Source organism: Bidens hawaiensis, unplaced genomic scaffold, assembly GCF_021521415.1.
Source record: "Bidens hawaiensis isolate Kalapana, Puna unplaced genomic scaffold, B.hawaiensis_p1.1 tig00039455_1, whole genome shotgun sequence".
Taxonomy (NCBI): domain Eukaryota; kingdom Viridiplantae; phylum Streptophyta; class Magnoliopsida; order Asterales; family Asteraceae; genus Bidens; species Bidens hawaiensis.
Genome location: NW_027496930.1, coordinates 78,137 through 150,225, shown reverse-complemented (window position 1 = coordinate 150,225; position 72,089 = coordinate 78,137). Strand labels below are relative to the sequence as shown.

The following is a 72,089-nucleotide window of genomic DNA, read 5'->3' as shown; positions in this document are numbered from 1 at the left end:
TACTTTTATGTCATGCGATGCTAAATTTAACTTATCAATTTTTAATAGTTTCAAACCCGAAACCTTAATTTCAACACCTTTAAACCCAAATCTTTTAGATCTAAAACTTGTATATTTGTTATTTCTACCAAGAACACTTTCTAGGTCATTTTTATGAACTTTGAAGCCAATTCTTTTGTATTTTTCTAGTTTTCTTGCAAGAACACTTTGTCTTCTATTTCCTCAAGATCAAAACCCAAGGTTGTGATCCAAAAACCTCAACTAGTGAGCCGAAGCTCTGATACCAATTGTAGGTCCCAACGTGAGTGGATCTAACAACTATCTTTGGATCAACCGAACCCGGTGCTAGCGGAAATCAAATCAAGTCACCTATTGGTCTCGGATCTTGAGAGTTACTTTCAGGTGAAGAAGGAGTGAGAAAGTAAGATAGGAGAGTTAGGAATTTCGGCCAAAGGATTATGTTTCTCATGGCATGCTTCCTATTTATAGGGAAGCATACATGAGAAACAAGATTATATTCATATGGCCCAATTGGCTTGTTTACAATGGACCTTGGCCCAATACATACAAAATGACCAATAAGCACACATACATAAGCAAACCAATACAAAAGAATAAATATACAAAACAGGACCTAACAGTCAAGCTATTTTAAAAGCTGCTTCAGGCAAAGTGACTATACATGAGAATGCGTGTCTTAACAACCAACATGTATTTATTCTTTTTGCTTTTGACACTTTTGGTTTCCTCGTGCCTAAGGCTGTGGAGTTAATTACCCGAGTTTAACGGGTCATGCATTACTATGTTATGACTCCAAGATCAGCGAACGTGGTTTTTAAAATATTGGGTTTTGCAATTGAAAAAGGGTTAGCGGCGCAACTTGTTGTCCGCTTACCTTCTGTTTCGATGTAATTACTACCTTGCTTTTATAATATAATCGTAATCAAAGGAAACAATAAATTAAGTTTGGTTTCTATAACAAAAGCCTAGATTAACCCATATATTGTTCATATAAAATAGATCCAGTCTACACTCAACATGTTAGGACGTTCTTCTCTTCACACTTCACTAGCCAAGAACTCGATCTGTCGCATTGCTGCCAGTAAGAAAACAATGGGGTATTCTATTTCTACTTTTCTTTTTAATTGAGAAAAAACTCATACCTACAACTCTACATAGCACCGGAAAAACACTGAAGTTTCATGACTACGGTCATATCAAATATCAAGAGGACATGGCTCGCACACGGTGACCATATCTATGTCACCTTTTGTAAGTTTTATTTAAAAAATAATGTGTAATATATAATGCACGATGTATGGCATGTTATTTCCATGCTTTCCGGAATTTGATCTCCCCCAAGTATATTTGCCTTTGCAATTTTACATCATCAAAGTGTTGTTGAATATTTAATACACATTTTAGTATTTATTATTCTACTTAACACGAAATCTTAAAAACTATGGTTTTTGTTCTTGTATCATGTGTGAATTGCATTTTATATATACCCTGAGTCAATAAGGTGTTATTGCCTGCGGTTAGATGATCATATCAAAGGACATTCCTTTGCATATCAAAATATCAAACATACACGAATAAAATACTTAAATATGAAAGTGATCTCATAGGCGATTTCGAAAACCATCCAAGAATTACAATACGAGACCTGCAATTTGTTCATCGAAAAATTTGACCCGACTTGGTTTGAATAAATTTAAATCAATTCGTTTAAATCAATTCGAAAACCGCTAAACGATCTGCCCAATGTGAGTAATTTAAGTCAATTCGTTTCTTTCTTTTATTTTTCTTTCTCTTCTCTATTTTTTTTAACAATCAATCAATTTTCTTGCTTCTGTTATTTTCAGACTCTGACGAGGTCAATACCGAAAACAATTTCGACATGAAAACAATAACGAAAGTGTGCATGTTCATGCTCTTTATTTACACCATATTTGGGATTCCTTATTTGCACCTTCTTTTGACTTATATAAGTTGTTTTTATCAGTCACTCTCTCCCAACTTATCACAAGCTCCTCTTTCCTTCTTTAAAAACTTAAAAAGTCACATTACCAAACACCCTTTTCACTTATAAAAGTTAATAAGTTATAAGGAGGTAAAAATAAGAAATCCCAAACACCCCGTTAGTTTTAACCAAACAAAAACATAATTGATTATCAACAAATTTCCGTATTCATGTTTGTTCATTAAGAAAACATGCACACTCATGTTCGTTCGTTTAAAACCTAACGAACAGCTTATATGAACGTAAACGAACAGTTTATATGAATGTAAACGAACTTTCAGCTAAACAGTTCACAAAACGGTTCATAGAATTTTAGGTTCGTTTGCATGTCAGGTCTATTTAGGGTGGTTCGTCCAAAGTGTCGGGAACTATTAGACACATTTTCCGCCTTTGTGATACTCTACGCCGTCTTTGCTAGCATGATTTTTAATCAAGATCAAGTTTTGAAGCAGGAATTATTAGACACATTTTCCGCCTTTGTGGTACACGAATCACTAGCCTAGTTTAAAAGTTAATGACTATTATAGCTGACTCCATTCCTGCTCAACATTAACAAAATTACATAATAATAATACTACTAAAACACAAGATGCAACCAAAAACTCATTCAACAAAACCTAGAGCTTAACCGCGACCTGGCCAGCAGAGCGTCGCTTAACGACACCCCTCGAACACAACTCATTCAACAGCTCCAACGCTTCCTTGGCGAACCCTTCATGAGCCAGACCTTCAATCAAAATAGTATAAGTCCCTTCAGTTGGCTTACACCCCTTCTCAACCATATCCGCCAAGAAGTCAATCGCTCGATCAGTCTTCCGACCCTTACACAACCCCAACATAACCGCGTTGTAAGTCAACACATTCGGTCTCACGCCTAACCCTTCTAACTCATTCAAAAACCTAATGGCATCCTCAACTTTCCCTTCCCGACTTAACCCGCTCACAACCGAAGAATACGTAATAATATCCGGCTGCAACCCCTTCTCCTTCATTTCATCAATCAACATTATCGCCCTGCTCGTTTTCCCAATCTTCGACAACCCGTCGATCACTGTGTTGTACGTTATCAAAACCGGCGAACACCCTTCAAAACATAAATGATTAAGAATCTCAACCGCAAAATCCACCTTCCCGTCTTTACACAAAGCCGTCAATAAAGTATTATACGTCACAATATCCGGATAACACCCTCGCGACACCATGATTTCCAAATACTCAATCGCACGATCCATTTTCTTTTCTTTACAAAAACCGTGCAACAACGGGTTGTAACTTAACGAATTCGGGCTGCAACCGTGTTTAGGCATTTTTTCCAAGATGTCGATCGCACGACCTAACAACCCTCGTCGACATAAAAAGTTAATCAAAATGTTAAACGTGACAACGCTCGGCGAACACCCTTTTTGAAGCATGGACGCCACGAATTTCTCAGCGTCCATCCACTTACCCGCGCTACACATACTACGCAAGATAATATTATGCGTCACCACGTTCGGCTGGCACCCTATCGACGGCATATCGTTTAAAAACTTAATCGCGTCGTTTAATCTCCCTTCCTTACAAAACCCGTTAATCAAAACATTATACGTAACAACATCGGGTTTACAACCTTTGGTTTTCATTTCATCCAAAAGCTTCATCGCTTGCCCAACGCCACTCGTTTTACAAGCAGCCTCAATCAATATCGTGTACGTAATAACATCCGGATAACATTCTTTCTGCATCTGTCTCGCCAACACAGCCATGGCTTCCTCGAGCTTCCCTTTATCACACAACGAACGCAAAATCGTATTGTAAGTTACCACGTCCGGAGCGACAGACATTTTATCGAACACGTTGAGTGCCTTATCGATTTCACCCGCCCGGCAATACCCACTGATCAACACATTGTAAGTGATGACATCCGGGACCGCACCCGACTGTTCGAGTATCTCCATCACCCGGGTGGCTTTTCGGGTCTTCCCGATTCGACAAAACCCCCGAATCAAACTCGTGCAGGGGATAATATCCGGGATATCGCCCGCGTAAACCATTTTTTCTAAATACTTAAACCCCTCTTCCAATTCACCGTTTCTAATCAGTCTTCTTAACTGATTATTATTCTCAAACTCTTCAAAGTTTCGTTTGGTGTTCAATTCGCGAAAAGATTCAGACTTTATGGCAACTTCTTTAATCTTACGGTTCAAGAAGCCATTAGGGTTTTGGTTCAATTTTTTACCGGCGCTTACGGCAATGGAATTGGGTGGCTTAATTCTATGGTTTTTCAAATGGGTATGTTGAAATGAAGAAAACCCTTCATGGGTTTGCTTTATTGAGACGACTGACTCCATAATTAGACCATAAAGTTGTGGTGGAAGGTGAATATGGTGGTAATTGGTTTCAAGAACAGAACAAGCTTACTTGAATAGTTTCTTATCCAAAATTTGCCCAACATTTTAAGCTAGGTTGCAGAGGAACAAATAAGTAAATATTATATGGGCTTGAGGCCCAATAAAAGTTTAGACAACCCGTAACTGGAACTGGTCATGCCCTCAGAAAAATCGTAGCTGGACTCAACCCGGACCCGTCGGAACCGACCTTTACCTGGTCCAAACCAGGACTTGACCCGACCAAAACCAGAAAAATCAAGTTAAATACCCGATCATACTCGGAACGGGTTCCGACCCGACCCGGTTCTTGACTTTTGCTGACTATACCGCAAACCAATTCCTACCCTGTTCTAGTTCCTGAAAATATCTGATTTGTGCACCACCAGCTAGAAGTGTTTGTTTTTTTAGCATTCGTCTCAAGTGGTGAAGAAAATAAATAATAATATGGAATGAGCCCGTATTTGATTAAAGCGTTTTTTAGGCCCGGTTATATTGTTTCCGGTTTAATATCTAACGCTACCGGTAGGGTATTCATGAGGCATAGATTTTGGCAAGAGGAAGACCTAAGCGGAAGTTGGTTAGCATAATAACCGATTATATACCTTGTTATTCTTGATACTTGGTTTTGTATCCGACTCAAAACCGTTTATTACGGTTTTTTTCATTTTATTATTTTAACGCACATTTGTTAGTATAAATAGGCGGTGGATCTTTTATATTTCAGCCGCAACATTTTTAAGCGCTCTATGCTCTCTTACATGCTTAACAAAAATCAAATATTTTAAGAAATTTTTAAGTTTTACTTTACGCATTTTACATACTTATTTTCTTTTAATATATAGTTGTATCTTCTCAGTTCCCACACCTTTTATAGCTTAGAATTTTGAAATGAAAAAAAAAACCCGGATATTCATGGTTTGATACTTATCCTAATCGATTACATAGGGTGGATTTTTTGTTCAATTACTTGCGATATGCCCTACTCGGTTATAGGTAGGGGTGTACATGAGGCGGTTTGGGGCAGTTTTAGGCCAAACTAATAACCATAACCAATATGTCGGTTAATCGATAACTATAACCGATCCGTTATGGATGTTTTGGTTAATCGGTTTTAAAGATTATAGAGAGTCGGTTATGGGTCGGTTAACCGTGACCAAAACAATGTAATTGAACCTAAAACTTTGGTACTAAATATTACCAAACTAAAAATAAAAATAAAAATGACATGACATAGTTTAACAAAATATAATCCATAATATTAATAATATATACTCAAACAAGCGATAGATAAATGGATAACTTTTTAGTAAAATTAAATCATATAGTAAATGAGAGCATTTTTAGTTTATTACCTTCTTTAATTTTCTCCAAATTATCAATAACATGATCTAATTATACTCCTTAAAGTTGAGAGTCTTGTAAATGGGGCGGTTCGGTTATGACGGATTTGAAACTATCTTTAATCAAAACCGACCCGTATTTGGTGGTTTTCAAAAATTCATTAAACCAACCCACCGATTATGTCGGTTATCGGTTAAAGTCGGTTTGATTATGTCGGTTATGGTTCGGTTAATGGTTATAACGGTTAATTTGCACACCCCTAGTTATATATATCCCCAATAATTGACTTCTTTGACCGTATCCGAAACCAGTTATAGAATTTTACTTTCTGCCTGATTTGTGCACATCTATGAGGGAAAACACCGACTCTTAATAAACATTTAGCTACTTGTATATTTATTAGAATTTAAACAAACATAAATAATAGTCGTTTATTAATATAAATGAACGTGCAAAACGCGTATTCGTATTCATTCTTTTAGCTAAATGAAAAAAAAAATTGTTATATTCATTTGTTTATTAAAGAAACTAACATACAATGTTGTTGAGATTAGACTGGACCGGCCAGTCGAACCGGTCTGACCGGCTATTGATCTGTCTGGTTCTATGCAGTTCACTCGGTTTCAGAGAACCAGCCGGTCCGAACCGATCAAACTGGTATGACTTGAAAACTGGACTAGTGAACCCGTTTTACTATAAAAGTTATTTTTCTTTTTTTTGAAAAATTTTATGTTCTGCTGGTCGGACCGATTGAACCGGCGAACAGATTACCAGTCCAATCCGGTTATGAAAACATTGCTAACATAATCAAACTTCCAGCCTAACAATTGTTCGTTTACAGGCCATGTAAAACCTATTTAGGGTTCCAAAATGGCGGGAACTGATTCAATTTGGGTGATACTCTCCGCTACTCATCTCTACGCCGTCGTCAATTCTCTCAGGTCAGTTTACGATCTCCGTTGCATCATATCCATGGCGGATTCGCTCGTCATTCTTATCAGATTCAATTCCAAAATCAAAACCCTAGCTTCATAAATATCTGTATTATTATTTATCATTATAATATGCCTGAATTCCACAATGTTTACCAGTAATGATTAACAGTGTACTCAAATTGAATATGCGGTATGCTTAGTAGTAAATAAAGTGCTTCATGTCGCGAATTGATTAATAATAAACAGTAGATGATCACTAAACTAGTAGTGAAGTTTAAATTGATTAGTAAATTGCTTCGTATTGCCAATTCATGTGGCATTGAATTTGTAAACAAGCCGAGTCGGAGGGCGAGCTCGGCTCGTTTAACTTACACAGAGCTCGAGTTCAAGCTTGGCTTATTTTGACCTCTGTTTCTAAAGCTCAAGCTGTGCCTGTGAGTAGTTTTTCAAGGTCGAGATTGGGCACAGCTTGTTTATATTTACTAATTAATTTTTATGCATTTATAATTGTCTCTCTGTGTGTGTGTATATATATGCATATTTCAATTAAAATTTTATATGTAAAATAGTATATATATATATATATTATTTACTTATTATTTTTATATCATTATACATATTATTTTATAACATTATATATAAAAATAAAGTGAAACTCAAGCTCGTTTGTTAAGTGAGCTTATATTTAGGCCCGGGCTCGTTTAAGCTTGGCTCGATCGAGCTTTTTCACGAGCCAGTAGTTCACGAGCGGCTCGGCTCATTTGCACCCCTACATAGAAATATAAAGCACTAAATCAAATGAACAAGTAATAATGTAATGCATCTTCTGATCTCAAAGAGTTGAGGGCTTGTGTTTTTATGAGTAGTTCATTTTATGCTTCACCCATGTTCGGATGTTTTTATGAGTGGTTGTTTATTTAACGTTTTACTATATGTTGTACTTAGAAGGAAAGTAGTAAATAAGTTGCTTCATATTGTGATTTGATTAATAAAAGTAAGATTATCACTAAATAGTAGTGAAGTTTAAATGGCTGTTCTATGCCAATCCTCTCAAAAGCATGTGACATAGAACTATAAAGTAGTAAAGTACTGAATCAAATGAAATAGTAGTAATGCAATGCATCTTCTAATGGTTGAAAGTTTGTGATGAATCCGGTCTTTATGAGTAGTTGTCTATTTTATACTTCACTCATATTCATCTTTCATGGGATTTTCAGCATGTCAATGTACTTGCCTTCTGTAAGAGATTTAATGGAAATGTAATCAAGAAATTCAGTAAAGCTCCCTTCTTTGTAGGCAGCAGGGTGTTGTTCATCAACTAGCTCCGGTGCGGGTCCTACCTTTTTGTCTAACTGCATACTATGCAGACTTGCAATTGAAAACCGCTTTGTTTGCACATTGAGAATTGCTCGATGTGGGATACTCTTGTATCTGCCATTGCTTATCACTTCAAGTTGATCTCCCAGCTGAACTATCAATGCACCTTTTATATATGGAACAGAGTGCCAATTTTTGTCACGGTCCATGATTTCAAGTCCTTGATGACTTTGATTCAGAATGGTGAGCGTGCCATAGTCCGTGTGTGGTGGCATCCCCAGTGCAAGATCTGGTTCAGGGCAAAACGGGTAGCAGTTGACAGCCATCACTTGAGAACCTTCTTTTATGTCATCATCTAAGTATTTGGCATTCAGGCCCAGGCTTTCAAAAACCACTTCTGTTAGCTTCTTTTGTAATACATTCACCGCCTTTGCATAGCTTCCCATCTTCTCCCTGTATGAAATATAAGCAATTCAAGTTAATGCTGCCATTTTTGGTGAAAGAAGCGTATAACTTGATAAGCTTAGTTACTTGTAAGTTGGAGGATTAGATGGCCACAAATGGATCCATTCGGATATGGGATTAGCATAATGCTTGATGAAGTCTCTCCAGTAGAACACTTTATCAGTCCCATGATTCATACTAGTGCCATATCTTACAGGATTGTGAACATCTGTTGAAGCAAAAGACATCTTCTCATCACTTGGCAAATCAAAGAATTGTTCAGCAGAATCTAGCGCGTCTTTCATGAGTGAGGTAGGAATTCCATGGTTTATCACCTTTAATAGACAATGTTCTTTATCCGAGCAATATATAATGTTAAAGATAAATGCGTGCATTCATGCACTATATATACGTCGAAAGTCCTTCTCAAGTGTTCCTTTTTATAAATAATATTTTAAAAAAATGATATTAGTCCAATCGGCCGTGTTATCTTGACCAAAATGACTTTCTTTACCCTTTTTGGTACCGTGAGAAGTAAAAATTTGACACATGTATAGCCTTGAAAGCTCAATAAGTCATCTTATATCTAATATACTCATGTATGTATATCAATTGCTATATGCATGCTTTTTATATTAATTGAACCTGAAAGAAGCCAAGTTGGTTGCAGGCAGCATGAACTTGGTCAATTAGTTGGGACCTGTGTGCAGGGTGGTCAATCATGGAAAGGTCAATGACAGGGAGTATGGTAAAAGTTTGGTCAACAAAGGTTGATTTTGGTCGTTGAGGAGGAAGAACATACTGTTGAGGTATGTTTTGTTGGCATGTTTGAGTAACTGCCATGACACTGGTAAATGAAATATCTCCCTTTGATTCCATTCTCTCTGTTTCTTTTCTTACTGAAAGTTAAATTTGAAGATTTGAATACTTTCTTCTCAATCTTTTGCTTTTATACTGTTTATGTACTAGTACAATGACCCAGGCTGTATATTGCGGGTTTAAGGGGGGAAAATACCATTCTCATTTTTATATGATGGGGTGGGGTCCAATTATTTATATTTAGGCAATTCAAATGCCGCCTCTTTCACTTATTTGTTGTTGTCACACTGGATTCTTATGTTTTAGTCACATTGGTCAACTAAAGAAACTATTTTTCTGTCATGTTACTTAGACCACTCTTCTCCCGATTAACCTGTTTGTTGGGTTTCCTTCCTATACTTTTTGCTGATGCAAGTCAAACTTTCATGTGAACTTAGACCCCTCTGTGAACTTTTTTGGTCTTGTTTTTATTACTTTTAATAGTTTTTTACTTTTTCTGTATTCCGCAGAAATAGTAATAGTAATAGTAGTACCAAACAACAACAACAACAACAACAACAATAATATGATTCTATCAGTAAATAGTAACAAAAGTTGACTTTGTGCAGGAATGGCCAAGCAAATTGATTTGTTAACTAGAAAATAGTAAAAAGGTTGACACGCACAAATTGCAGATCTATGCCAATCAGAATTCAGGTAAGTGTTCCTTCTTTCTGTTTTTTCATATGTGTGTTTGATGTTAATAAATGCGAATACTCTTTTTCCCTGTGAACAAAGAATCTTAGTTATAATAATAAGTAACTAATTTAAGAGAGTGATTTTCTATACTTCTCTTGTTACTTTATATGATTACCATCTGATAAAGTTGTTAGACCATAGTTGCAAACGAAATCATTGCATTGTTTATTATTATTATCTATTGCCTAAAAAGACAAATTTTAACTTTTCCTACTTTATTGTATTTGAAGAAACACCCCAAAACTCTGATAAAATACAAAAAGACACCTTGCATTTAAAGTGCAAAGTCAAATTAAAAGATTAACTTTTAGATTACTTGTAGAAATGTAAAGGCAAACAGAGAGCGCAATGCTAGTATCACTGCATTGATCTGTGTTATCCCTTATACCATAAGCATCACAACTAACCTAGTCTCGTATTGAATTTAGTTAGATCCCAAGTTGATAGTCATTATCCATATTTTGTTACCAGCATTAGTTATAAACTTATAATATTATATGTGGAATTGGTGTAGTACTCAACCAAAGTTTGACATTCTGATAGCTTAAGGGGGTCTTACGCCGTATAAATAATAGAGGGACTAATTGTGAACTTGTAGTCAAATAACAGAATGATCGTTAATTTGGTTAGTTAAAACCACATTTTGTTTTAACTTGAATAATAAAACATCTCTTATATATGCTGACGAAACAAAAGCAAATATGTTTTTGGCAGAAATGAAGTCCCTGAAACCATGAATACATTCTGCATTGAATCTTGTATATTATTTTACAAATCTTTCTCAAATTTAGGAAACGGGCTAGCCTAGTAGAGTCTATATATAGACGTTGACCGTGTCGAGTTCGTTTGTTTGAGGATAAGATAAGTCTCAAGGTGGACATGTGTCACCAAGGGCATGATGACATCATGTCATGCGCACCTTTGTCTGGACTTCAAGTGCTGTTTATATATGATCCATTTAGATATTAGATCTGATCAATAGACATTTGATTTTCTTTATGAATATAAATGACATATCTAACTTACCAGATGCACTGTTTTAAAACACTATAGTATACTGAAATTTAGATAAGATTATATTTGATTTAAAAATTAAAACATTAATAAAACTAGAAAAGCTTTAAACATTATGTATTCACAACTTTTAAAACGTTAATAAAACTAGAAAAAGCTTTAACTTAATTTAGTTTGAGCTTCACCTGCCTAACTCAAGAGAGCTTAGAGTTAACAACTGTCTTTCTAGCGTCGTCAAATGCCTTTGAATTCAAAGGGACCAGCCATTACATTTCGTGTATGATTGAATTCACTGGTTTCGTCTTGTGTTGGAGTCATCAGGGGTTAGCCCAAACGTGTCCATAAAGATGTAAACAATTATGCACAATTTCTTAATTCTATAATCAGTGAGTCATTTCTAAAACATAATTAGAGTGACTTGAAATCAATTCAATATGTTCAAGCACATTCTCAATTTTTTTTAGTTAACACTTAATAGAATTGTATTGTGGGTTAATTCATAGTACCAACCAAACGATTTACAATGAAGTGGCAGGTAAGCGGGCAACAAGCTGCGCCGCAACCCCCTTGGTTCTTTCACATATTTTATATAATCAATGAAACATTTCCAAAATATAAGTACTAGAGACTCCATATCCATTTGAATATTTTTTATGTTAGTATTAATATTTGTCACTCTTTTTTTTCTAAAAATTTGATATGTTGACTTTGTTCTCTAGTCCCCATCATGTCCCACCAGAATCAACTTATACTTCTGAGTTCTGTCATCAAACATTTCGGGCTCCATTTTGTTTAGTGGGTTAATAGCTTAAATGCCTCAAAAGGATACTTGGTAGAATTTTTGTTGACTTGTAACTTATATGAAATATATGAATTCTAGTTTCGATATGTGAGCTTTATTGGCCAACTTCATAGGGGCATTTAAATGTCATAGTTGTAGACTTGTACTAAGGAGAGTAGTAAATAAATTGCACGATATTGTGAATTAATGAATAAAAGATAAGCAAATCAGCGAATCAAAAGAAATAGGAATATTGGAATGTCACATTCTTCATGGGTTTTTCAGCATGTCAATGTACTTGTATTCTGTTAAAGATGTAGCAGAAATGTAATCAAGAAATTCACCAAAGCTCCCTTCTTTGTAGGCGGCAGGGTGTTGTTCATCAACTAGCTCAGGTGCGGGTCCTACCTTTGTGTCCAACTTCATACTGTGAAGACTTGCAATTGAAAGCCGCTTCCTTTGCATGTTAAGAATCACTCTATGCGGGATGCTCTTGTATCTGCCATTGCTTATCACTTCTAGTTGATCCCCCAACTGAACTATTAAAGCACCTTTTATGAATGGAACAGGGCGCCACTTTTTGTCATGGTCCATGATTTCCAGTCCTTGATCGGTTTGATTTAGTATGGTCAGGGTACCAAAATCCGTGTGTGCTGGCATCCCTAGTGCAAGATCTGGTTCCGGGCAAGACGGGTAGCAGTTGACAGCCATCACCTGAGAACCTTCTTTAAAGTCATCGTGTAAGTAATTAACATTCAGGCCTAGGCTTTCTAGAACCACTTCTGTTAGCTTCTTCTGTAATGCATTCACAGCCTTTGCATAGCTTCCCATCTTCTCTCTGTTTGAAATATAAGTATTTAGTAATCGAACGTTAATGCTGCCATTTTCAATGATGAGTTCAGTTACCTGTAAGTTGGAGGATTGGATGGCCATAAATGGATCCATTCTGATATGGGATTTGCATAATGCTTGATGAAGTCCCTCCAGTAGAACACTTTATCCATCCCATGATTCATGCTCGTGCCATACCTTACAGGCTTGTGAACATCAGTTAAAGCAAAACACATCTTTTCATCACTTGGCAAATCAAAGAACTCTTCAGCAGAGTCTAGTGCATCTTGCATGACGGAGGTAGGAATTCCGTGGTTTATCACCTTCAATAGACAAGGTTCTTTATATATTTTCAAAGATAAATGCACTATATATACATCGAAAGCCCTTCTCAACCGTTTCCTTTCGTAAACAAGTTTCTAAAGAATGAAGCAAGTCCACCCCTTGTTACTGTTTTCGGTACCGTGAGAAATGAAACTTTGACACATTTATAGCCTGGAAAGCTCATGCAAACAAAGCGAATAAGTCATCTTATATATGATGTATGTATTTGTATTGCTATATGCAACTTTTTTTATAAAAGTGATACCTGAAAGAAGCCAAGTTGGCTGCAGGCATCATGAACTTGATTAATTAGTTTGGATTTGTGTGCAGGGTGGTCCATCATGGAAAGGTCAATGACAGGGAGGCTGGTAGAAATGTGGCCAGCAAGTGTCGGGTTTGGTCGTTGGGAAGGAGGAAGAACATACTGTTGAGGTATATTTTGTTGGAATTTTTTGGTAAGTGACGTGACACTCGTAAATGAACTATCTCCCTTGGCTTCCATTCTCTCTGTTTGCTTTTCTCTGCTGGTTGGTTAAGTTTGAAGATTTAAATATTTTGGTATCAATCTTGTGTTTTTATAGGCCAAAAAGGTTTATATGACTAATTTTATATTCATTAAAATATCTGGTTGCATGCTATTTTTGTCCAAGCCGAACGTGCATTAGGAAATCAGGGGAGAGTATGTAAGGCCCCGTCACCGGTAACCCTACTTTCGTGTTGGATTTACTCATAAACGCAGTTCTAAATATCAGAGTTAATTAAAACATTCGCGGAATTTAAAAACTTTCATAAAACATTTCATAACAAAACACGTCTTGTCTTAAAACATCATTTTGTCTTTCAAAATAAACGAAACATTAAACTTAAACGTCTTGAGTCTTTCGATGCCAGCCTCTTATTCAGTGCCACGTGTCTCCTCAAGCGAGCTGCCTCATCCTACTCACCTGCGTGCATACTAAAAGTCAGCTACGCTGAGTGAGTTCTAGTTAATCACATAATCATACAATACATTCTTACATTTCATACTTAACCTCTTAACTTTCTTTCGTACACACCTAAGTGCATATACTTTCATTCTTACCTTCGTACTTTCTTTACATACACAATCTTACGTTTTAAAGAGCCTTTCGCCCTATAACCTCACAGATATTATAAGGGTCTGGTCCCTAACATCACAGATATTATAAGGGTCTGGTCCCTAACATCACAGATATTATAAGGGTCTGGTCCCTAGTTCTCGAATATTAGTAGGGTTCGATTCCCTCTTCGTTACCATACAACCATACATCATACCTCGAGTATTATTAGGGCTCGGTACCCTTTTCGTAACCATACAACCATACAACCGTCTTTTCCTTCTTTTATTAACTTTATTACATTCATACACATAAGCATACATATCATACTTACCTTATACATAGCGTTACAACCTGACGGTACGTGCAATATCCGAAGATCGTTCACGTACCATCAAGCAATCATTCATACATATCACATATATCACATATGGCATACACTTATCACTTAGGATAAATGTATTAACAACACATCGAGTATGCACACAGCCCCGAAAACATAACAAGGAATGGGGCTAGAAACTCACCTGAACACGGTTACGTTCACCGTTAATCGTAATCCCTTTCTTCAGTTGTGCACGGCTGACTGTATAACAAGTATACGCATCAATTAACTATCACTTCTTATATTGCATTTCTATCTTTATATGACCCACAACGAACGGGGGTCCGGGGGCAGCGCCCCTGGCAGCGGGGTCTAGGGGCGGCGGCCCCTAGCAGGGTCCAAGGGGCAGAGCCCCTGGCTGGGGTCGAGCTGCCAGGTCAGCTTGGAAAAATTTTATTTCCATTAACTGTCTTAACACATTTTTCATTAGGTTTTTAATTTATTTCCTAATCGAACTTGACTTTAAGCGAAGTTAAACCTTAGGCGAACTTAGCTTTAAGCGAAGTTAAATCTTAAGCGAACTTAGCTTTAGGCGAAGTTATCAGTTAGGCGAACTTGGCCGTAAGCGAAGTTATCAATTAGGCGAACTTGACCTCAGGCGAAGTTACCAGTTAGGCGAACTTGGCCGTAAGCGAAGTTATCAATTAGGCGAACTTGGCCTCAGGAGAAGTTACCAGTTAGGCGAACTTGGCCGTAAGCGAAGTTATCAATTAGGCGAACTTGGCCTCAGGCGAAGTTATCGCTTTGAAGGCGAAGTTATCGCTTTGAAGGCGAAGTTGCCCAGTTCAGCCGTTGTTTGGTTTCTATCAAGCATTTTTGGCGATTTTAACACCCTTGTTATGGTTCGACATCACCCACTACGCTCCCCAACCGTTTTCGGTCGTATAAACACTATAAAGCTTGGATCTTTAAACTTCAAAGATCAAGAATCATACCTTTTTGTGCTTGTTTCGATCTCGTTTAACTTGTTTAATCACAACTAATCGCTCACTCTCTCTCGGATCACGCTCGTTCTTCTCCCTCGGCCGCTGGCGGTGTGAGTGGTGTGGGTGTGTTTTGGAGTGTTAGAGAATAAGATGGAATGAGTGATGTTTTAGGGTTTAGGGGATATTTATATCCCTTAAGCCCATGGACCTAAGGCCCATTCTCATTTAACCCATGTCAATTAATCTAAGTCCATGATCCGCTCCTTACTCGATATTAAATAATCAATAACGCGAAATCACTAAACATAACTTTCTTTATTCAACCTTAAAATTTTAGGATGTTACAGAGTAGGATTCTCATTTGCTTTTATATGGTGTGATGGGGTCTACTTGCTTATATTTAGGCTATTTCACTTTTCTGATGTCACACATGATTGCTTTTTTTTTGTCTGAATGGTCAACAAAAGATAATATTTCTCAGATCATGTTAGCTAGATTACATGTTTCTAAATTAGCCTTTACAATTTAGTTTCACAAGCAATAGTGATATGATTCGTCGTGTATGAATTAAGACCCCATTGTTTATGTCACAGAAATGAAAGTAATAATATTCGTTGATCATTGATAGTAGAAAGGTTGTCTTTGCAGGATTATCCGTGATGGTTCGAATTCAGTTAAGTGTTCCTCATTTATGTTCTTAGTTCATATGTTTGATGTTAATGAATGCGAACACTCTGTGTGCCCTATAAAAAAGTCTTGTAGGAGTTGAACAGAAGTAACACTTAGAAGAGTTCTTTTGATAAGTAAAAGTGAACTTTTTTGTTACATGATGGGCATTGCCATGACCATTTAATAAAGTTGTTGACTATAGTTGCAAACCAAACCATTTGCATTATTTATTATTGTCTGATTAATCAGGTTACAAAAAGACACCCTGGTGTAAAACCAAGCTAGAATAATATATAGTTTTTGACATGTTTCAATCAGAATAATAAACATACCTTTAATATTGGACGCTCCCATGACGTAAAAGCAAGTACATACATTTTGAAATCCCCGAAACCAAGAAAGTAACATGTTATACATCACGCTTTTGGAATCTTGCGCAATTCCTTATTCAAATTGAAATCTTTCTTGATCCAGAAAAGGGGCTTGCTAGTAGATGGCTATATATAGACATGTGTGCACCAGGTATTCTAGCCAAGTAAAAGCAAATATGTTTTGATAGAAATAAAATTCCTCAAATCATTGAAGATCTCTTAAATTTAGCCATTTAGGAAAGGGGCTAGCCTAGTAGAGCCTATATATAGACATACAGGTTTTTTTTTGTATCTTTGAGGATAAGATAACTTCTAAAATAGCACATGTGCCACCGAGTGAATTCCTATGGGATTGTAACTACTTTTATTGTACGATCCATACCAGATCTGACTATAGCTAATTGTCTTTTGATTTTCTTAAACAATATAAATGCCCAAAGTTCATTAAAAAATAGAGAAGTTTACAATTGATTTAGAATTTTAAAACATATGTAAAACTATAGACTTTAAGCATTAACTATTGCCAAATTATTAAAAAGTTCAACAAGTTTAAAAATCAAAATTTTCAAATTTAATTAAGAAATAAACATAACATATATTTCATAATAGCTATAACACAATTGCCATTAGTGGCCTGACATGTATAATATGCATTTTTCCTATTAAGATACCAGCCAAAAGTTATTATACATAGAAATTCTATTATTACAAATGTTATATTATTAGGGGCGTTCTTCATAGTTGTTTTATGATGTAAAACGACCCTTATTTTATGTTGTTTTTAAAAATATCACGTGCTCTTCTATTTTGGATGTGCAGCCAAATAAACTCTTTTTCCTGTAGTTGAAGCATTCATAATGAAAACCATATGAAATTCAACAAACAGTGTATATTAATGTATACGTAGAGAGAATGTATGAAGGGGAGAGTAGGATTCTCATTTTCTGTAATATGGTGTGATGGGGTCTACTTGTTTATATTTAGCCTATTTCACATATTATTGTTATTATTTTTTGTCAACAAAATAAAATATCTTTCAGTTCATGTTACTTAGATCTCATATGCCCCGACTCCCAAATTAGTCCTTTATTGCCGGTTTCATAACCCATAACTTTCAGATCATTTTACGCAATCACATTTGTCTCAAATTAGCATTTACAACTGGTGTCACAACCATAATATGATTTGTTGTGTGTGAATTTAGGCACTGTTGTTTATCTCACAGAAACAAAAGTAGTAATATCTGTTTATCATTAATAGTATATAGGTTGTCTTTACAGGATTAGCCATGATGGTGTTTCACAAACTATAGAGTCTGGATCCAGGGAACATAGGTTTCTGTTAGGTTCGGAGTCACACACAAACACGAATACAATAGTAAAACCGAAAGAATAAACGAAAGAGACACAAGGATTTAAGTGGTTCGGTCACGGTGTATGACCTACGTCCACTGTCGATAACTAGGGATTTCTTATTATTGAGTGATACAAACTTACAAGTACAGGAGAGAATATATAGACTAGACAATTAGGGTTTAACCCTTTAACTAAACTGGGCCTGATTAGAGCTTTTGGGCTTGGCCAAAACTCAAACAGCTTAATCTCCTAATTCTGTCTATTCGTCTAAACCGGACCCGACCCATGATGGATCGGAGACCACAACATAACAGTTTCCTATCTGTTTTGACCTTCACAGAGACTGGAATTCAGATAAGTGCTCTCGTTCCGATTTTAGTTCGTGTGTTTGATGTTAATAGACGCAAACCAAACCATTTGCATTATTTATTATTGTCAGGTTAGTCATGTAGCATAAAAGGACAAATTTGAGCTTTTCCTTGAATCTTGATTCATGTTTTATTGTATTTTGAACATTTTGAAGTAACACCCCAAAATTCGAATAATAAATAGTTTTTGACATGTTTCAACTAGAATAATAAAACGTACATGAAGCAAACGCAAGTACACTTTGAAATCCCCGGAACCACGAAAGTAGCATGTTATACATCATGCATGGAATCTTGCACATTATTTTTCAAATTGATATCTTTTTCGATCTAGAAAAGGGGGCTATGCTATATATAGACATGCATGATCACACGTGTCCTCTTGAGTCTTGAGGCTAAGATCTCTCAACTCCTAAAATTAAAGACCAATCGGGATGGGGTTGATGTGGTATACTGGCCCCAGTTCCCGGTTCCTCAAATGCAAATATGTTTCAACTTGAATAATAAAGCGTCTTATATATGGTGACAAAAAGCAAATATGTTTTTATTATTTTTACGGAATTGAAGTTCTGAAAACGTGGAAGTACATCCTGCACTGAATCTTTCTCAAATTTAGCAGTCTATATTAGATAGACATTGGACGTGTTGTCTTTGTGTGTTTGAGGATACGATAAGCCTTTAAAGTAGACATGTGTCCCGGATGGGTCCATGTAGAATTCATACTCGATGAGTCTGATATATTTCCCTTCTAATTCTTTTATATGAATATAAATGACCTATTTAACTTAGCAGATGCAATACTTTGAAAGACCAGAGTATACTAAAATTAGATAAGATTGTAATTGATTTAAAATTTAAAACATTAATGAAACTAGAAAGGCTTTATACTAGAAAGGCTTTATACATTAGATTAAAGTTTGCACTTTATGATATGAACCCATCACACAAGAAGGGTCTAGGGTCAAAGTCAAAGTTATTTGTTGGACCTAGTCAAAGTCATATGATGTCAAAGTTGAGGCTTTATTATGGAGTCAAAGTCAAGAGGCGGATTTATATGAAATATTTACTAAATTCTAATATCCACATATGACCTTTCTATTGTTGGCTTGTAAGTTTTACACTTGTACAAAGAAATAGTAATATTGTAATGCATCTTCAGTCACGTTTTTTGTGGCTTTTTCAGCATGTTAATATACTTGTATTCGGTTAGAGATTTAGCGGAGATGTAATCAAGAAATTCACCAAAGCTCCCTTCTTTGTAGGCCAGCAGGGTGTTCTTCATCAATTAGCTCCGGTGCTGGTCCTACCTTTGTGTCCAACTTCATACTGTGAAGACTTGCAATTGATAACCGCTTCCTTTGCATGTTAAGAATCACCCTATGTGGGATGCTCTTGTATCTGCCATTGCTTATCACTTCAAATTGATCCCCCAACTGAACTATCAACGCACCTTTTATGAACGGAGCAGGGTGCCACTTTTTGTCACTGTCCATGATTTCCAGCCCTTGATGGCTTTGATTTAGTATGGTCAGGGTACCGAAATCTGTGTGTGCCGGCATCCCTAGTGCAAGATCTGGTTCCGGGCAAGACGGGTAGCAGTTGACAGCCATCACCTGAGAACCTTCTTTAAAGTCATCATGTAAGTATTTAGCATTCAGGCCTAGGCTTTCTAGAACAACTTCTGTTAGCTTCTTCTGTAATACATTCACAGCCTTTGCATAGCTTCCCATCTTCTCTCTGTTTGAAACGTAAGTAATTTAGTAATTGAACGTTAACGCTGCCATTTTCAATGAAAGAAGAATAGAATTCGATGAGTTTAGTTACCTGTAAGCTGGAGGATTTGATGGCCATAAATGAATCCATTCTGATATGGGATTGGCATAATGCTTGATGAAGTCTCGCCAGTAGAAAACTTTATCCGTCCCGTGATTCATACTAGTGCCATATCTTACAGGCTTGTGGACATCAGTTGATGCAAAACACATCTTTTCGTCACTGGGCAAATCAAAGAACTCTTCAGCCGAGTCTAGTGCGTCTTTCATGACCGAGGCAGGAATTCCGTGGTTTACCACCTTCAATAGACAAGGTTCTTTATATTATTTTTGAAAGATAAATGCACTATATATACATCGAAAGTCCTTCTCAACCGTTTCCTTTTTTAAACAAGTTTCAAAAGAATGAAGCAAGTCCACCCCTCGTTACTGTTTTCGGTACTGTGAGAAGTGTAACTTTGACACATGTATAGCCTGGAAAGCTCATGCAAACAAAGCAATAAGTCGTCTTATATACTGATGTACGTATATAAGCAAGTCGTTCTTATAAACCGATACCTGTTAGAAGCCAAGTTGGTTGCAGGCAGCATGAACTTGGTCAATTAGTTGGGACCTGTATGCAGGGTGGTACATCATGGAAAGGTCAATGACAGGGAGACTGGTGGAAATGTGGTCAACAGGTGTCGGGCTTGGTCGTTGGGAAGGAGGAAGAACATACTGTTGAGGTATATTCTGTTGGCGTTTTTCGTCAAGTGCCACAACACTCGTAAATGAAGTATCTCTCTTTGTTTCCATTTTCTCTGTTTTTCTTTTTTCTACAGGTTGGTTAAATTTGATGATTTGAATATTTTGGTATCAATCTTGTGTTTTTATAGGCCGAGAAAATTTTATATGACTTGTTTTATATTCATTAAATTACATGGTTGTATCATGTATGCTATTTTTGTCAACGCCGAACGTGTACTAGGAAATCAGGGGAATTAGGATTCTCATTTTCTTTTATATGGTGTGATGGGGTCTACTTTTTTATATTCAGGATATTTCGCTTTTTTGGCGTTGTTGCATAGGAATGTTATATTTTTGTCTAAACGGTCAACAAAATAAGATATTCCTCATATCATGTTACCTAGATCTCACTTGTCCTACATTTGACCTTATTGTCTTTTGTTGACGCAAGTCTACCTTTGTGTGAATTTAGGCCACACTTTGCATCGTACATAAACGATAAAATATGATTCGTTGATCATTAATTATTGAATTGTTGTCTTAGCATAATTATCTGTGGTGGTGTTTCATAAACTGCAGATATGTGTGAATCGGAATTTCATACAAGTGTCCCTACTTCCCGTTCATTCTTCATTCGTGTTTTGATGTTAAGAAACACATATAAGCGTGACAACAAAGAATTGTAGGAGTTGTACATTATAAGTAATTAAGTAAGCTTTACTTCTTGTATTGTTTGTTCTGCTTTTCTTGTATTGTTTGTTTGTCTTGGCGTCTTGCTAGTTTGTTGAGTTGCCCGTTCTAAAAAAGTAGTAAATTGTACTTCTTTTGTTAGAGCATTCGCAATGGGTTTTTCATATTATGTGAGTGTGTTCTCCGGTTTTTAGGGTATGGTTGGAGTGGTTGTGAGTGGAGGAGAAATAAAAATGTTACCGTTTATGATTAATTTGAAGAAATATTGTTCATTCTTTATAATTTTTTAATATTTTTGAAAATGATTGTGAGAAAAAAGAGGGAAAATATAATAATAAAAGCATAAAAAGTAATTTTAATTAAAATAGAGTGAAAAAAAATATTGAGTTTTATTATAATTTTAGACGACCAACGTACATGATGGGCATTTTACTTCTTTTGTTACGTGATGGGCATTGCCATGTCCATTTAATGGAATTGTTGACTTTAGTTGCAAAGCAAAACCACTTGCATGATTTATTATTATGTCCGGTTAGTCAAGTTGCATAAAATGACAAATTTTGACTTTATTATATTTTGAGAAATTTGATGGAATGCCCAAAAGTATGATAAAATACAAAAAGACACCCTGTTGAAAACCAAATTAATGTGTAAAATGAACATTTAAAGAGACAAATATTTTAATCCTAAAATAAGTTATATTATCATGTACAAATTCTTGTAAAATCCAACCATTGCTTTCAAAGTTTAGTGATCAAAGTCATTGCAAGTACATTTTACATTGTTGAAACCAAGTGTATTTGCTTATGATAAGATCTCTCTAACTCTTAAAGTTAAAGACTAAGCGGGATGGAATGAATGTGACAAGGCGGTACCACAAAAGAACATCCCCTCACCTTCCGGTTCTGAAAAAACAAGTCAAAGCGGGAGGTATATCCTGATTGTCATCCCAATGAAGAGGAAGCGAAGAAATGAGATGATGTAGGGGCAATAAGCGAGAAGGGAGAGAGCAGGAGAGTAGGAGCATCATCCCTCCAATGCAATATTATAGGTTTCAGGTGTGATAGTGGGCCTGCATGATTCATAACTTCCACCTAATTGATTTAAAACGTCATTCATCCAATGTGGTACAGTGGAGGGAGTTTGGGTTTTTCAATAGAGACTCAAGTTCAATTCCCACTTACAACACTTTGTTGGAATTATGGACCGGTTCGGGTAAGTCAATACGGCCAACCGAGTTATGACCCGTGAAAGTTATACCGTGAGGTAACGAACTATTAACCCGCTTAAATTAGTTAACCAGGTTAGACACTTGATAAAAATTACATGGAGCGGGCTTTGGAGTAAGAATTGGACTTGTTGGCCCATTAGGTTTATAACCAATGAAATTAGTTAAACCTAATAGGAGGCTATATAAATATATGATGTTTTAATAACTTGACAACTAATCCTAACAAGTCCATCTCATCATTCCTCCATCCAACAGCCGGCCACCTGCTTCGCCGCCGCCATCACTGCCGGCGCCTGACCAGCCACCGCCTGCCGGTGCCACCGCGCGTCCGCTGCCACCGCCGCCTACAGTCGCTGCCATACACCACCACCGCTGTCGTTGCCGTCGTGCACCGCCATCGTTGGTCGTTGATCTCGTTGTGTCACCTAGCTCGGTTCGTTAGCCTTCGGAGAATTGTCTCAAAGACCTACGGAGAACCTTGCATTTATAGTAGCTTGGTTTTATCATCGTCAATAAAGCTTTTAGATTTATTATATGGTATGCTAAGCAATCTAAGCTACACGTGGTTTAATGATTTAATCATAAGAAGTATTTTGAGAATCACAATAAAAGACCCTATTTGCTTCGTATATTTTTTATTTTTAATTATGTTCATTTTTCAAAATAACATATCTTATTTATTTTTACCATTTGCAAATCTCATGTAATATATGAGTTCAAAAGTTGGCATAGATATATATAAATGTAGAACCATCGCAATTAAATAACCTGACTAAAAAATACATTTCCTATAATGTTAAAGGGTTGGGTTATACCAATATTGTTTCAGTCGGATTCTTGTAAAATTCAGTTCACATATAATTGTTTTTGAAATACTATAGTTTTTGACATTTTGTTTTAACTTGAGTAATAACCATATATTACATTTGCTAAAGAAGTGAAAACAAATATGTTTTGATATATATATAATTACTTAAATCATAGAATTACATCCTTTATTGAATCTATGTTTTTTTTTTCAAATCTTTTATGTTTAGGAAATGGACTAGCATAATAGAGCTAGAGCATATATATAAATAGGCATTTACACATCTTCTTCGTGTCATAAGATAATTTTTTAAGTAGCACGTGTTGTCAAACGAATACGTTTTGATAGAAATAAAATTTCTTAAGTTATTGAAGTACACTCTGCATTGAATGTTGTACTTTGTTTTTCAGATATCTTAAATTTAAGAAAAAGGCTAGCCTGGTAGACTATAGAGCCTATATAGTCATATATACATTCACATGTCGTCTTCGTATCTTTAAGGATAAGATAATTTCTAAAATAGCATATGTGTCACCGAATGAATTCCTCCGAGATTGTAATTGTTTTTAGTGTATGATCCATACTAGATCCAACTATAGCTAATTGTCTTTTGATTTTCTTGATGAATACAAATACCCAAAGTTTATTAAAAGTTAGATATGCTTACAACTCATTAAAAATTTTAAAAGATATAAAACTATATAGTCTTTAAGCATTAACTACTGCCAAATTAGTAAAATTTCAAGTTTTAAAAATCATAATTTTTAAAAGTTAAATTAAATAAGTAATAAACATAGCATATATATTTCAAAATGGCTATAAAATAATTGCAATTAAGTGTCGAACATTCCCATCCTACTCCCTATCCCTAAACTAAAAATTACACTAAAACTCACTATATTTTCTCTCTCCATTTCAATTAAATAATACTTTTTAATACCTTTTTCACTAACTTTTCTCTTTCCCTCACTCACAACCACTTTAAAAAAATATTAAAAAATTATAGAAGATGAACAATAATTTTTTAAATATACAAAAAAATCACTACTTTTTTGTAAAATATAAAAACTCTTCACTCACAATATCCAAAATCACTCTCTAAATTATAAAAATACCCTTCACATAAAATGAAGGGTTGGATGAGAATGCTCTAACATGTATGCCATCAACACTCTGACGGGGTGACCATAGAGATTTTTCGGGAGAAAATTTTCCAAGAAGTGTATTTCAAAAGACAAATGTGTATGACAAATATGTATTTATAGTTAAAAAACGTGCCTAACGTGTATAATATGCATTTTGCCTATTAAGTTACCGACTAAAAGTTATATACATAAGAATTATTTTATTACAAATGTTTTATTAATATGGGTGTTATTTATAGTTTTTGAGTGAATTGTGGTTTTCGTCCGAGTGGTTTGTCTAAATTTGTGGTTTTAGTCCAATAATTTTAAATTTGCGATTTCGTCTATGTGGTTTCATTTCACTTGCAATTAAACCCGAAATCACTAATCTCGTTAAATCTGATCATTAAATCCATCAGCGTGCCTTTCACGTGAGGGGCATTTTTGTCCCCCCCCCCCCAAAAAAAAAAAATACACCCAAACCCCTCACTGGAAGGGCTTGCGAATTAGGACTGGGGTTTTTATGGAAGAAAAAGGACAAAACTACCCCCTCACGTGAGGGGCACACTGATGAGTTTAACAACCAGACTTAACGGGGTTAATGGATTCGGGTTTAACTGCAAGTAAAATGAAACCACATGGATGAAAATCACAAATTTGAAACTCTTAGACTAAAACCGTAAATTTGGATAAACCAAAAATTACAGTTTACTCTAGTTGTTTTATGATGCCAAACAACCCTCGTTATTTTTCGTGTTAAAAATATACCGTGATTTTCTATTTTGAACGTAGACCTAAAAAAACCCTTTTTCCTTGTGATTGTAGCATTCATAAATATAAACCACATGAAACTCAACTCTGTGTCTCTGTATATGTATACGCGTAGAGAATGTATGTATCTAAAATGAGATCATTAAAAGAATGGGTGAGAAAATGAGTAACATAAATACTCTAATTGAGATATTTCCTTTGTTTTAAAAGTCATTTTCTTAACGCAAGTGACCATTTTATTATATGTTTGACGGATTATTACACTGAATAGAAAGTACAAGAGTCCTTAATAAATCCACTGGCTGACTACGGATTGTTGGCTAACTAGGGGACGTCAAGGGCTACCACATGGATAGCTAACAATATCGTGCCGCTTAAAATAAATGGGGCCCAAAGGGGTTTTTTCCTTCTTTGTTAGTGTTAGCGACTAAGAGGGTTAAATAAGGTAGGGTCCAACCCCAATGCATCAATCAAACTTTATATCGTTTCATGGCCTCAATGCCTGGTTTTGTTTTGTTTGTTTGTTTTCTTTTTCTTAAAACATATTATAATGTTGTAACTGGGCATTGACACTTTTATTTTTTGGTTTAGCCCCGGTTTTATAACTCAATACCAACCAAATTCATATTAACTCCCATCCGCATCGTGAAACAGTTATAAAATATATTTCTTGTTATAAGCTATAGGAGTGTCACTAGCAACTGCTATTCTATGGTTTATTTCCCCGTTTATTTTAGTTATCTTTCCTAAACTAACCGAATTCGCGTTGCAATTTCGAAACTTTTATCGGCGTTTCTGAGAATCACTAGCCGGCGATCATCTCAGGTCAGATTAGCCGAATTCGATCTCCGTTTCACCGATTATCATTCAAACCAGGTTCAATGCGAGAATTCAAACCCTAGATTGATAGAATTTATGTTTTTCTATAGCTTTTATGCTTAAAACACATGTCCTTTGGTCTCACGCATGTGCTGAACTGTGCAATTTGTTGTTTGCAATCATAGACCTAATTAATCATTGACAAATTGATCAACACTTAATTTGTAGTTATCGTTATCGGTTTAAGTAATTTGTTGCTTAGATGATTGCAATAATCTTGACAATTGAAGTGATTATTATTATTATTATTATTATTATTATTATTATTATTATGCTATGGTTATGTTAATAAGCTGACAAAAGGAATTATTAATTTTTAGGACAATATTTCAGAAAATGAATTAAGTAAAAAAGGAATTGAAATTCGGATAAATTATGAACGAATTTTGTTTTTTATTGTTGGATTATTGAGCTAATTTTTTGGTATGATAAACTTTGTAATGGCTGAAACATTGCTTTGATTTGATTACACTTGTCATTGTGTAGAATGTAATATTAAGTTGACCAATTGAGTATTGTTCCTATAGGGATTAATATTTGTTACTTTGTTCTGGTTAAAAAAAAAAAAGAAGTTTGATATAATCTTTAGCCATCACCATGTTCCACCAGAATCACATTGTACTTCTGAGTTCTGTCACCAAACCTTTTGGGCTCTTATATTAAATGCCTCAAAAGGATGTCTGTTGGCTTGTTAACATGTATGATTTGTTTATTCATTCCACATGTCGGCTTTCCATTGGTCCAATTGGCAATATCATAAGGATATTTTGAAATTTATAGGTAATAGTTGTACTAAGAAGTAAAGTAGTAAGTAAATTTATAGGTAATGGTTGAGACTTTGTATTGAACATGATCTTTCATGGGATTTTCAGCGTGTCAATGTACTTGTATTCAGTTAGAGATTTAATTGAAATGTAATCAAGAAATTCACCAAAGCTCCCTTCTTTGTAGGCTGCAGGGTGTTGTTCATCGACTAGCTCCTGTGCCGGTCCTACCTTTTTGTATAACTGCATACTATGAAGACTTGCAATTGAAAACCGCTTCCTTTGCATGTTAAGAATCGCTCTATGTGGAATACTCTTGTATCTACCATTGCTTATCACTTCAAATTGATCTCCCAACTGAACTATTAGAGCACCTTTTATGAACGGAACAGGGTGCCACTTTTTGTCATGGTCCATGATTTCCAATCCTTGATGGCTTTGATTGAGTATGGTGAGGGTACCATAATCCATGTGTAGTGGCATCCCTAGTGCAAGCTCCGGTTCAGGGCAAGACGGGTAGCAGTTCACAGCCATCACTTGAGAACTGTCTTTGATATCATCATGTAAGTATTTGGCATTCAGGCCTAGGCTTTCAAAAACCACTTCCATTAGTTTCTTATGTAATGCATTCACCGCATTTGCATAGCTTCCCATCTTCTCTCTGTTTGAAATATAAGCGATTTAGTAATCGAACGTTAACGCTGCCATTTTCAATGAAAGAAGAATAGAATTTGATGAGTTTAGTTACCTGTAAGTTGGAGGATTTGATGGCCATAAATGGATCCATTCTGATATGGGATTTGCATAGTGCTTGATAAAGTCTCTCCAGTAGAACACTATATCCATCCCATGATTCATACTAGTGCCGTATCTTACAGGCTCGTGAACATCAGCTGAAGCAAAACACATCTTCTCATCACTTGGCAAATCAAAGAATGCTTCAGCAGAGTCTAGTGCATCTTGCATGACGGAGGTAGGAACTCCGTGGTTTATCACCTTCAATAGACAAGGTTCTTTATATAATTCAAAGATAAATGCATGCACTCGTGCGCTATATATACGTCGAAAGTCCTTCTCAACTGATTCCTTTTGTAAATAATTTTTTAAAGAATGAAGCAAGCGCCCCGCTTTGGTACCATGAGAAGTAAAAAATTTGACACATTTATAGCCTGGAAAGCTCATGCAAACAAAGCAATAAGTCATCTTATATACTGATGCATGTATATATATTGCTATACAATCGATACCTGAAAGAAGCCATGTTGGTTGCAGGCAGCTTGAACCTGGTCAATTAGTTGGGACCTTTGTGCAGGTTGGTCCATCATGGACAGGTCAATGACAGGGAGGCTGGTAGAAATTTGGTCAATGAGGGTAGTGTTCGGTCGTTGGGAAGGAGGAAGAACATACTGTTGAGGTATGTTTTGTCGGCATGTTTGTTTAACCGCCATGACACTGGTAAATGAAATATCTCCCTTTGCTTCCATTCTCTCAGTTTCTGTTCTTACTAAAGTTGGTTTGATTTGAATATTTGGTAGCAGTCTTGTGTTTTTATAAGCTAAAAAGTGTGCTAGTGTCTATTTTATATTCATTAAAGTGTATGGCTGTATGCTATTTATGTACTAGTACAATAAATGTCAAAAGTAGTTTGTGTGTTAGGAAATCAGGAGGAAAGTAGGATTCTCGTTTTATATTTAGGCTATGTAAACGCCGCCTCTTTCACCTTTCCGGTGTTGGCACACTGGTTTTTAATATTCTAGTCTACTTGGTCCCCGAAAGAAAATATTCCTCAAATCATGTTACTTAGATTACACTTCTCCTAAATCTTTCTGCTGATGCAAGTCTACTTGTGTGGGAGTCAATAGTCTTTTCATATACATATCCTGCAGAATCAATAGTAATAACAATAACATGATTCGTTGATCAGTATATACAAATACACGCGCTTGATGCCAGATTTATGGTCTTCGTTCATGTGTTTGATATCAGTAAACACAAATGCGCGTGTGCGGCGTGTCCTATAAACAAAGAATTGGTGGAGTTGTACATAATAAGTAACTCATTTAATGAAGTTGTTGTGACTATAGTTGCAAGCTTGCAACTTGCAAGCCTATCCATTTGCATTATTTATTATCTATTGTTGGGTCAGCCATGTTCCCTAAAAAGACAGATTTGAACTTTTCATTGAATCTTGGTTCCTACTTAATTCTATTTTTGAGAAACCCCAAAACTATGATAAAGTACAAAAAGATACCCTGCATTCAAAGGGCAAAACCAAACTAAGACGATTGGTAGTGGATGAAGCTCCTTTGTGGGCGTTGTGCGTCATGTGGCGGCCACGTCAGCGTAGGAGCTTTTTGGCTAAAAGGGGTGCAGTGGATGGAGCCCCTTCCAATCATTACCTCTTCATTGTTTTTTTCCTTTTTATTTAAAATAATACAAATAACATTTTATTAAATAAAATAAATAAATTTTACATTAAAATTGAAAAACAACTAGAAATTACTCTTCTTCGTCGTCATCGTCTCCGTCAACAGATTCTCTTCTCAAAACCAGTTGAGGGGGAGAATAAATAGACTGAATATACTTTGAAGCAAGCGTAACTGAACTTGCAACACCTCCCCCTCAGCCTTGTCATCGGCCGTGTGCTCGTTATTTTGCAAATATCGATTGATTATGTCGGACGAGGAGGGAGAATCCATTTTGTTGGTGTTTTGAATAGAAAGTTTGTAGAGAGAGTTTAAAAGTTTGAGGAATTTATAGGAAAATAATTGATTTTTTTTTTAAATTAGCCGTTGTTCAAAGACCATATGGACCAGTGGGGAAATCAAGAGGAAAAACAGGGTGTGATCAGCGCACCCCCTCCAAAGCTCCCATAGCGCCCGGGGGGAGGGGGGGTGTTCCCGGCGCTATGGGGCGCTTTCGAGACCCATGGCGCCCCACTACGTTGGGTCTAAGAGCTTCCAGAATGCTCGTAAGTGGGGGTCGTTTGGAATTTCCAAACACAAAAGATTTCAAACAACCGAAGATTTGGAGCGTGTTCGGATGATGCTTGTCCACAAATCCAAACCTTCAACGGACATGGTAAGGCAGGCTACACACACATGGATACATACTTTATGGTTTTTATAAAATAAATATTAATTAAGATTTGAATTTATTATCATATCTAAAAGGTAAAAAAAATTACCCCATCAGTTACTCAATATTAGACGGTTTATTATATACTATATTAGAGGGATTAGAGTGTAACATTGAGTTACATACATATATCCTTGTAATATATACGATATAATTACAATATACAATCTCCTCTATATAGACCATATTTTTATTAAAGAAAATATCCAATCATCTTTACGCTTTCGATCCTTTTGAGAAAAAATTGTCACAATCCCCCCGAAAAACTGACGTCACATATTTCAGGTTATGAAACCTCTTCCACTAGATGTATCGAAAACACTCCTGTTGTCGAACCGGACAATGCTCCGGTTGCCAAAGATGGTCAAGCAGATGACGAGAAGGATTACCTGCCACATCCATATTGTAATTCATATAAAGACGAGGATGATTCAGACCTGCCAAATGACGATTAGTGTTCAAAGTAATCAACCATTTAGTGTGGTTTATATGTTATATGCTGATTTAAGTGACAATTTATTTTTATTTACGTAGTAATTTAGTTTCTTATTTTTAATTTAATCTTAAATTACATTCTATTATTTAAGAATATATGATATATAAAAAGTTAAATTATTATAAAAGTAGTTTGGTTTATATAAATTTTAGAAGAGTTTGATGATGTGGTGCTTGAAAAATGATGTAGCGTGTAGATGAGTGAGCATCTTTTAAAAAAGTTTGAAACTTGACGTGTTGTTTGTCGAGGTTTGAAGGGCCCTGCATTGTGGATGCTTTAACATGGGACCATTTACGACTTCATGTAGAATTACAGATTATCACGTACTTTATATTCCATTAATAATTATCATAATTAGCTTGTCATAACTCTTGCATGAAATTTTGATAGATTCAAGTTGACAGTCATCGTCTACATCTTGTTACCAACATTATTCAAACGACATTCTTGTACCTAACGGTGTTGAGATTCTTACTTCAAGTTTGATGGTGCTTTGTACGTAGGGTGTGAATTTCTAACACGACACGAGTTTAACATGAAATTTTACGTGTTTGAGTTTGGTATGAACAGTTCGAATCCGCGAACCGGGTCAACCCAAGGGGTTTTGCGGGTTGAACCGTTTATACCCATTTATCTTTTATTTTGTTTTTTCAAAGTATGTTTTATGTAATAAATTAAATAGGTTGGGTTTCTAAAAGTATATAACTAAAAAGGAGATTAAGTGATTAACATAGCATTTTATAATTAAAATTCAATTGTTTTGTTGTAAAAATATGAATTGGAAGTATTAATTTGTGAAAACAATAAAAAGTAATAATTTTATAATCAAACGGGTTGTGTTCAGGTTAACATACGGGTGGTACTTGGGTTAATGGGTCATAATTTCCGGATTCAGGTTTGTGCCAAATTTTCAGATTCATGTCAGTTTATTTTAACATTTTGCTTCAATTTGAATAATAATTAAGAAACCTTCTCTATCCTACATCATGCATTCAGTATTTGAATCATCCATAATGGCCCAGATCGAATTCAACACGAACTAAACTCGGAGAATACTTTGGCACAACTCACCAATTTTATTAATCAAGAAAATAACTCAAAACTTGATCAATTCTCCAATGACCCTTACATGAATTCTTTGGGGTTATATAGAGGCTCGATTACAGTTAGAGTAAAACACAAACTCTTATTTATCTATTAAATAAAATTTCATCTCTATCTAATAAATAAAATATATAATTATCTCTAATTATAATAATTAATTAATTAATGAGAGCGATCCATTAGCTCGAACCGGCCCCACCTTCCCGACCCATATCTCGGTTCGGGAATTAACTCCAACAATCACCCCCTTAATTTCCGAATCGGAATAAGCGGACCTTTATCTTCGAACACGTCTCTTTTGTTCCTTTTGATTTGACCCACGATCTTGACATTCTCGACTTTCACAACCATATTGGTCCTCATCATCTTGGTCTTCACCTCTCGGAACTTCTCTTGATCCATGACTTTGTTCTTTCGGTTCTCCCAAACTCGACCTCTTTATGACCATGTCCCCGACCATTCCCTCGGCCACATGAACTCGCATAACCGACCATTTGGTTGCGATTCTTGTCATCTAATCGAGCGAACAACAGTTTTCCTTGATCATCTTTTGTTCCCGAATCGTTTAACTTTTTCTGAATCGGCGTGGAATTCTTAACATAACCTGGAACTCCCACTGTTAATTTAATCGTGTATAACCGGTTTCTCGTTCGAAACACCTTCATCATAAGTTTACCCCCGTCATCATACAAGAGCAAATAATTCTCCTTCATACGAACATCACACCTGTTCTCCATTGCTTGACCGAGACTTATTATATAATCTTTCAAACTTGGTATAAAATAAACATCAGATAAAACCCAATCATCTCCGGTTTTCGATTTTAATAAAATCTTCCCTTTACCGCATATATCAACACACGACCCGTCCCCGAATTTTACCTTACCCGTTATATTTTTGTTGAGTTCGGAAAAATACGACTGGGTACCTGTCATGTGGTTCGACGCTTCGTTGTCGAGATACCAAGTGCCTTCTTCCACTTTCTCGGCTTCAAGCCTTTTCGGGTTAACTCATTCTTCGTTTAAGTAAACCGTCTCGTGAAGATTTAAATAACCAGCCGGATCACTATCGGCTTGTTCTTTCGTTTCAGCCAGATTTGCTTCCTGGTTTGCTCGTCTTCGTTCCGGACACTAGGACGCGAAGTATCCTATCTCGTCACACTGAAAACATTTAATCTGGGAGCATTCTTTCCGTTCTCTTACCCGTCATTTGGTTTGGTACGATCCTTGTCCTCCGGTTTCCCGGCCTCTTCCACGTTCCCATGAACTCGGCCCACCTCTACCTCGGCTACCGGACTGATCATACGATTTACCTTTGTAACTACCTTCTGATCGATTGAAAAGTAACTGACTTTGAGACTTAGAAGCACGTTCTCGCCCTCATAAACGTTCCTCAAACGCCTTAAGTCTTCCAACAGCATCTTCAAACCTCATACTATCGAGATCAACAGTTTGCTCGATTGAGGCTACCAGGTTGAAGTATTTGTCTGGAACCGCGTCGAGTAACTTCTTCACTAAAGCATCTTGCGCGAATACGTAACCAAGACCCGTTGCCTTTGAAACAATACCAGTTATTTTTCCTGCAAACTGATAAACAGTCTTGTTTTCTGCCATCTTGAGTTTCTCAAATTCACTTTTCAGCGTTAGGAGTCGAGCCTTTTGGACTCGCTCGGCCCCAACATATTGTGCCTTCAAAGCCGCCCATATTTCTCGTGCATTCTTGTATTGAGCAATCTGAAGAAGAATATCACTTTCCACAACTTGAAACAAAAACGACCTTGCTGTTTTATTCTTCTTCGCATCAATAGCCGCACTTTCTTCTGGTTGAACGACTTCCCATAACCCTTGATCGTCCAAAATTGCTTCCACCACAATCGCCCATGTGATGTAATTAGTTCCATTCAGCTTTGGAACCTGTAACGAAATCCCCCCGGTCGCTTTGGGTTGGTTTATCGGCCTTTCTTCTTCACCTGCCATTGACGCCCTTTTTTTCTTCCGTTGGTAAAATTTAATGGTGTCGGACTCCCTTGCTCCAATCCGTTAGAACAAACACAAACTCTTGGAAAAAAACAAAAACTAATCTTATGCAAAAATAATTGCAACAAATATTATATTCTTTTTTCATTCCTTTCTTCGTGACCTGTGCAAAACTTTAATTCAACAATAACTCTGTTGACTTTACTTGCACAAAACAAAAAAACCACACTTCACCACCCAACAACCAATCAAAAGAGAACTACTTTTCTCTTTTAATTGCAACACAATTCTGAAACCAAACCAGAATGTTCTGTCATCTTCTTCCAAGCATAAAACACACACCTTCTGTGTTCTCGTTCTCTTTGTTCAGTAGCAGCGACAGAACCAATTTCTTGTTTAATCGCGAATCAGACAACGTGACGAGAACCCCCGGTGATGATAATGACGTGCAACGACGGCCCCGGTGATGATAATGACGTGCAGCGGCGGCGACTTAAGTTCTTGAACTTTCTGAACACGTTTAACAGTAGGTATACTCGGTCCCTTTGAATCACCCTCCTACTTATCTTGTTCAGTTGAATTTGAAACGAACACTTCCTTCTGTTCGATCAACAGCACTGCACCCCTCGTCTCGCCGCTCGAACACAAACCCTTTTGTTCTTGGTCTGCTCGTCTTATGATCTTCAGGTGACTTGATTCCGGCTCTGATACCAATTAATGGCCCAGATCGAATTGAACACGAACTAAACTCGGAGAATACTTTGGCTCAACTCACCAATTTTATTAATCAAGAAAATAACTCAAAACTTGATCAATTATCCAATGACCCTTACATGAATTCTTTGGGGTTATATAGAGGCTCGATTACAGTCAGAGTAAAACAGAAACTCCTGTTTATCTATTAAATAAAATTTCATCTCTATCTAATAAATAAAATAGATAATTATCTCTAATAATAATAATTAATTAATGAGAGCGATCCATTAGGTCGAACCGGCCCCACCCGACCCATATCTTGGTTCGGGAATTAACTTCAACAATCCACATTATTATTATTATTATTTATCAAATTTAGGAGAGGCCTATGTTTAGAGATTTTACGTGTTTTTGAATGTTTAAATTTATGCACACGTGTCACACAAGACATGGATGACATCATCTCATCTTTCTTCGGGATTGATACTGGGATTCATATATACGATGATACGATTATATAACTTTTGTCCTTTTATTTATTAAAAGATAAATGATTTGCTTAACTCAGCAAATTGTAACGTTATGAAGATACGAGTATACTACAAAGTAGATAAGATTACAAGTGATTTAAAATTTTAGGCTGGCTTCAATGTATTCTTAAATTACTTGTTTTTGTTAGCTTTTATCATTGAAGAATTATACCCTTATATGCCTGAAGCAAGTAAGCCCTTCCGCAAGAGTCTTGCGTTTTGTTCCTTTTTTGCAGATGGTCTACGTCGAAAATTAAGTAAAATAAAATGTTTTATTTAAATGTTGCGTGTAGTATGGTAATGATTAGGTGAAAACTAAAAATGGTAAAAATATTTGCAAGGTTAGAGATGAAATGTAGGTTTTTAAGGATTTATAAGGATATAATGTAACACCTAAGGATGCTTAAGGACACGCAAAGAATTATGGATAGTTTTAGAAAATTTATAAAACTAGAATGCGTTTTAAGTTGTAAGTTAAAACATTGTATTGATAACAATTTGTAACTATGTAAGGCTTTGTGTTTATGATAAGAGTGAAAAATGCAATGTGAAAAGGGGTAATTAATTATGTCACCTAAGAGCTTAGTTAGCATAAGGGCTTTCACCTTTACACTCGAAAAGAGTGTTTTATGGGAGGTGTGAGTGAATAAATTAATAGTTAGATGGAGTGAGTTGGAGATGTGTTATTGGGTAAATACATAATTAATAATTAAAAATAAAATAAGTTCGTCTTTGTTTGTGATTTAGTGGTCGTGAGACTGGCAGCGCTGAATGAGGTATCACCTTGGTTTAAGAAAACGTGCCTAGGTGTGAGATGCACCAAGGCACAAAGTCTATGGGCTTCGACTGACTTAAGGCGCAACATGTACGATAGGCTACACTTGAGGCGCTTTGAAATAAGCCCTGAGGCGCACACCTCTGGTACACTATGATTTTTTGTGCATCAAGATGTTGTCTAGCAAGCTTTTTAGGTTGAGCATGTATGCAATTTATATATTAAATCATATATAAAGCTTTGAATAAATGTGGCTACAAAGTACAAACAAACTAATAGAAATTTTATAAGAATATATATATAATAATTTGCGCCTTGCATACGTTAAGCCCTTCGTTTGCGTCTTGGCTCGGGACCCTATCGCCTCGCCGAGTCGCTGCCAAATCTCATGCTTTTTGAAACCAAAGATATCGCCCATTCACCTTTGTTGTGTGATGGACTTTGTTGATGAAATTGTCCACGTGGGCTTTCACACGTCATCTTTAACGCCCCATAACACACACTCTTAAGGCTGAGGGGTGCGGAGCGCGAGAAAGGGCGCAAGTGGCGAGGCGGTCGCGCCCCGGGGCGCGAGCACCACACCACCGAGGCGCGAGAGGGGCGCGAGCGCGGAAAAAGAGGCAGGCGCGGGTGGGCTAGCGGCTGAGAATGGCGTGAAGGTTTCTTGGTTTGCGTGAATATAGCCGTTTGGGCTCGTTTTTTATTAAAAAAAAAAATTTTTTTCCATACAAATTTCTCTATATATTCACCTATATCCAACACAAACCCACAACAATATAACATACAATCTTTTCTCTCTATTAACCTATATCAAACCCAAACCAACACCAATATCACATACCAATATCACATACCACACCCAAAACCCAAAATCACCCCATCTTCCAAACTTTTTTTTAAAAACATGGCTGGAAATTGGTACCCAAACCTAGAATCAGATTACAGTTACGACGATTTATGGTCGGCACCGGACCAACCGATGTTTTATTCGGGGTCGCAACAACCATCCGGCTTTCAACCATCCAACATACAACCGTCTCCTAACTTTGTAGTTCCGGAGACACAAGAACCAGAAGGTGAAGCTGCGGGACAAAGAAGACGCGTCCACCGGAAAAAACAAATTGCAACGGACGGGTCGGGTTCGGCTTCGACCGGAAGGACGAAACGAAAAATCACTCCGTGGTCATCGGATGAGAAGGAAGCCCTGTGTCGGGCTTGGATAGTCACTTCTGAGGATCGGCGTTGCGGTAATTGTTTTAACGTTTTTAAAAATGATTTTTAATAAAAAAGTTAAATAAAAAAGTTAAATGACATACAAATTTATTTATGAATTTTGCAGCGGACTACCAAAAGAGCAAGGTCTTTTGGACAAAGGTTAGGGAGACGTTCTATTCGCTCGTTGGGAGTACAGAGCGGAACGCCGATATGATTTCGGGTCGGTGGACCGAAATCAGAAAATTTGTCGGCTTGTTTACTAATCTGTTCAACAGGAACGCCGGTCGTATGAGAGCAAGTGGCAGTGACGATTTGGCGGTTTATAATTTCACTGTCGAAGAGTGGAGGCAGGAGTGCCTGCGGAGGTATGGGACGGTGAAGACGTGGGACGATGTAAAGGTGTGGGAGAGGTTGAGAAGGTGTTCTAAGTGGGTTGAGCTGGTGGCGCCGGACGTTGATGCGGAAGTAGGGCCGAAACGGACTAAAACTAGTTCGTCTGGAGCGTACAACACTTCCGCCGGGTCGGATTGCCGGGTTGGATTCGACCTAAACGTTGCGGGGGAGGAAACGTCTTCACCGCCGAGGAGGCGGCCATTGGGAAGGGACGCCAGGGGCAAAAAACCGGCTGAGGGGGAAGCCGTAAACATCAACGATCTTGTTGAATCCCTCAATAAATTCAACAAAACCATGGAGGTGGTCTCTAATGACAAAAAGGAAAAAAAAAGAATGAGAGATTTGGAATTCCTTACAAGAGACTTCAGTAACCTAAATCCGGTCGACCAAATGCTGATGGAAAAACAAAAGGAACGTATCCGGAAGAGGTTGATCGAAGAAGACCAAGCCGAAGAATAAGAATAATGTTTTTTTTTAGTACTTTAATTTTTTTTTTAGATATTAATGTGTTTTTTTAATTAATGTGTGTTTTTTTAAATAATTTATGAGTTTTTTTAATAATACGTTTTTTAAATACATTTATAAAACAATAAAAAAAAAAACCGCTCGCGCCCCCTCTCGCGCCCCTCCACACCATGCCCCGGGGCGCGAGCACCACTACCAACACCCATCTTATCAAGTTTCTCTCTCTGCCACACGTCACAATATTATTGGCTGGCGCCCCCACTCACGCCCCCTCTCGCGCCCCCCACACCCCTCAGCCTAATAATAAATAATGTATAAGTATCGTCATATCAAACGGTACAAATCCTTAAATCATTGTCATCATTAGTTTCAACCAAATAAAATAAGAAATAAATATAAATATTAATTTATAATCACTCCAAATGGGGAAAGGGGCTAACCATGTTGATAGCTATATATAGACAGCAATTTATATCCATATTTTGAGCTTCATATCACTCTTTTAACATGCATGCATTCAAAATCTTTCCTCGTGTAGATATTTTAATTTAAATTTTAATATGTCCTCTACGGTGATATACCGCGTTAAAACCATATGTAGAAAATAATAATTTCATATCTTCCATTAGTAAATCGTACGAAATTCTAATTGGTGATAATCATTAGTAAATCGTACGAAATTCTAATTAGTGATAATCCCACAAAATTCAATGAGTTGCTAATTCTAAAAAAAACAAACAAACAAAAAAATTTCAAAAACCGATAACATATAACTCATATTTAAGATTGATGCGCTATAAAATTGGAGGCCTAAAGTTGTGGGCTCATTCAGCTTACCCACGAGACGGCCTTAGATACAAAATCAACCATACCAACCAATGATCTAACATATTCTTTGCCAATTAGTTTTAAAATTACAGATATCGTGCCAAACTAATTTTCAAGCCTTTTATATTGCAATATTATCAATATTAAAATAATGATTTATACAGTTTTATATATTTTATGTAACTTATTATCCGGCTATAGTTACCTGATACTAGTAGCAGTGGGGAACCAAGAACTTTTTTTACGAGGACGGAAATTTTTTTTAAGAAAGTTGTTTATAGCAAAATATTAATTAAAAGAAAATTGCTTCGTTCAGGTTGGGTGTCACAAATAACAAACAAGTTTTAATTCTCACAATAGAAACATTTAAACAATTAAGCATTCAATTAAGTAATAAATCAAATAATCTAGTCTATCAATATACAATGTAAAAACTAATCTATAGACAATAATCAATTAATAAGGTAATAGTTAGAGAGAAAATTTATTAACTTTTTTTTACCTAAATGGTTAAGGAACTAATTATTGATGATAAATTGGTGAGTTTTTAAATTGCCCTAATTTCATTGCCTGGTTGTTTAATATGGGCTTGAAATATCCAAATTAATTATTTTATTGAGTTCATATTATACAAATTAGTTGTCTTGATTTATCCAAACGGGGCATTTACATATTTTCCTTTCTAAACTTTGAAATTACATATTTTCTCAAACCATGTTAAAAAGCATTGTACATTTTCTTATTAAAAACTTGTATTTTAAGAAAATATGTAATTTCAGAGGTTAGGAAGGGGAAATATGTAAAAATCCTTATCCCGATGAATAACTGTTTGATGGGAGCCGTGTAAAAATTTCTTAGGGGCGATCGGGATTAAATCGTTTGTATATTACCATAAAATCATGGGGTGCGGGTTTCTATTGAATAGGTCCGGGCTATGATCACACCATTTTTTACTAGTGGTAAAAAATTCATGCTTGTAATACCTTGTATTATAAGAAACTTCAACTCCCATCATTTCACAGGAAAGCATGAGTCGTGAGATTTCTTCAAATTTTCTAAATATCGCAATCCAAACAACATAAATAAGTCGGTAAACTCATATTTGAAAAGACGACGTAACTTTTCCTAATTACTTGCAAAATACTACTATATATGTGATGTAAGTACATAACTTGCCTGTTGCCACAAGCTCTTAGGAGACATGTTCAACAGAAACATAATCTCTCATATGTACTCAATACGATTTGACGATCCAAAGGAGGTCAGGCTGATACCGGGCTAACGAAGTAGGTTTGAGTTTAGAGAAATAAAAGGCAGATATGGTTTTGAGTTGGAACCAGTACAGTACTAGTACTTTACCGGTATTTCCCGAATTTTACCTTAGGTACCGGTACCGGGACCGATACCGAACATTTCGGTACCGGTACCAAAAATTTTTGATTTTTGAGATCGGGATTTCGTACCGTGCTAGTAAGGTACCGAGCTCATTCCAGTCTAAACGCATTAGATTTGACATTTACTTATCTAACTTAAAAAAGTTTTAAAAAAATATATATCTTTGTCACACTGGCGGTGTTAACTGTTAAGTGTCCTCAATACTTTTTTTATTTCATCATTTTAGTGTGGTAGGCCCCACTCATCCACATCGGTATATAAATCTCATAGCAACTGGAGGTACTGGATATAGCAAGTATTATATAGATTCTTTTTAATTACACCCAATTTAAAAAGAAAAAGATATTATTTATAATTAATAAACAATTTTATAGTAAAAAGCATAAGCGGGTCATGGGTCACCATATCCAGATAGCTTTTAAACGGGTTATTACATATTATTTATTTATGAAACCCTTTCATTATCAAACCCTAAGTATATTATTAACTTTCTTACAATAAAGAAAATTAAAATCCAAAAAATAAATGTTAAAAAACGAAAAATGTAAAACTACCATTATCTCAAGCATCAGATTGCTTTATTTGTAAATGAAGGTTTCTTATGCATTTGACCCGAATTCACGGGTAAAGGTCTCACCAAACTCAGATAGCTCTTAAACGGGTTATAACATCTCATTATATTAAAAATTAATCTAATCAAATATTTGATATGAAAATCCTATAAATTAGAGATATACTAAAAATTAACATATCTTATTTTATTAAAAAAAAGATATTAGTTATAATTAAAAAATAATTTTATAATAAAAAAAGGGTAATGGGTATCACCAAACCCAGATAACTTTTAAACCGGATTATAACATATCAAGTGAAACCATTTTATTTAAAACCTCAAGTATATTAATTATTAATTTTCTTACAATAAATAAAATTAAAATCTAAATATATATATATATATTAAAAACGAATAATGTAAAACAACCCCCATAATACGGAGGATAAAATCTAGTAATTAATATACTTGGGGTTTGATGATGAAATGGTTTCACAAATAAATGATATGTTATAATCCAGTTTAAAAGATATCTAGGTTTGGTGATACTCATTACCCGTTTATTTTCTTTATTATAAAATTGTTTCTTAATGATAAATAATATCTTTTTTTAAATAAAATAGGATATAAATTTTTAGCATATTTCTATTTTATAGGATTTTCATATCAAATATTTGATGAGATTAATTTTTAATATAATGAGATGTTATAACCCGTTTAAACGCTATCTGGGTTTGATGAGACCTTTACCCTTGAATTTGGGTTAAATATGTGAGAAACCTTCATTTACAAATAAAGTAATATGATGGCTTGAGAAAATGGTTGTTTTACATTTTTCGTTTTTAATATTCATTTTTTGAATTTTAATTTTTTTTTATTGTAAGAAAGTTAATAATATACTTAGGGTTTGATGATGAAAAGTTTCATAAATAAATGATATGTTATTACCCGTTTAAAAGTTATCTGGATTTGGTGACCCATGACCTGCTTATGTTTTTTACTATAAAATTGTTTATTAATTATAAATAATATCTTTTTTTTAAATTGGATATTAAATTTTAGTATACCCCCATTTAATAGGATTTTCTTATCAAATAATTGGTAAGATTAATTTTTAATTCAATGAGATGTTATAACCCGTTTAAGAGTTATCTGGTTTTGGTAAGACTCATTCCCATGAATTTAGGTTAAATCAATGAGAGACCTCAATTTAAAAATTAAGTAATCTGGTGACTTTCATAAAAGAAGGGAGCGACCACATCGCGACACATAGGATTTTAGCGTTTCGTTTATATATATTACAGATAGATGTGGTAATATTATTTATTACGTGGCATATGATACATTAACTTATTAAAAAGAAACTTAATATTTAAGTAACGGTTATTTTTAGCGGCAAATATTTAAATAACAACGTACACCCCTCTTCCCCATTGATGCTTTCTGGCTGCAACACATTCCATGGCGATCACACCATCACCATCGGCCGACAGAATCCCGTCAATCACCTCCACCGTGGCCTTTTATCTCGGGTCAGGAAAAGTTTATCTGTAGTACTAGTTATTATTAGCTTAAGAGAATCATGTGTTTTTATTTGGGAGATAAATAACTCGCAGTTGATGATTATGCGATATTTAGGGAAATTTTGTCGGAAAATGACTGAATTCAGAAAGGAATTGAATGTCTGCATTATATTATCAATAATTCAATGTCATTATGAGTTAATTATAATGCATTATGTTAAGACAGTAGATATGCATTCTTGAAGTTTAAGCACACTACTTTCTCAAGTAGATAAAGAGAAGTCTGAGCTTGGCTTGTTTAACTTACACAGAGCTCGAGCTCGGCTCATTTCGAGCTTTGTTTTCAAAGCTCGAGCTCGGCTCGTGAGTAGATTTTCAAGCTCGAGCTCGGCTCGTTTACTATTTATCCATTATTTTTTTTATATAAGATAATTATATTTTTTATTATAATTTTATGTATAAAATAATATATATTATTTAGTTATTTTTATTTATTTTTTTCTTAACATTATATATATATATTAATTAATAATTATTAAATATATATTTTTTTAAAAACTATATAAATTGCAGGCTCGTTTAGGCTCGCACGCCGGCTCGAGCTCGATAAGTGAAGCTTGGGCTCGGGCTCGTTTATTAAATGAGCTTACTTTTAGGCTCGAAGAAGCTCGGCTCGATCGAGCTTTTTAACGAGCCGATCTCGAGTAGCTCGGCCCATTTGAAACCCTAACGCAGCATGAAGTTGACCAATTGAATATTGTTAAGTTAGATGTTTGTCACTTTGTTTCAGTTTTTTTGTCTTTTTTTAGTAATTTTAAAGATGGTGTGTTGACTTTGATCTGTAGTCCCACAAGAATCAACTGTCAGTAAACATTTTGGGCTCCATTTTGTTTAGTAGTTTAATGGCTTAAATGCCTCAAAAGGATATATCATATATGGTAGAATGCCTGTTGACTTAATGACTTGTAACTTATATGAAATATTTAATTAAATTGCAGGATATTGTGAATTAATCAATAAAACATAAGCTGTCACTAAACTAGTAGTGACATATAATTATAACAAAGCAGTGAATCGAAAGAAATAGTAATAATAGTGTAAATGTGTAATGCAGTTTTGTGTTGAACACATTCTTTATTTTAATTTCCATCTTTCATGGTTTTTTCAGCATGTCAATGTACTTGTATTCGGTTAGCGATTTAGCCGAGATGTAATCAAGAAATTCATCAAAGCTCCCTATTTTGTAGGCAGCAGGGTGTTCTTCATCAACTAGCTCCGGTGCCGGTCCTACCTTTGTGTCCAACTTCATACTATGAAGACTTGCAATTGAAAACCGCTTCCTTTGAGTGTTAAGAATCGCTCTATGTGGGATACTCTTGTATCTACCATTGCTTATCACTTCAAATTGATCTCCCAGCTGAACTATTAGAGCGCCTTCTATGAACGGAAAGAGGTGCCAGTTTTTGTCATGGTCCATGATTTCAAGCCCTTGATGGCTTTGATTCAGAATGGTAAGCGTGCCATAGTCCGTGTGTGGTGGCATCCCTAGTGCAAGCTCGGGTTCAGGGCAAGACGGGTAGCAGTTCACATATAACTTGAGAACCGTCTTTGATATCATCGTGTAAGTATTTTGCGTTGAGGCCTAGGCTTTCTAGAACCACTTCCGTTAACTTTTTTTGTAATATATTCATCGCCATTCCGTAGCTTCCCATCTTTTCTCTGTATGAAATATAAGTAATTTAGTACTCGAACATTCGAACGTTAATGTCGCCATTTTCTATGTAAGAAGAAAAGAATTTGAAAATTTCAATTACTTGTAAGTTGGAGGATTAGATGGCCACAAATGGATCCATTCGGATATGGGATTCGCATAATGCTTGATGAAGTCTCTCCAGTAGAACACTTTATCCGTCCCATGGTTCATACTCGTGCCATACCTTACAGGCTTGTGAACATCAGCCGAAGCAAAACACATCTTCTCATCACTTGGCAAATCTAAGAATTCTTCAGCAGCGTCTAGCGCGTCTTTTATAACCGAGGTAGGAATTCCATGGTTTATTACCTTCAATAGACAAGTTTCTTTATATATTTTCAAAGATGAATTCACTATAAATACATCGAAATCCCTTCTCAATCATTTCCATTTGTAAACAAGTTTTAAAGAATGAAGCAAGTCCACCCCTCGTTACTGTTTTTGGCACCGTGAGAAGTGAAACTTTGACGCATTTATAGCCTGGAAAGCTCATGCAAACGAAGTCAATAAGTCATCGTGTATACCGATGTATGAACGTATGCAACTATGCATATGTTTTGCTATATGCCTATATGCAATATTTATTTTTTAATAACTAATACCTGAAAGAAGCCAAGTTGGCTGCAGGCAGCATGAACTCGTTCAATTACTCGGGACTTGTGTGCAGGGTGGTCCATCATGGCAAGGTCAATGACAGGGAGGCTGGTAAAAGTTTGGTCAACGAAGGTAGTGTTTCGTCGTTGCGAAGGAGGGAGAACATACTGCTGAGGTATGCTTTGTTGGCATGTTTGCGTAACCGTCATGACACTGGTAAATGAAATATCTCCCTTTGCTTCCATTCTCTATGTTTCTCTTCTTACTAAGTTTGGTTTGATTTGAATATTTTGGTAGCAGTCTTGTGTTTTTATAAGCCAAAAAAGTTTTGTAATGACTAGTTTTATATTCATTAAAGTGTAGTATGGCTGTATGTTATTTATGTTCTAAATATCTGTCTAAGCAGATTGTGTACTAGGAAATCAAGGGGAGAGTAGGATTCTCATATTATATCCGGTGTGGTAGGGTCCACGCAAGTATATTTCGGCTATTAAGATATGGCCTCAACACACTTTTCCTGGGATACTTATGTTTTTGTCAATCTGGTCAACAAATCAAAATATTTATCAGCCATGTTACTAAGATCACAAGCCCTCTTTTCTTCTGCTTAAACTTGTGTGAACCTGGCGGTCGGAAACTTGGAATATAGTGGTAGAAGATGGTTAAACATGTAATGCATTTAACCCAATTATCGTTAAGCAAATAGCCATCGGTCAAAGTATTTAGAATACTTGAATGGTAAACATGTATATTATATACGCGAAATATCTGAAACCGTGCATTGAATCTTGCGCATACCTGATATTCGCAAATTTAGGAAAGGTGCTATAGTCTATATATAGAGATTTTCTTGTCCTCTTGATATATTTGAAAGTAAGATCTCACTCTGCAGTCCAATATCCTGCAGAATTAATAATAGACTTTTTGCTGATGCAAGTCTACTTGTGCGCGAACTTTAGACCCCGCTGCGATTTTTTGGTCTTTTTTCGGTTTTATATATAACCTATAGTATCGAGCCATTGAGCGAACCCATTCTTTTTCGATGAGCGAGCCCAGTGTCATTCTAAAAAAAGTATTCGAACTCAGTAATTATGAAAATTTTTAGTTAAAATTTTTTAGTAATGAATATTTTTCTATAAAATATAAAAAACTTTAAAGATTGCTAACAAACGTTATAAATGGGCCAATAATAGCCCATACATAGATTATAAAAAAAGGTCCAAATTATTCATATAATTGTCCAGTAAACACAACCCAATAGCATTCTTAAACATAATACCTAAGTGAAAATTAAATAAAAAAAAAACAAAACAACATCCATCGCCTTAGCGACCGATAAAGTATGTTTCTATCGACCAAACGACCATCGCCCAGTCGCCTTTGCCAGTTCGCCTCAAGGCTTCAATCATCGCCTTACCTGCCGCACTTCAACCAGATGGCAACAACGGTCGGTCGACTAACTCTTTCTTTGATGAGTCTTCAATCTATACAGATTCCAGAACTCACGACGAATATTTCTTTGATTTTGCGTAATATATATAAGATGTGTACATTTGTTATATTGAAAATGAGTTCTTTTTTTTAGTCACGATTGAAGATATTATGAATAGTTTCCAAAGCATGAATATGCTTAGGAAACAATTATAATATTAAATACCTTTTTTATTAAATATGATTGGGCCCGACCCATTGGGGCCCAAAAACTTTGACGCCAAAAAAAAACGATCACCAAAAAATGCCGAGTCCACAGGAAAAAATTTTGATGTCAGACAAGTTTTCCTCCTTTCGGTTCTCTGTTCGTGTATCTGATGTCAATAAATACAAATGACGCATATGCGGTGTGCTTTACAAACAAAGATTTGTAGAGTTGTACATAATAACTTAATAAGTAATTCATTTAAGAGTGTAACTAACCATGAGTAAACTTTACTCCTTTTGTATCATGACTATAGATTAGTTGCAAACCATTTGCATTTTTATTAAGGTAGAGTTTGGTATGAAGTAATGATAGATGAAATGGAATGGATCATTTCAAAGGAATGAAATAAAAACATGTTTGGTTGGAATTTATCAATGGAATGAATCATTACTAAGAAATGAAATTCCTTCCATATATAGCATTTTTCATTTATTAGTAAAATGTGTTTTTTTCATTCATTCCTTAAGGAATGGAATGAAAAATTATCAACAATTATTAATTATTATTATTATTATTATTTTGTTATCGTATAACTATTATTAAATTATAATTATTATTATAGTTTTGTTATTGTATCGTATTATGTTATTATCATTCCATTAAACGACAAAAATATATGTGTGTATAGTTTACTATTTAGTAAAAAAAAATAATAATAAAGTGATTATTCATTTCATTCATACGTGGTAACCAAACAAAATAATTGAATGATAATGATTCATTTCATTTCTTATCTATTACATTCCTTTGTCCATTCCATTCACTCATTCATTTCATTATCTCATACCAAACAGACCCTAAGGTGCTGTTTGTTTTTGCTTAAAAAGTATGCAAGGGGCTTACGTCTGCGAACGCGCAGACATAAGCTTCTGAAGACTGTTTTTTTTTTTAATATTTGAACAATGCTTTTATGATGTTAAAAAATAAGACATTGTTCAAAATATTCACACTTAACATCCTACCACCACACAATGTCCAACACCACCACCACCCACCATCCGCCACCATCACCACCCACCACCACCATCCACCGTCCACCCACCACTACCGTCCACCGACGTTAAATGACTTCTATCTACTGTGATATGTATGATAGGTAACTAATTTTCAATTTATGCGGATGATATCCTGTTTATAAAACAAACAGTGTTATAATTTCAGATTGCATACCTTCAGGCCACATATTCAGTTGCAGACATAAAATCAGATGAAATCAGATTACAAACAGTTTTTGTCTTAAAAAACAAGCAGCACCTACAGAATGATAGTTAATTTGGTTGGCTAGTTGGTAGTCAACTAGGGAGACTTGTAATAAAGTTTATGCAACAAAATGAAACTTCTTTCTATCATTTTTATCTTGGTTTTAAAATGTGCGCATAATGCGTGATGCGCCTGATGCGATTTAAAGAGCACATCACTGCACTTGATGCGATGTGTTTACATGCATTCGTAATGCGCTCTGACACGTACAACATGATTTAGAGGAAAAGTGTGAATTTACAACAAAAATGTGCAGAATATTCAAATGTTTGTTGGAATTATGGTATTTTCTTAAGAGCGTATCGCATACGTGATGTGAGCGCATCGCACGCTGAAGTTTTGGATCAAACGTATGAGAGCGCATTACACGATTCAAAACCAAGATTGTTATTGTTGGAGTGATCTTATCACGGTCTTGTAATTTAGGGTGTTGAGAATCTCATTATAATTTTGAGAGAACTGCGATTTTAGTTCATGTGATTTGTTCAAATTTGTTATTGGAGTCCAAAATTTTAAAATTTGCTATTTTCGTCCCTTGAGTTTTATTTCCGTTGCAATTTTCATCCATGTGGTTTGTTAAAATTTGCTATTTCAGTCGAAAAATTAAAAACTCGCTACTTTCGTCCTTAGTTTCATCACAAATAATTTTCATCCTTGTAGTTTGTTAAAATCTGCTATTTCAATCCAAAACATGGTAACGAGAACAACAGAAATTTCAACGAAAGTGAAACTCTAGAGACGGAATAGCAATTTTAAACTTTAGGACTGAAATAGCAAGTTTAAACAAATCACAATGACGAAAATCGCACTTCTCTCTCACATGTTCATGGTGTTTTGGTATGTTCAACTTGTCGGTTTGTAAAAACCCATTAGTTTTTGGCATTTTGTTTTAACTCATAAATATAATAAAACAATTCGTGTACATGTCATGCTGCTGATGAACTAAAAGCAAATCATGGATTGAATCTTGCATATTATCGTACATATCTATATCAAATTTAGAAAAGGGGCTAGCCTAGTAGAGTCTATATATAGACATTTACCGTGTCTATTTCATATCTTTGAGATAAGATCAGTCTTAAGTAACGCGTGTCGATGGCATGATGACTTTACGTCATACTCGCCTTTTTCCAAACTCCAAGTACTGATTGTGTACTATCCATACCAAATATGATTCAATATGCTCGTCTGATTTTCTTTATGAATAAAAACGACCATCTGATTTAGCCAGAATAAGAGAAAGAAGCTAGTCAGTCAAGTTGATAACTATATATAGACAATTTCAATCCTGACTTTGATACTCATATGATCATATCACTCACCAACACCTAACATGTACTGCATTCAATTTCTTTCATCCCTTTGAATATTTTAATATAAACATTTTTATAATTCTTATTTCAAAAGTTATGAGTTTACAGTGTTATAGTACGTTAAAACCTCTGTAATTGTGTATGCTCGTCTAATATTTTTTATAGGGTAAAAAATCACGTGTTCAACAATCAACAATAATTAGCATGAAGCAAAAGGTTTTTAATAATTTTAATTTATGTGTTAATCAATTTTTAATATCTATTAAAATATATATAATCTTTTGCATTAAAATAAAAGACAAACAAATAACAAGTTGCATATTTCATATCTTTATTAGTAAAAAAATAATGACCTATCATCCTACATGCAATTTTAAAAATTATTTTTTTTATCAAAGTATCAATATTACTCTTAAACGAATTAATTTATAATACTTTATTCGTTTTATTTGACTTATTATAAGTGATAGTGTTATAGATTTATTAATATTGTGCAACCCAAACAATATTTATAAGTCGGTAAACTCATGTTTAGAAAGATGATGTCATAACTTTTTCTAATTGCTTGTGACACTATATATAAGGTAAGTACGAAAATTGTATTAACTCCCCTAAGCTTTTAAGAAACATGTTATACCCAAATATGATTTGATCATCTAAAGGAGGCCAACAAAGAAGGCTAGGTTCAAAGAAATGTAAGGTAGTTCGTGATCTGTCGGGTCGGCTCTGAAGAGCCGCCTTGAAGTTTTGTGTTAACAAGGAGTGATTCATACAAATGAAGGGCGGATGCACTTACAAGATTGTTTCCATCGTTGAATAACGTAGGATGAACTAGAAAGAACGAGGAAGGTCTGGTCGAGGATCTAGAACGCGCCAGAGGCGTCAGGAATGGACGGGGAAAGATGGAGGTGACCTTGCATAGCTAATAGCGCTATCCTTCTGGATTCTCAACAAGTTGGCGTGTGATGAAACACGGGTCCAGAAAGGAAATATGTAATACTTGGCTCAAGGTTTGGTAAGTAAGCCCTATGATGTATTTTCTTATTTTGTTAATCCTCTTGAAATCCCACTAAAACAACTAAGTTGTTTCCTAGAAAACATAAGTTGAAGAAGGTATGATTTCTCATGTTTCTTTTAATCGTCTAACCACTTCATTAATTATTTATTAATACAGTGATAAATTTTTGAGCTTAATTGGACCATATGCAAACTGACTGATATTCAAAATATCATATCCTTTTTATATTTAAATTTTAATTTTTTTAATAGTATAGTAACAGTTTTGTATTATGATAACTATGGAAAGGTTTTCGTCAATTGTAATATATATTTTATTTATTATGTTTAGAAGAAATTTGTTGCTCACATATCTATATGTGATTTATTTAATGTATATATTTTGACCCGGCCCATTTTTGTTGACCCGTTTTAATGCAAAGTTTTGACTTGACCTGTTCTAGGTTAACTGTTTTTTACACCCACTGACTAAAATTTGTGGATACGCTATTAATAACAAGCTAAATAACAAATCACTTGTTTTGAAAAAGAACTTTGCTTTTGATTTTGGCTAGAATGAATTCTAGACACTACAAATTTGATTTTATAGCAATATAGTTTGGAGTAAACTAGCAATTATACCTTCATATTTGTTTACTAAAAGGTGTAACTTGTTAAATATTTGAGCCAGGTTTGTACTTGATTAGGTTTCAGCTTCACTCGTCTGACTTATTAACTTAAAAGTCAAAAATTCGTTTAATCGGTAGATCAAATCCTTGAATTATTCAGGCTGAATATTTTACACATTGTATGTTCGAGCTTAATTCATTTCAAACTACGTCACCTTGAATTCACCTTGAATTGCTAATAATTTTATAAGCTCGAACATGGCCAACACTTGGCATGTTTGTTATTTTATTTATGATTAATATAATTATATATTATGGGTTTGGATTAAATATAAATTAAATTAAATTAACATGCTAACTGTGAGAATCAAGTAGTATAATTACATACACAACATAGTGTAATTATAGTATGGTGTAATTACAACATAATGTAATTACACTACGATGTAATTACATAATTACACTACTTTCATATATAATTAGACTACTTGATTCTTACAGTTAGCATGTTAATTTAATTTCTATGTTAACTTTCCCCTTGTTATTATTTATATACTTTATTATTATATCTATATACGTCATAATATTTATTACGCAGGATTTGTTATATTAAATTATATTTAGATTCTTACATTTTTAGAACTTTTTTTTAGTACTTCAGATTTGAATAATTAGGTAATGGTTAAGACCTTGGATTTTTAAACTTTTAGGTTTAAAACCCGACTCTAGTGGGTTTTTTTCATAGTGATAGGTCTCCTTTTTGATGATATTCTTGTATGAGTCTGACCGAGAGCGTTAAAATCAGTATGGACGATTGACATTCCGTCTCAGAAAGTCTAGTTCAAACTAGTTAGAAAAATATCATTTTTATTATTAAATTATTATTAAGATTGAGTTTGAAAAATACTTATTGGCTTATTGGATTTTTCAAAAAGCCAGAATTTATGGCTTTTGAAAAACTGCTTTTAAACTCTTTTAAAAATATAAAATAAGAAAGTTTGTTGTGATTGCCAAACACATTTTAATTTATTAATTTATTTAAACAAAACCAATAATCATTTTTCAAAGCATAAGTTCCCAACTTAAAGCTTACTTGAGTTACGTCAGCGTTACACCCACCACTATTTGCCGCCATCGTCCACCGTCGATGCTTCCCGCCGATTATCCCGTCCGCCGCCGCCGCCGTCGAATCCTATCCACAGCGGTTGCCATTTATCTCAGGTAAGGTTACAACGAATCATTCAGTATCAGGTTCAATTTCAGATTACAAACCCTAGGTAAACCAATTGCAGTTGATTAGTGGTTTATTATGATTATATATGTTTGAACACGTGTCCTTTAATCTCAAATTTTGTGATGAAATGTGCATTTTGTTGATAGACCTAATTAATTTATATGGATGAAATTGATTAAAATGTGGTAGTTATGGTTATCAGCTTCTGTAATGATCTGCTTAAATCATTGCAATCTATCTAATAACTCACACTTGATGATTATGTTTATGTGTACTCATGCTAGGTGAGGTGAGGTGATGCTTTAGGGAATTGAATGTCTGTCTTATGCTTGTAAAGTTATAATTATGAATTAATTTTTCAGTGATGTTATAATAATGCATTATTATCGGCTGTTCAAACGGCTCGCAGATCATAGCTCGCTCGATAAAAGCTCAAATAAAACTAGCTAAAAAAACTTGATTGAAATGACCTAAGCGCTGAGCTGGCTTATTTTTGTAACCTAGTCGAGCACTCGAGCTCAATCCAAGCTCGGCTCAGGTCATGGCTCCGCTCTTTGGCTCGATCTAGGCTTGTTTAACTTCAAGCTCGAGCTTGAGTTGAGCCGAGCTGCCTCGTTTAATTTCAAGCTCGAGCTCGAGCCCACTCTGGCTTGACTTGTGAACAGCCTTTAGTTAAGACAGTAGATATGCATCCTTGAATTAAGTCACACTGTAGTGTCTGTGTTAGGGATGTAATATCAAGTTAACCAATTGAATATTGTTATGTTAGGGTTATATTTGTCAATTTGTTTCAGTTTTCAGGAAAAATATATATATATATATATATATATATATATGATGTTTTGACTTTGAACTTTAGGGAAATATGTCAGAAAAGGAATTGAATGTCTGTCTTATGCTTATAATTATGAAGTATTATTTTTGTAGTGATATTATAACGCAATATGTTTAGACAGTATATATGCATCCTTGGAAGTCTAAGAACACTACTTTCCGAAGAAGATGGACACCTTAAAATATATTTGTCATTGGTTTGATTAGGTTCAGTGTCTGTGTAGGATGTAATGCCAAGTTGACCAATTGAATATTGTTAAGTTAGGGTTATATCTGTCACTTTGTTTCAGTTTTCAGGAAAAAAAATGATGTTTTGACTTTGATCTCTAGTCCTCACCATGTCCCACCAGAATCAACTTGCAATGTCTGTTGACTGGTCAACCAACTTAGAAAAGGAATTGAATGTCTGTCTAACTGTCTTGTGCTTATTATTATGAATTAATTTTAGACAGTAGTATGCATCCCTGAATTAAGTCCCATTGTAGTGTCTGTGTTAGGGATGTAATATCAAGATGACCAATTGAATGTTGTTATGATTATATTTGTCACTTTGATTCAGTTTTCAGAAAAGAAAAGAAAAGAAAAAAAAGATAATGATGTTTTGACTTTGATCTCAAGTCCCCACCATGTCCCGCAATAATCAACTTGTACTTCTGAGTTCTGTCAACAAACATTCTGTCAACCAACTTAAATGTCTCAAAAGGATATATATCATATATGGGAGAATGTCTGTTGACTTGTAACTTAATTGATATATTTAATGCATTGTACTTTGGAACTTTCTATAGGTCCAACACTCCAACTTTATAGGGACATTTATATGTAATAGTAGTAAATAAATTGTAGGATTTTGTGAATTAATTAATAAAACATAAACTGTCACTAAACTAGTAGTGACATACAATTGTAAAGCAGTAAATCAAAAGAAATAGTAATAGTGTAATGCATCTTTAAGGGTTGAGGGTTTGTGTTGAACACATTTTTTATGAGTAATTGTTATGATGCTTGTTTATTTTATACTTCACTCATGTTCCACATCTTTCATGGTTTTTCAGCATGTCAATGTACTTGTATTCGGTTAGAGATTTAGCCGAGATGTAATCAAGAAATTCACCAAAGCTCCCTTCTTTGTAGGCAGCAGGGTGTTGTTCATCAACTAGCTCCGGTGCTGGTCCTACCTTTGTGTCCAACTTCATACTATGAAGACTTGCAATTGAAAACCGCTTCATTTGCACATTGAGAATTGCCCTATGTGGGATACTCTTGTACCTGCCATTGCTTATCACTTCAAATTGATCTCCCAACTGAACTATTAAGGCACCTCTTATGAACGGAACAGGGTGCCACTTTTTGTCATGGTCCATGATTTCAAGCCCTTGATGGCTTTGATTCAGAATGGTAAGCGTACCATAATCCGTGTGTGGTGGCATCCCTAGTGCAAGCTCTGGTTCAGGGCAAGACGGGTAGCAGTTGACAGCCATCACTTGAGAACCGTCTTTGATATCATCGTATAAGTATTTTGCATTCAGGCCTAGGCTTTCTAGAACCACTTCCATTAACTTCTTCTGTAATATCTTCATCGCCATTCCATAGCTTCCCATCTTTTCTCTGTATGAATTATAAATAATCTTTAGTTAAATGTTGCCATTTTCAGTGAAAGCAGAATAGAACTTGGTGAGTTTAATTACTTGTAAGTTGGAGGATTAGATGGCCATAAATGGATCCATTCTGATATGGGATTAGCATAATGCTTAATGAAGTCTCTCCAAAAGAACACTTTATCTGTCCCATGATTCATACTAGTGCCATATCTTACGGGCTTGTGAACATCAGCTGAAGCAAAACGCATCTTCTCATCACTTGGCAAATCAAAGAATGCTTCTGCAGAGTCTAGTGCATCTTTCATGAGTGAGGTAGGAATTCCATGGTTTATCACCTTCAATAGAGATGGTTTTTTATCCGAGCAAAATATAATATCAAAGATAAATGTATGCATTCATGCACTATAATACGTCGAAAGTCCTTCTCAAACGTTGCCTTTTGTAAATAAGTTTTTAAAGAATGAAACAAGTCCACCCCGCCTTATTACAGTTTTCGGTACCGTGAGAAGTGATATTTTGACACATTTATAGCCTGGAAAGCTCATGCAAACAAAGCCAGTAAGTCATCGTGTATACCGATGTATGTATATATATATATTTTTACATTCAAGCTTTTCTTATATATTGGTACCTGAAAGAAGCCAAGTTTGTTGCAGGCAGCATGAACTTGATCAATTACTTTGGACCTGTGTGCAGGGTGGTCAATCATGGAAAGGTCAATCACAGGGAGTATGGTAGAAATTTGGTCAGCAAGGGCAGTGTTCGGTCGTTGGGAAGGAGGAAGAACATACTGTTGAGGTATGTTTTGTCGGCATGTTTGGGTAACCGCCATGACACTGGTAAATGAAATATCTGCCTTTGCTTCCATTCTCTCTGTTTTTGTTTTCTTACTAAAGGCTGGTTGAGTTTGAATATTTTTGGTACCAAGTGTTGTGTTATATAAGCTAAAAAAATTGATAGTGTCTAGTTTTATATTCATTAAAGTGTATGGCTGTATGCTATTTATGTACTAGTACAATAAATCTTAAGCAGATTGTGTATTAGGAAATCAGGAGGAATGTAGGATTCTCATATTTTATTATTTATAGTTTTGGTGGGGTCCACTTGTTTATATTTAGGCTATTATAATACCGCCTCTTTTCACTTTTCCTGGGATACTTATGTTTTTGGCAATTTTGTCAATAAAACAATATACTTCCCAACCATGTTACTTAGATCACACTCCCCCCATATATTTTTGCTGATGCAAGTGCACTTGTTTTTAACTGGATAATGTTTTAAATCGAATATCTTTCAATTCGGGTCAAAGGTATGTGAAGTAAACACTAAGTTTTCTTTTCACATGCTTTTGTGGGTTGCTTAGTTCCTGCATAAGATATTATGTGATAGTCATCTTCTTGTCAAACCCTTCTGTTTAACCCTTGCAAACCCATCGGTAGGAAACTAGGAACAGTAGACGTTATATAAATGTGTGATGCATTTACCCTGTGAACCCATTTACCGTTAACCAGATAATTATAGGTCGGTATTAGGTTCTTGTGTTTGTACTTGTAGCCTTTGAGGGTTTTACGCTGAAGGATCAGATGCTAGGCTCAGACCACAAACTCGTTACAGCATAAAGCTCAAACTTGTAACTTTTAAACTTTAGTACCCGAAGGTGTTACATGGGTCAAGCCATAGCAATCTATTTGTGTAATTAACTCTCAAAAGTATTATTTGTCTGGAAAATTTCAAAATTCCCAACTGATCCATATTTTAGGCTGGACTTGCCAGTAAATTTTGTTTGCCGAGGAACCGAAAATAATTAAAATGCTCTCATGTGCCAATATAGGGTTTTTTTTTTTAAAAAGAATATTTTTTTACTTGAGGTTCAAGTTCACATTTAGCCTTTATTTTTAGTTTTTTTTATTTGGTCAATATAATAAGAAAATCATCAGACACAGTAAGTTTTTTGAAACTCTTGGCTTTAGATATAGTTTGAGCTTGAATAATAAACAACATAGATTGAATATGTGAGATATCTGAAACTAGAGGTGGACAACAAAACCGGTTCCTGGAACCGGTTCGGTGGAACCGAACCGGAACCGAACCGGTTCCGACCCGTTTTTCGTAGGAACCGGTTCGGTTCCGTTTCAACCCGACGATCCGGGACCGGTTTGACATTTTTGGAGGTGGACCGGGTAGGAACCGGAACCGAACCGGAACCGGTTCTGGAACAGGTTCGACCGGAACCGGTTCGGAACCGGTTCTAGCCGTTGGAGTAGTTCTAGCCGTTGGGAAACGGTTTTATGGCCGTTTTTTGACTGTTGGGGTCAAAAATGGCCGTTTTTTTGGCTCCCCAAACACCCCACTACTAATATAAATAGGTATTTGGTGTAATGGGTTCATCACAACACTCAAAACGCAAACCCGAACGCAAAAAAATACAAAAAAACGCTATTACAACGTTCTGAGTTCTCTAATCTCTTGTTTTCTCTTCTTCTATATTCATATTTGTTGTTATGGCTGCCTCACAATCATCGGTTGGTCAAGGTTCCACCGCCGGACCAAGTTTCGTTCGTATTGTACCTCATAATCGTAATCAAGAGATTTGGTGCAATTGGGATTTGGTTGAATTGAGTGACCATTCATTGAAGGCTCGGTGCAAGTTTTATGGGATTTATTTAAACCCACTTTCGAATTCAAATTTGAAGAAACACATCGAAAGACCGTATTGCAGGGCGTTGAAACAGAACGTCGAGTCGCAACAAACGCAAATGGATAGTGAAGGCGGAATATTTACATACCAAATTGATCGAGTTCAAGATCGTATGGCGAAGTTTGTGATTCAAGAAGCTTTACCGTTTAGCCACTTCGACAACCCTCGCTTAACCGCCATGGTTCGAGATACGCTTCAACCACAATACACTCACGTAAGTCGTCATACTCTTAAACGTTATTGTTTAAAATTGTGGAAAAAGGCCAAAGAGGTACTAATTGCATATTTTGAAAATATAAATACTGTAATAAACTTAACTAGTGATGTTTGGTCGGCTCCACATGGTCTACCCGAATCTTATCTTTGTGTCACCGCTCATTGGGTAGACCCGTCATCGTGGGAAATGATGAAACGCACCATTGCTTTCGAACTCTTTGAGTATCCACATACGGGAGATAATTTGTTTGAAATTTTAGATTATGTTATAAAAACTTATAAACTAGAAAATAAAATATTTTCAATTGCATTTGATAACGCGTCGAATAATACATCGGCGGTCGATAAATTAAAATTAAAATATACGCCGATTTGCAATGGTGTATTTTTTCACTCAAGGTGTGTTGCACATATCATTAATTTAATCGTGCAAGACGGACTTGCTTCGGATGAGGTTACATCGGTTATAAACGATTTTAGAGTAATGCTACATGAAGTTTTTAAGAAAAGTAAAAAAAGACAAATGGATTATAGAAAATTTTGTAAAGATACGGGAAGAAAAGCTTTGGGAGCTAATTGGGATGTACCTCATCGATGGAATTCCACTTGCATAATGTTTCAAAGTGCTTTGAAACAAAGAGAAACTTTACAAATGTTTCATTCTAGTCTTGCCGAGAATGATTTGGCAATCCCCTTTTCAAATGAGAAATGAGAAATTATCAATGACTTATCGACTTTTCTTGAAGTTTTTAAAACATCAACTACGAAACTAACGGGAACGTATTATCCGACAAGTCCCTTGGTTCTTTCGGAGTTATTTTTAATCGTTAACAATCTTAAAGAATTTGAAAATAAAAGTCCAATGTTTTCAAACATCATATTACCAATGAAGTTTAAATTAAAAAAATACTTTCTTGAATTGCCACCGATTTTTACTTGCGCCGCCGCTTTAAACCCAATGTTAAATGTTACGGGGGTTGAATGTGTGATAGACGAAATTTTTTCAGCCTTAGATATGCATGAAGTTGACCCAAACTTTTCAACAAAGGCACAAAATGATTTTAACTTGAATTTTAAATTTATGTATGACTTTTATATAAATAAATATGGGTCAAACATACACATGCCTACGCCGGGGGGGTCTTCATCAAGTTCAAGTGCTACTAGAGTACGAGACCCCATGATTAGCCTTATGAACACCGTTCGCAACGTAACGGCTAAAAAACAAAAGGGTAACACCCCTTCAAGCGAACTAGGAAGGTATAGTGCATATGATTTCTCTACCGGTTTATCCGAAGAGGAATATGGCACTTTTGATGTTTTGGCTTGGTGGAAGGTAAAGGAAACCGAGTTTCCGATTCTTGCCACCATGGCCCGTGATTTACTAACCGCCCAAGCTTCTACGGTAGCTTCGGAATCTGCTTTTTCTCTTAGTGGCAGGGTAATATCGGTGAGAAAAACAAGACTGAATTCGGAGTCGGTGGAGATGTGCATTTGCTTGAAGGATCACTTGGACTCAATCGATCGTGTTCAACACGTAACCACTCTGGAAGACGAAACACCACTTGATGTTCGAGTGCACGACGAACAAGAAGGCGTTTCTACAAATAATTCTGATGAATAAGTCGCCACTCAATAATTACGACGAACAAGAAGGCTTTTCTAGAAATAATATGTCGCAACTTTATATTTATAAGTTTAATGTTTTGTTAGTTTGTTTTTGAATATTTTAAAACATGTAACCTTTTTTTTGAACTTCTTAAAGTAAATAAAATGAATTTTATGTTAATTGTTTTTTTTATTTAACATGTTATACAAATACGAATCGTATAACACCGCTCTTGATTATAATTCAGCATTTGACTTGCGTAAGCCAAAAGACTATAATACATAGCAAACTCAACAAATGTAACACGATACAGATTTAAGTTCACCATTACACGATACACGATACAGACTAATCAATTCAAACACGCTGACACTCATAGCATTAAGTTCAATATGTTGTTTACCATTGCTCTGTGGGTGAACAACAAAAGTAGCATGAGCCTCTTCAGAAATCAGAAGAACACAAATCATCACCTACACAAGCAGCGGAAACGAAAAACGAAAAAAAAAATAATATTTTACACTGTAACCGGTTGGAACCGGTTACAGTGTAAGAACCGGTTTAGGAACTGGTCAGAACCGGTTCCACCGGTTCCGGGTCCGAGGGTTGGGGAACCGGTTCGGTTCCCTAACCGGTTCGACCATGGAACCGGTTTAAACAGTAATGTTGACTAATGGAACCGGTTCTGAATCAGTTCCGGTTCCTTTGACCAACCCGATTTGATCACCTATATCTGAAACTATGCATTGAATCTTGCACATACACAGTATTCAAATCATTCTCAAATTTAGTAGAAGTGCTAGTCTACAAGTGACTATATATATACATTTCCATGTCCTCTTGATATGTTTGATGGTAAGATCTCACTCTTCAATTCAAAATCGAGTAAACGATATAATAAATTAAACGGCGTCGTACAGGTTATAGAAAATAATCATTATTTGTCAAGGTCTATTAACTTACTATATTGTACTATTACCATCTGTGGTAAGTATATAGCAAACAAACCTATACTGTAAAATTGCACATTTTGCATGCTATTGAAAGGACGAGAAGGCGTTTTTATCATGGATTACTCTCAATCGAACGCACTTAACTATATTCTCTCATTCACAGTCAATGCGTCGAAAAATCATGTTGATGAAATTTGTTGTGTGGGCATTTCTTATGGGCTTATGGCGTTGTATCTCCCCTATACACTTAACAAAACAATGTAAGTTTTGTCTTAAGTAGCATATGGCATAAGTAAAGATTATAGAAGATTGAGAAAAGATGTGTATGCATAACTCCACAATTTGTATGTGTAATTATTTTAACAAAATTATGTTTTGTTCACTAATGGCTTATGTAAATCAAACATACAATGTGCGATTGCAGATACGCGTAACACAGGACTAGCTAGTTGTCTAGTACCGTTATCTACTATTGTAGAAATTAAACTGTTTTAATATATACCTTATCTGTCAACTCTATTCTCTAATAAATGGTATCTCGGGTACTACGTGACACCTTTTTAACACACCAAAAGAATTGTTTTCTTGCTATTCTCCCCTCCTTTTTTCCAATTAAATGGTAGATACATATTTTGTATTTCTTTAATTAAACGGCAAGTGATCAGAACTTCCATAAAAAAAAACGTTGTAATTTAAATTTTGTATACAAAGAAAAATATTTACTGATTTATTTCTATTCAAATATTATTTTTTAATATTTAATTATTATTCATATCAATTAGTGTATTTATACATAAGTTCAAGTATTTTTTAACTTGAAATATTGTTTTATAATTCTTAAATCCTAATTACTAATTATATAATTTTATATTTATTTAATTCGTGCAATACATGAGATTCTATCCCAGCTATAAGGTCGGCCCCGGGGAGAGGCGGGGTGGGCAACAGTCTGGTCCTAATGATGTACAGGTGAAATATCGTGTGTTAAATGCGTCATGGCGTGTGTTTTGTGTGTTTATATGGCGGAAAGACGATTATTTTGAGCAGTTTTATGATTACAGGTGAGCGGAGCATATGAGATAGAATGGAAATGAAAATTTTATTGCATGGAATGATAGAGAATTTGAAGACAAAGACGTGTCTGGAAACGGTGCGTAAAACGGAGCTATAACGAAGAAGTTATGGGCAAAACAGTACGGGGGGGGGGGGGGCAGTCACCGTAAAGCAGTGTCTGATGACCATGGGCAACGGTCCCACCGTAGCTTACGGTGGGGAGACTGTAGGCTACAATGGCCTGGACGGAAAAACGCGATTTTTAGGTTTTTGTTGACAATTTTAAGCCCGATTTAACCCTAGGCCGCCTATGCTTCATACCCTAGCATACTTGGACGATTTTGGAGCCGTTTTCCACTCTTCTTACACATCCCAATCATCATAATCATCCATGCCATCATCCATTGAAGAATCAAGAGAGCTAATGAAGACAACTATGCAAGGCTAATCCGCTTGTGACCGTCTCCGGGTGTAGGGTTGAGTTGTTTGTTGGATTGTTGGTATTCTAAACCTAACTTCTGGATTTTGTTTGTGTGCTTGAAAGTGTTTTTGGTTATTGATTTATTTACAGTTTATCAGTTAAACGATTTGTGGTCATCAACAATTAGGATTAAGTTCTTAGTGTCATTGACCTAACTTTCTTTAACCATAGAACTAATAATTCATCAATACCTAAAATTAACAATCAGTTAGATTATTGTTTAGCCGTGTCAATCATTCGGATTGAGTTCTGATAATCAGCATAGTCAAACATTTAGTCTTTTGGTTTATTGATTCAAAGAAAGATTATAATCCAATAGGTTTAGTTTTCTATCCAACTTGCTTCAAAACCTGAAACATAGTGATTGGTTACCTTTTTCTTTATTGTTTACAAATCAACTTAATAGTGTTTTCATTAAACAAACCTTTTAAATAGCTTGACATCGTTTGTCCACCTTAGTAAAATTAATTAAAAATCATCAAACTTAATTAGCACTTTCAACTGATTCCCTGTGGATTCGACACCTTACTTGCTCTAGCTAGTAAAGGTATTTTATAAATGTTTTTTATTGACCTTTCGATATCGATCACCTAATCTCCCATACAGTTTTAAGCCCGTTATAAAATATAAAAAGTAATAGTAAGCCTAAGCCCATGTTATAAGTCTTTACTCAATTTAAGCTCATTCAAAAGTTTAACCCAAATATAAAGGTTTAAACTTAGGTGTCCATATTTTTACTCGTCTAAATTCTTACCGATTCTCGAACCCTACCTACCTAACTATTCATAAAAATATTTACATGCGTTACGTATTGGTCATAAAATGTCTATAATATATATAACCCACTACATGGGTAGCCCCTTTCCTAGAGTTGAAACTCATATTTCCATCATCACATATTCACATGCAAGTTTTAATGCAAGATTAATATATTACATCAACATATACGCATTCAATTTCATTGTTTCCAATCAAATAATCTAGTATAGTTTATCATATACACTTATACAATACAGTATTTAAATAAACACAAATAAAAATAAAATTTTATACCTCACTCGGTTATTACACGTTATTTTGGCACAATTTTTGAAGCATTTTTGTTTACAAATCTATCCTATTTTAGGTTTAGAACTTAGAATTTATAAGACTTGTTATTTACACATTTTAAATAAACAAAATATACAAGACGGCCTAATCACGTACAGTTAAATTATGTTTTGGCATCGAAAACTACAATATAAGCGTCAAACTTGATTCCCCTTCTCGGCATTTGCTAATTTATTTTTGGGTTTTGTGTTGTTACTGTAACGAACCTGAACTTGATTTATTGTCGCTGATGTAACGAACATACAATGACTGAATTCGTGTTGCCGCAACGCGACGGATTTGTTATCTGGTTATATTTAAAACATATGTGAAATTGTGAATATGAGTAAAATTATAACTGTATATCAAGCTACATATCTTTTGGAAACAGACGAAAAATTAACAAGATTAATGGGTCAAACAGTCAAATGAGTGTGCAACCGATGGAGGTTTTGCACCATGGGGATAGGACGCTCATGCTATTAGGGTTGTTCACGAACCGAGCCGAGCCGAACCGAATGTAGGCTTGCTCATATTTGGTTTGGTTTGAAAGCGAGCCCAACTGAGCGGATTGAATTTTAAGAAACAAGAGATATTTTTATGCTTGAACTTGGTTTGGTTTGAAACCGAGAGGATTGGTTTGGCTTGCTTTTGTATAAAGTTTTTAATTTTAAATTTCTAAAAGTAAAAAAAATTATCATTAATTCAAGACTTTCGGCTCCAAAATGTCTAGACTTTCAACCCTAAAATTTCTAAAATTCAAAGTTAACAAGAAAACATATATTAGTAGCTATGGTTCAAAATTGAACTTTAAAGTCAACACAAAAGAGAGAAATTTCAAAAACTTTAAAAAAATACTATATATATATGGGTGGGATCTAGAGAGAACTAGATAACTAATAAAAACTATTTTTAACTTTAAAAAAAATTATTTTGTGATTATTTTTCTTTCCTTCTAATAAGATGATATTGTTCTTCAAAAAAAAAAAAAGCTGTCGATGTAGTGCATATGTGCACTAATGTGTATTGCATATAATACAACACAATTGCATTATACAATACACACTATTGAATATATGCAAATACAAATATTAATAATTGTACTCAAAACAAACTATCGCATATAAATAATACAACACTAATGCACATATGCACTATATTGTTTTTTTGGTATTTTTGTATATAATATAACACTATTGCACTAATACAATAAAAAAAATTGCATATATGCTATTCACATTATTGCACATATCAAAATACACACTAGTGCACATATGCAATAAAAAAAGTCGATGTATTGCATATGTGCACTACAACGAGTTTTGTTTATTATTTTTTTTATATTTTTCGAGTGAATGGTAACAAAATATAAGAATAATGGCGAAAACGGAAATTTAAAATATTTTTTTAATTAAAGTAAAAATATTTCTTTATTAGTTCTTTAGTTCTTTCTTTAAGAAGGAGTTCTCTCTTGATCATCTCCCTATATATATATATATATATAGAGAGAGAGAGAGAGAGAGGATGAGTATCATTACATAACTCTTAGGACGCGTTCGTTTCACGGACTTTTTTTTAAAGGATTTGGAATTGGAATGGAATGGAATGTTTTAGAATCCCTATCATGTGTTTGGTTGGTTAATATGTATTGGAATCTTCGGGGTTTTTTTTTTGAAGATCGAGGGCAACGAAGGAAACGTTTTAGTTTTTTTACATTTTTCATTTTTGATTTATATTTTAAGTTATGATTTTTTTAATAATATTTTTGGAATTTTTTTTGGAGGGGTTTTATTAATAATAAAAACCCCTCCAAAAAAATTCAAAAAAATTAATAAAAAAATTATTACTCAAAATATAAATGAAAAATGTTAAAAAAATAAAACGTTTCCGCCTTTGCCCTCGTTCTTCAAAAAAAAACTGACCCGAAACCCGTTTTGACCCATTTCGACCCGGACCCGTTCTGACCCGAACCTTTTGACCCTAACACGTTCCGACCGAACCAAAACAACCCTTTTTTAGTTGACCCATTCCGACCCTAACCCGTTCCGATCTATGACCCGTTTCGACCCAACCCAACCCATTTGCCACCCCTATTGATTAGGGTCAATATAACAATCCTTTATTTTCCATAACAATCCTTTAAAATAGGTGGGATTTTAAAATCCTATGAAATTTGGATTTGATGGGATTTAGTTTCCATTCCCATTCTTTCATTTAATGAAACGAACATATTAATTTATGGAATTTAAAATCTCATTCCTTAGAATTCCTTCCAGATCGTTGAAACGAACAGGACCTTAAATTATTTAAGAACTTGAAGGAATTCTTAATAACTAACATTTTTTATAAAAAATTTTGTATGTTAATATTATTTGGTTGTAGTTTTATCGCTTTTATATCTATATTTACGATTACAATTATGAAAATTAGTTTTTATACATATCTAAATTTTTTTACATATATGTAAGATTGTATTACATAAATTTTAGACATATGTAAGCTTGTGATTTATATATGTAATCAAAAATTTATGGTTAAACTAGTCTCAAACAATGTTAATATATGAAAAAAAATCAAAAAAATGTTTGGTTGTTATGAGTTTCTAGAAGTTCTTAACTTTTTTGAAATTCTGAAATGATACTAACCATACATAATATATATATATAATTCAGGCAAAAACAAACCGAAGCGAACCGAGCGAGGCTTTGCTCGTGCTTGGTTTGTTTTCAAACCGGACCGAGCCGAACGGCTCATTTCTTAAACGAACAAAAATGAACACAAATATTTGTTCGATTTACAACTTTACGTTCATTTAAAATTAAATTCACGAACACAAAAATTCCCTTTTTTTTCTTGTTAGTTTGTGTTCGTTCAGTTCGTTTACAAGACAACCCACCCTGACTCAAATTCGAAATTTGTATATGTCCAAATCTATTTCACTGAGTTATTAACAATGTTTTCATAACCAGATCGGACACTGAACTGTATCGAACCGGACTGGTCGGGTGACCGAATCCTGGTCCAATCGGTCGGCCGGTCCGGTTTTAAAAACATTGGTTATTAATTGAATACATTATCTGATAGCAAGGAAAGGCTTCAAACCGGCACTTGCTTCTGCTTTTGTATCCACCAAAGTCTTATTCTTCAAATCGGTATGCTTTTAATACAATAATAATATTACTTTTGTATATTAAAAACTTTAGATATGTGGGTTGTTTATTTATATGCTCTTGATTCAACAACAAGAACATATGCCTAATCTTTGAGGGTTAGTTTGTTATAGGAAAATTAGATTTTATTAATATTAATCCCAACATTTTTAGGTTGCCTATAATAATCCCACCTTAGAAATTGCTGCCACCAGCGAATTTCAAACTTATGTTTTAGGGATTTTGATCGGGAGGAGGATACGAGAAACTTATCTCGAAACGGTGCTCCAAACGGCTTATTTTTGTTAGTTTGAAGTTTAAACACCGATTTGTAGCACCGTTTCGAGGTAAGTTTTACATCAATCGACCTGTTCCTCCTTCCGACAAAAGCCCTAAAGTATCACTTTGAAATTCAAATAAAAGCATAACGGAGTTAAGTTTTTTCTTTTTTTTTAACGGGGTTCAATGAAAACAAATAGTGTGAATGGTGGGACCGGCGGCAGCAATTTTCTGAGGAGCGATTAATATCGGTTAACCTCAAAAAGGTGGGATTAATAAAATCCGATTTTTCTATGTTATATAGCTGGTAATTTTATTGTTTTTGCAGTCTATAGTTGCTAGTAGGGCTGTAAACGAACCGAACGAATACGAACAAGGCCTTGTTCATGTTTGTTTATTAAGGAAATAATGTGTTCACGAACGGTTCACGAACAGTTAACGAATGAGATTTTATGTTCGTGTTCGTTCGATAAGGAAATGAACGTGTTCACAAATGGTTCACGAACACAAATGTACACAAACGAAATCGGAAGAGCCTAGAGATTGAGACCAATTATAAATGAATCGATCGAACACGAACAAGGGCATGTTCGTGTTCGTTCATTTAACTTTAAACGAAAATGAACACTTAATCGAACAAATATTTATGTTCATGTTCGTTTATTAAAAAAATGAGCATTCGTGTTTGTTTATGTTCGTTTGTTTAAAATCTAAATGAACATAATTGAGCAAAGATAAAAAACATAAATGAACATATATGAACAAATGTAAATGAACACAAACAAACACAAATGAAAACACTTAAATGAACACAAATTAACAAGTATAAAACATTTAAGCATATGGCTCATCCAGATAATATTAAATTATTTCTAGTAATACATAAGCGAACATAAATAAACAGACATAAACGAGCATTCATGAACATAAACGAACGGTTCACCGAACGTTCGGTTCATTTACAGGCCTAGTTGCTAGTAGGTGTTCATGCTTGGTATATCCTCTAATTGGGATTCATTGAATCATCAAAGCATTTTTAAGAATACACTTTTGAATTTAGTGATTATTTTTATAAACCCAAGGCTTAGGGGATTATTTGTCTTCAAGTTATAATTTTTCTGCAATTTAGCATTAGAAGCTCATAACTTGTATTAACAATGTATAAATATAATATAAGGGTGTGTTAATACATACGCAATTTTATTTAAGTGGTGTTGTTCATATTCAAGTTTATGTTATATTGTAATGAAATCTAGTGTGGATGTCATTTCGGTGGCAACTGTACAAATCCACATAGGTTAACAGTAGGTTCGGTAACGGGTCAAAATGCTAGTTTTTTGATACATGTGCGTCGTTAATATCAAAAAATCAGTTGCCAAACTAAATACAAGTGGAACATTCTTACATTCAACCACATGAAAAACAATTTTTTTAACAGCATTTGGAACCACTCTTAATACCCACATGAGCCATCAACCGTCTATACTGATTTGACGCTTCAGGCCTGATTTTGACACCCTTGAGTTAGGTTTCAAACTGGAGACCTTATCACCTTAAGATCACAAGCCTTAACCTTAACCATCACCCTCGTGCCGTTGGATATGACGTCCCTTTTGCATATGAAAAACAGTTAAATATATTGAATATTATCCTGTACATTTCTTTTCAGGTGAGATCAAAATGGGAAACAAACCCGCCAAGGAAAGAGAGGAAGCGGTAGTGAAAGTTGTACCACCACTGGACCGTGCATACGTGCGTTGGCTTGCTAAAGATCTTGAAAGAGTTCATGGCTATGTTCCCTCAAAGCCGCGTGCAGTAAAGCCACCAGACCATTACATTGAATACATGCGGATGAATGGATGGTTGGATTTGGACCTAAACGATCCTGACCTCGCACATTTATTCGGTTAGTAGCGTGTGTGTCAAGTCATCATTCATAGTGGTAAACGAAAGTCAACCGTGTCTAGTGAAAACTGTGAGCAATATTTTGATGTAAACTCATGACTTGTAGATTTTTTTTTTCTTCGAAAAACATGGTTCAAATGCTGATGCCATACAGAAAAGTTGTATTTACTGTTTTTCTCGCATAACTGCATTAACAACTTTGGAACGATGATCAGGATGCGGTGGTGATAACTCAAGAACGTTCGTGGGTCACCATTTCTAAACGTCTGCACTCCAAATCCTTGCCTCTTGCGTCCGTGCCATGATCGGCGTATGCATTCCGGTTTCTGCAACATATGATCACATGATTAAGCAATTGAACTAAAGAATCAAATGATGAATATCCGAAGATAGACTCCTAAATGGGTTGTGTTGTTGGCGGGTTAAAGCCGACACGAACCCGAAAATCGTGTCACACAAACATGACGTGTATTCACATGTTGACACGAACACAACCCATTTAACCCAAAAACTAGTTTCTTTTGCATATTAAATACTTTAAAATTCTAAATGTACAAATTACTTTTATTTTCTTAAGCATTTATGTTTTGACTATAATTAATTTTAAACTTTTAAATGCGGTACAAGAAAATAACCAAATAGTACAAATTATTATACAGAACTCATTTTAAGAAAAGGAAAAGAAAGAGGGTTAAACGGGTTAACCCACGAACTTGTTAGGTTGACGCGAACATGACCTGACCTGTTTAGATCTTACCTGAAATGGTAGTAGCCAAGACCATGCTTAACACCCCACTTGAATTCACTTGCATACATACTACCATATTCATAGCCATGAACACCACATCTGTGGCTGCGACCACTACACCATTCAACAGCGTAGTAGCCAAGACCATGTTTAACGTGGGACCCACTTAATTTTTTTTACTTTTTTAGGATTCAACACCCAAAAGTGTCGGCTAAGCTTTAGTCGACTTAGCATACGTGACAAGTTTTGATTGGTTCAAAATGAGGTTGTATGCTAAAAAAGCCATACGTCGCAAAAAAAATAAAAATAAGAAATAGCATGTCTATTTTAGTAATCTTTCCCTAATTAACTTGTTAAAATTGTGACGTTATTGAGATTATATCAACAAGACTATTACATATTGCGAGAGCATTGAGTAACAATCTCCTATTTTATCAAGAATTGATGTATATCAACATTGACAATATTGGGCCGGTGATCATTTGGTCTAGCGGCATCAGCTGAGGTGGATAACACCCCAGTTGAGGTGGATAAGACTCCGAGAGTTGAGGTCACAAGTTCGAATCCCACTTTCAGCATGAAACATCTTGCTACCATAGCAGGGATGTCATTAACCTCTCAGGCATAAACAAGTCAGAAGGTTTTACGAGCTGGCAGTTTCCTCCTGAAACAGGTTGGCTTCATCCTTGAGCGTTAGTTCAAACTAACAATGGAAGGTTGGAATCCCGTCTTAGATATTGACACACCTGAGCTATAAAAAAGCATATTGGCATCGCCGTTTAGAAAAAAGCATTGACAATATAGCTAGTCACTCAAGTATCCTTTAGTAATAAACAACCCATAAGACTTGAACCTCAAATCAATCTTAAACAATGTTTTAACTTTTTATGTTTCTCAATCAAGATTCAAAGTGATTAAAACAAATATCATTGAAAACTTTATAATAAATAGAAAAAAATTCACAATAGTACAACTTAGTTGTACCACGAAGGTTTTAAACTGAGATATTGCTCCTAAAACAATTGACTGATTAACAGTCCAATAATATAAAAGATTCATCAAGACCAAGTTTACGTCAGTTTTTAATTTATTACAGAATCATATCTATGGTTGCATATTGGTTGGATCTCCATGGTCTAATACTGAAGAGGTAGGTCCCAGCAGAGCCCAGTTGGACCCGCAAGACTCAACTTAAACAGGGACGTCTGCGCAGAGACCAACTGGATCCGCAGGACCAACCATGCTCAGAGACGTGACGTCCTTACGCGCAGTACGCAAGCTGGTCCCGCAGGAAATGCCTCCCAATGGTGAAGGACTCCGCCTGTCCCCGCAGCCTCGGATACAAGCCATTAGGGAAGGCCACCCGCGCAGCATGGCTACACGCACAAGGCACTTAGCTCTCGATCATTCAGTGTCACCTGAAGGAATGAGCCAAGCCGGGAGCAATCCCGCACAGAGGCGGGAGGGGGAATACTCCCGCCCAAATAAGCCAGTCCGTATACTGAAGGATCTTTTACTGTACCTGACGAGGTATGGGCGAAAGATCTGATCAGAGATACGACAGCTCACTGATACAGTATGGCGAGCAGCATGCTCCTGTACTGTATCACTATTAGCCGCTGCCTACTCACCAACTACTGCCATACCACGTGCGTAGCCGTCAGTTGGTGGAACAGGAATAGTGTACAGCAGGCCTGGTCGCTATCAGCCGCTACCTACCCACCAACTACCAGCAGGGCACGTGCGTAGGCTACTGTTGGTGGAACAGGAACACTGTTGCAGCCGGCCATACCTCTTTGGAAACCTACCTTCGGCTATAAATACCCCAAATGGTATGATCATATCTTATGACATTATCATATTATCATCATATACCTGATATCTGCTCTAGCAATCTCTTAATATACTTTTATATTTAAAGAGCAATCTAGTCTGATTCTCACGCCGGAGGGTGGTCAAAAGGAGGAACCCCCCCCCCCTTCTCAGTGACGAGCTCACGGTGTCTGTTTTGCAGGTTATCAGAAGAACCATCTTCCAAGGGTCTAACCCCTCGTGGGAAACATCTCTCCAACCCCCAGGTTACCAGTAATCTGCCCGGGGTCTGGTTAGTGTTTCTTCATTGGCGCCATCCGTGCATAAAGCTAGAACTTTATTTTTCTCCAGTTTTTTCAAACTTCTACAAAGATGGTTAGAGAAATTCCGGTAACCACAACCCCAGCTACTGGGATGAACACCGGCAACACAGTTTTTACGAACACTACCCCGGCTACCGAAGCCGGGGCAAGTGAAGTAAATTTTACGAACACTACCCCACTTACCAAAGCTGTGCAAGTGCAGTAAATGATCACCTATTGGGATCCACCGATATCCAGTTTGAGAAACGAAGACTCCCCCGCCAGACTCTCGATGAAGTTAAGGCATGGGCGGAGGCACGACAAAAGGAATTCCAGGCTGAGTTGGACGAACGCTTGCGTTCCGTGCAACAGGCCGACGAATTCGAATACTGGGAGGATGACTCGGAGGAATCCGACTCCGACGCGAACCCTCGCCATAGGGCAAAAGGGAAGCGTAAGGAAACGGAATCCCAACCGAAAAGGCATTTTGGACAAGCCTTCAAACCAAAAAGCACAGGTGGAAGTCCAAGGGACTTCTCTAAAACGTTCAGACCAAACGTTGCAAATGCAGGAACGTCCAAATTTGCAAGGGACATTGCTGAAGCAATCGCCCCAAAGAGTGCCAAACAAATGCCTAACATAGGCACATATGACGGTATATCTGATCCAGACGATCATTTGAACAGGTTCATAGCGGGGGCAACCGTCAGTAATTGGACGGAACCCACGTGGTGTTACATGTTCCAAATGACGCTGGTGGGGGCTGCTAGAGCATGGTTCGATCGTCTACCGGTCAACCACATCTACGACTGGGCAGACTTCCAACAGAAGTTCAGCCAACACTTCAGCCAGCAACGGAAGTATACCGAGGAGCAATGGACAATCCTCAAATGCATACGAGAGGAAGATGAATCTCTGCCAAACTTCATCACTCGCTTCAACTCAAAGAAGCTAAGTTTGGGCAATATCAGCGAAGATCTTGTTCGCGCTGCCTTCATCCAGGGCGCACATGACCCAGAGCTCATCCGCACCCTAACGGGTAAAGATGGCATGCCATCCACATGGGATGGCATCATGACAGCAGCAAAACGCTATGCGGAAACGGAGAAGCAGCTGGGTAAAGATCTCCCACAGAGCACAAACCTCTACACCCAGAGGACGAGAGAGGACAACATCCTCACCGCCAGACTAAATAAAAAGCGAAAGCTAGGCATTTGGCAGTCAAGGGTAAACTTTGACACCTCATCCGGCTTGCAACATAGAGTGGGCGGAAGGGATAATGTACAGCCGCACCGAAACTCCAGATGGACGCCACTCACCAAAAGCGTCACTGAGATATTCGCCACTGAAGAGCTCCCGTGGCCAAAACCTCCGATAATCCGACATCGTCACGATGCTGATCGGAGCAAATACTGTGACTTTCACAAGACAAAGGGCCACAACACTGAAGAATGCATAGATGTAAAAGACATGGTCGAAGCATTTGTCAGAAATGGGACGCTCGCGCACCTCGTGGCGCAATAAAGGCTGAGCAGGCGGATGCGTGTAGAACCCCAGCTGGGGAAAACACGAATCAATTCCAGCTTCAAAATCGAGACTACATGCTGCGTAAAGAACGAGATCCCGAACCAGGTGCGTATCGGCTCGATGGCACTCCCATCCCAACAAGGAAGGGAGCTCATTTACACAGTCTGCATGTAAATCAATTCCAATTTGTAAAGAAAAGGCCAAGAGCCACTTCTAATGGAAATGATTCTCTTTAAGAACACCGAAGCTGATGATTTTACATTGATACTTTTCTGAACTAATATGCCGGTTTTCACCGCATAATTACGTCGTCATTGCATGGGAAGGCGGTCCTACCCGCACGAACCCAGCAACGTGACAAACCTTCACGCAGGTCAGTTGAAGGGGAAAAGTTCAGTTATCCCATTAAATGAAAGT

General features: G+C 35.7%; 5 protein-coding genes and 5 pseudogenes across 5 annotated transcripts; 1 reads left to right on the top strand and 9 right to left on the bottom strand.

Moving 5' to 3' along the window:
• Window positions 1-2,628: 2,628 nt before the first annotated feature.
• Window positions 2,629-4,422, bottom strand: LOC143591209 (uncharacterized). The gene has a single exon (XM_077071483.1). It carries the CDS (start codon window positions 4,351-4,353, stop codon window positions 2,641-2,643), a length of 1,713 nt encoding a protein of 570 aa, XP_076927598.1. The 5' UTR covers window positions 4,354-4,422; the 3' UTR covers window positions 2,629-2,640.
• Window positions 4,423-7,870: 3,448 nt separating this feature from the next.
• On the bottom strand, window positions 7,871-9,646 carry LOC143591208 (flavanone 3-dioxygenase 3-like). The gene is made up of 3 exons (XM_077071482.1): window positions 9,075-9,646; window positions 8,517-8,764; window positions 7,871-8,438 (listed from the first exon to the last, which is right to left on the bottom strand). Exons 1-3 carry the CDS (start codon window positions 9,306-9,308, stop codon window positions 7,871-7,873), a joined length of 1,050 nt encoding a protein of 349 aa, XP_076927597.1. The 5' UTR covers window positions 9,309-9,646.
• Window positions 9,647-12,051: 2,405 nt separating this feature from the next.
• LOC143591207 (flavanone 3-dioxygenase 3-like) lies at window positions 12,052-13,445 on the bottom strand. The gene is made up of 3 exons (XM_077071481.1): window positions 13,202-13,445; window positions 12,688-12,935; window positions 12,052-12,619 (listed from the first exon to the last, which is right to left on the bottom strand). The coding sequence occupies exons 1-3, from the start codon at window positions 13,436-13,438 to the stop codon at window positions 12,052-12,054; spliced, it is 1,053 nt and encodes a 350-aa protein (XP_076927596.1). The 5' UTR covers window positions 13,439-13,445.
• A 5,763-nt stretch (window positions 13,446-19,208) lies between these two features.
• Window positions 19,209-20,051, bottom strand: LOC143591196 (flavanone 3-dioxygenase 3 pseudogene; annotated as a pseudogene).
• Window positions 19,907-20,653, bottom strand: LOC143591201 (2-oxoglutarate-dependent dioxygenase 21, chloroplastic-like). The gene is made up of 2 exons (XM_077071477.1): window positions 20,453-20,653; window positions 19,907-20,158 (listed from the first exon to the last, which is right to left on the bottom strand). The coding sequence occupies exons 1-2, from the start codon at window positions 20,651-20,653 to the stop codon at window positions 19,907-19,909; spliced, it is 453 nt and encodes a 150-aa protein (XP_076927592.1).
• Window positions 20,654-26,905: 6,252 nt separating this feature from the next.
• Window positions 26,906-27,521, bottom strand: LOC143591197 (flavanone 3-dioxygenase 3 pseudogene; annotated as a pseudogene).
• A 74-nt stretch (window positions 27,522-27,595) lies between these two features.
• LOC143591199 (putative 2-oxoglutarate-dependent dioxygenase SLC1 pseudogene) lies at window positions 27,596-28,335 on the bottom strand (annotated as a pseudogene).
• Window positions 28,336-43,091: 14,756 nt separating this feature from the next.
• LOC143591195 (flavanone 3-dioxygenase 3-like) lies at window positions 43,092-44,530 on the bottom strand (annotated as a pseudogene).
• Window positions 44,531-53,275: 8,745 nt separating this feature from the next.
• Window positions 53,276-54,719, bottom strand: LOC143591198 (flavanone 3-dioxygenase 3 pseudogene; annotated as a pseudogene).
• Window positions 54,720-67,039: 12,320 nt separating this feature from the next.
• Window positions 67,040-67,374, top strand: LOC143591206 (uncharacterized). The gene has a single exon (XM_077071480.1). It carries the CDS (start codon window positions 67,059-67,061, stop codon window positions 67,287-67,289), a length of 231 nt encoding a protein of 76 aa, XP_076927595.1. The 5' UTR covers window positions 67,040-67,058; the 3' UTR covers window positions 67,290-67,374.
• The last annotated feature ends 4,715 nt before the right edge of the window (window positions 67,375-72,089 follow it).

Excerpts from the sequence above, each read along its gene's own strand:
- LOC143591207 (XM_077071481.1), bottom strand. The coding sequence starts at position 13,438 with ATGGAAGCCAAGGGAGATAGTTCATTTACGAGTGTCACGTCACTTACC. Across the intron at positions 12,936-13,201 it reads GCCAACTTGGCTTCTTTCAG|GTGATAAACCACGGAATTCC; the intron begins GTATCACTTTTA and ends TGTCTATTGAAG. Across the intron at positions 12,620-12,687 it reads TCCAATCCTCCAACTTACAG|AGAGAAGATGGGAAGCTATG; the intron begins GTAACTGAACTC and ends TATTTCAAACAG.
- LOC143591209 (XM_077071483.1), bottom strand. The coding sequence starts at position 4,353 with ATGGAGTCAGTCGTCTCAATAAAGCAAACCCATGAAGGGTTTTCTTCA.
- LOC143591201 (XM_077071477.1), bottom strand. The coding sequence starts at position 20,653 with ATGGAAACAAAGAGAGATACTTCATTTACGAGTGTTGTGGCACTTGAC. Across the intron at positions 20,159-20,452 it reads GGTCCCAACTAATTGACCAA|GTGGTAAACCACGGAATTCC; the intron begins GTTCATGCTGCC and ends TGTCTATTGAAG.
- LOC143591206 (XM_077071480.1), top strand. The coding sequence starts at position 67,059 with ATGGGAAACAAACCCGCCAAGGAAAGAGAGGAAGCGGTAGTGAAAGTT.
- LOC143591208 (XM_077071482.1), bottom strand. The coding sequence starts at position 9,308 with ATGGAATCAAAGGGAGATATTTCATTTACCAGTGTCATGGCAGTTACT. Across the intron at positions 8,765-9,074 it reads ACCAACTTGGCTTCTTTCAG|GTGATAAACCATGGAATTCC; the intron begins GTTCAATTAATA and ends TGTCTATTAAAG. Across the intron at positions 8,439-8,516 it reads TCTAATCCTCCAACTTACAA|GGAGAAGATGGGAAGCTATG; the intron begins GTAACTAAGCTT and ends TATTTCATACAG.